Source organism: Polypterus senegalus, chromosome 14 (assembly GCF_016835505.1).
Source record: "Polypterus senegalus isolate Bchr_013 chromosome 14, ASM1683550v1, whole genome shotgun sequence".
Lineage (NCBI taxonomy): Eukaryota > Metazoa > Chordata > Cladistia > Polypteriformes > Polypteridae > Polypterus > Polypterus senegalus.
Genome location: NC_053167.1, coordinates 121871167 through 121943255, shown reverse-complemented (window position 1 = coordinate 121943255; position 72089 = coordinate 121871167).

Here is a 72089-nt window from a genome sequence, read left to right as displayed (position 1 = left end):
TTCATTAGCCGTTGTATATGAATTATGTTTTCATCAACATCATTAATTTTTAATAAGGGTAAACTTAGCTGTATAAAAAGATAAATTTGGTTCTCACATATTCTACGCACTTTTCTAACTTAACAGCCTTCTGACAGTTTTAAAAACAAGTTGAGAAGAACAGACGGAGGAGAGGCAGTAGTTGGTTTTGATGAATCTGTTAATCAACAGTGAAAATAGGCATGCATCAATTAATCAATCAGGAGAACACATTAAAACAAGGTCGCCAGGTTAGCAGTATTTAATGAGCTGTGAAAGCTGCCTCTCTGTAAGAGGGTTTTTTTTTTTTTAAACCAAGCTAAACACATGTAAGAATAAACAAGGCTGCATTACTTTGCATATGTGAGTACCTTGGTAACAGCATTTTGAAAAATGTATGCTTCACATTAAACTAGTTATGAGGCTATGATGCTCAGTTGATTGAGCAGCACATTTATTCTGACAGTTTCCCATTTGTCATCTACTGTTCAGTGTATAATGAATCGGTTAATTTATAAACTTGTAATTAAATTTTATAGAGACTTGCACAGAAGTAGCTATTAATTTACCAGGCTTAGTCAATGGCAGCAGAGTGTCGTTTGGATCTATCCTAGCCCCTACCTTACCAATTGTGGTGCTCTAATTATTAAAAAAAATATATAATTCTGTGCACCTGACCAATGACTGTGCCAGCTTAATGAGTAGATAGCAAAAAAGAGAAAACTACAGCTCTCCACTGCCAGATCCGTGAATAACACGAGTGGCATATTGATTATTAGCAAAGAGTTGTTTCTTACCTATTAATACATGATTTCAATTAAAGCTCAGTTCTTACTAGATGTTTGGCCAAGAGGCTATTAGACTCGACTCTAAACCACAAATCTGCCAAAAGCTGACGAACACACGAGCCGCTATGCACCGAATCCTGCAAATCTTAACTTAAGCAGTGCTATATGCAACAAAACGAAAGTGATGGAGTGATACAATGTGGAAGAGACATTCGAAAGTTCCAGTTCAGAAAGTCGCACATTGCCTCATATATAAAAGAAGTGGTCAGATGTCAAAGTTGCGGTGAAAAGACAAGTTGAAGCCCACCGCCAGAGTGTCATACGGAAGCATATTAGGGCACAGAGAGAGGGAAAAAAAATTAGGTACACCCTGAAGAAAGAAATGGATAGATGGATAGATAGATAGATACTTTATTAATCCCAAGGGGAAATGGTCCAAATGTACATTTTAATCTCAGCACAAAAGCTGACCGGGCGTAATTGGTGATTCTAAGTTGGCCTGTTTGGAGTGTATTACTATCAATACTAATCATTTGGATGATATCTTTATCCAAGTTGACTTACAACATTTGAGGCACATGTAGACTTATTTTGCTCAACTGGAAGAATCTTAACACACCTGTTTTAAGTCAGTGGGTAACTGATGTTATACAGTAATCCCTCGCTATATTGCGCTTCGACTTTCGCGGCTTCACTCTATCGCGGATTTTAAATGTAAGCACATCTAAATATATATCACGGATTTTTCGCTGGTTCATGGATTTCATGGACAATGGGTCTTTAATTTATGCTACACGCTTCCTCAGTTTGTTTGCCCTGTTGATTTCATACAAGGGACGCTATTGGCGGATGGCTTAGAAGCTACCCAATCAGAGCATGTATTACGTATTAAATAAAACTCCTCAATGCTATAAGATATGCGTCCCGCACGGAGCTTGATTGTTTGCTTGTCTCTGCCTCTATCTCACCCTCTCTGACATTCTCTGCGCCTGACGGAGGGGCTGTGAGCAGAGGTGCTGTTTGCACAGAAGCTGTTTACCTAGTGGATACGGAGGCACCTCTAAGAAATGCCGCTTCCAAAAGCACACTTATTGATTTTTTGATGGTTTGCTTTAATCTCTCTCTCTCTCTCTTGGGTGTTCTCTGCGCCTGACGGAGGAGATGTGAGCAGAGGGGCTGTTTGCACAGAGGCTGTTTGCTTAGAAGATACTGACGCTCCTCTAAAAACTGCTGCGGCAAACTTAAAAGCACACGTTTTGATTTTTTGATTGTTTGCTTTTCTTCGCGAGCCTCTCTCTCTCTCTCTCTGAAATTCTTTGCTCCTGAAGAGAAGATATATTTGCATTCTTTTAATTGTGAGAAAGAACTGTCATCTCTGTCTTGTCATGGAGTACAGTTTAAACTTTTGACTAAAGGGTGTTATTTCATGTCTAGAGGGCTCTAATAATGTTAACAGTGTGGGAGAGTTTATAAGGGCTTAAAATATATAAAAATAACCATACAAACATATGGTTTCTACTTCGCGGATTTTCATCTATCGCGGGGGGTTCTGGAACGCAACCCCCGCGATCGAGGAGGGATTACTGTATATTATTTGAAACTGGAAAAAATCTAATTCGCACTTAGAGGATCTGTACAAAACTTTTTAAAAACCTGGCAGGATCTCATCAATAACATTTTAGAATAAGAATTTAAATTGGGGAAAAGGATTTAATTCTATTTATTTATTTACTTATTTTTTCCTACTATTAAAGTTTTACTTTGTTGGCCTAGCTCTCTTTCTCCTGGGTGGGAGTTGATTTGTTTTGAAACTAGTTTTTTGAAGCTTGACTTGCTTTTATGGAATGTTATTTGATTTTAATAAATTCAATAAAAATTAAAAAAAAAGAAATGATTAATTTTTTTTTAGGTTTGCTCATATGCAATGTGAAAAGCACCTACTGCTATTGCCATGTCTTTTTGTCTGTCCACCTGTTTGTTACATGAAACAACTCAGCTCCCAGTAGAAGGAATGTGTTGGAATTTGACATACAGTATTTAATTTTCAAGGAATTTTTTTGGGAATGTTCAATTTTTGAGAAATCTCTAATAAAGCATATAGTTTTGGAATTTCAAAATCTCTCATTGAAAAGCATTGGTGATTCTTCAAACCTGTCTCTTAAAACAGAGAAACATTCTGTGCATCTTCAATTACGGATTTGTTGGTTGTTTGTTGTAAAATATTTGTGTTTTTCATAAAATGTTTGCATATTTTGCATGTTTTCCTCTATTAATCATCCAATAGCCAGTCCCGAAAACAAAACAGACCTCAATACAAGTGAGTCAAATGCCAGGGAAGATACACGAAAACAAGCAATATTTATGGTACAGTATAATCTTGCTCTGTCTTCTAATTTGCCAGGCTAATATGGTGGAGCACTTTAAAAAACTGCTAAAAGCTCATTACTTTAACATGGCTTTTTCATACCTTCATTTTATTATAACCCTGATATTCGGTATATGCATTTAATTATCATTATCATTCATGGCACCTCCACAATCCGTACTAACCCCTACTTTCTCTACTATTCTATTTCTGGTGTCCTGCACCATCACCACCCAGTCAAACCACCGTGCTGTCTCTACATTGATGGATTAAAGGCCAGAGGTCCACATGCTCATCATCAAGTTCTTCAATGAGAACCCTGAATACAATGAGGCTGATCATTTATGTTAGGTAGAATGCTTAGAGGGGGCTGGGTGGTCTTGTGGCCTCAGAACCCCTGCAGATTTTATTTTTTTCTCCAGCCATCTGGAGTTTTTTTTTTGTTTTTTCTGTCTTCCCTGGCCATCGGACCTTACTTTTATTTGATGTTAATTAGTGTTTCCTAATTTTAATTCTTATTTATTTTGTCTTTTTCTCATTCTTCATCATGTAAAGCACATTGAGCTGCATTATTTGTATGAAAATGTGCGATATAAATAAATGTTGTTGTTGTTACAGATGCTATATGGGGTAGCTAAAAGTAAACAAAAGAATGCCAATTATCTAATAATAAATGTAAGATAACAGGAATCGTGTAAGTGTTTTAGTGTCGGTACAGAGTGAACAAATCTGTGCTCGATGTTTGTATTTGTACTCACTAAAAAGAAACTCATGGCTTAATTATCTGCACATTCTAATGGTTCATTGTTTTTCCAACACTATACAAAAGTTCAGACTGGCTCTCCATCATTCTCCGGAGCACCTTATGACTTTAACAGATCTTTCAAAATGCTACATTTAAAAAAATTTGAGCTACACTTAGGCCTTGTTCACACGGGCGTTAAGTTTTTGGATAAACAAACTTGCTCTGAACATCCTAGATGTTTATGTTGCATTTTGTGGTGGCGATCGATTGACTTCTACACCGGCGTTCGTTTGTCTCTGTCTTACTAAATTGTAGTTTGTGTGTTAACCTGTGGAGGCAGTGTCAGGAACTGGATATGAAAGCCCTTGTCGTTTTATTTGAGGTGCCTCCTTTCAATATGGACCATTTTTGCTATGTTAGATATTAATCTTCTTGTTTTAAAAATACTCACAATACGGCGACGTAGGGAGAGAAAAAATCGCCGCTACTGGGTTCATCCTCTGACTGCACAACGTCGGGTTAAAGGAAGTTTTTTTGTGTGTTTTTGTATGAAGAAATGCAAAAATTTCCGCGCAAGTTTTTAAATTACTGTCGGATGTCGGTTTCCACTTTTGATTGTCTGCTGCAGCTGGTGCAATGCCACATTGCACGCCGATCAACCAATATGCGACTTGGTGTTAGCCCCGAAGAGAGACTACTTGTCACTTTGAGGTAAGGAAACAGTAGTCGAGTGTGCGCTTACACCGGTGTTATGCACTGAAATGCCCCATGGATTGACCCCCTACATAATCGTTATCAAATATTATATTAGAACATAAATTAATAGGTTCATGGTTTACAAATTACATGAGACAATAAAATAAAATAAGCAATATGAAAATATATATGTTGTATATGAAAACATAAAAATATCCGGTCCTCCGAAGCATAAAATAAACGCGCAGAAAACGAACTAGAAGAGGTTTCCTTGCGTTCGTTGGGTTTTGAACGCCAAGAAAAAGCTGCATGCAACGTTTTTTTGATGCCGTATAAACGCGCTGCCGGACAAACACGCGTCACCAAAGCCCGTGTGAACACTCTCATTGACTCCTACGTGTAGAAAACACTCGGCGCTTGATCCGCGCTCACCGGACGCTACAAACGCAAAAAAAAACGCCCGATTTTAACGCCCATGTGAACAAGGCCTTAGTCATAGACCCCGTGATCATCAGAGGAGACTGTGTGCAGAGGGTAAAGATATATAAATACCTGGGAGTGCAGCTGGATGACAAATTGGACTGGACTGCCAATACTGATGCTCTGTGTAAGAAAAGTCAGAGCCGACTATACTTTCTTAGAAGGTTGGCGTCCTTCAACATCTGCAATAAGATACTGCAGATGTTCTACCAGACGGTTGTGGCGAGTGCCCTCTTCTATGCGGTGGTGTGCTGAGGTGGCAGCATAAAGAAGAAGGACATCTCACGCCTGGACAAGCTTGTTAGGAAGGCAGGCTCAATTGTAGGAATAAAGTTGGACAGTTTAACATCTGTAACAGAGTGACGGGCGCTAGGCAAACTCCTATCAATCATGAAGAATCCACTGCATCCACTGAACAGTGTCATCTCCAGGCAGAGGAGTAGCTTCAGTGACAGACTGCTGTCACTGTCCTGCTCCACTGACAGACTGAGGAGATCGTTCCTCCCCCACACTATGCGACTCTTCAATTCCACCCGGGGGAGTAAATGCTAACATTATTCAAAGTTATTGTCTGTTTTTACATTCATTTTTATTACTCTTTAATTTAATATTTTTTTTGTATCAGTATACTGCTGCTGGATTATGTGAATTTCTCCTTGGGATTAATACAGTATTTATATCTATAATATCTATCTATCTATCTAGTACATCAATCAATGATCTTTTTATATCACTTGAAATGAAAGCTGCTATCTATGAAAGTTACTGGGCTATCACAAGCCTATTTGGGTTCCATTTTTTTTAACTACATGACATTGTAAAGTGCTGTTAAAAAGCATGTAATTAATGTAGTCTACTAATGTGAGTAGCTGCATTCTAGTATTACTGTTATTTTTGAATATGACCGTTACAAAATTATTTAACAAGCAGAAATGTGATAACTTACAGTGTCCATGAAGGGCAAAGCACACAGTATAAAAAATGCACATGCTCCTGTAAGAGAACCATGTCCTTAAAATTGCCTGCCTGTTTAACTTGGACATCCTGACATACCAGCACATTCAAATTAGAAAAGGAGATCATATAAAACATTTAACTTTATATTGTGTTCCCTGATAACAGTTTATATATAAGAAGTCTTATTTCTTTAAACTAACTGCACACTCCCCCAGCAATGAACTGGCGCCATGTGCAGAGGTATGTTGTGCTTTATGCTAGTGAGATAATCTCTGCGCCCTACAATGACAATGGCCTGGATTAAGCAGGTTAGAAAATGACATAACATGACAAGTATCCACCCACGACTCTTTAACTATTTTGGGACTTTAATTAATATTAATAAAGAGGTGTGTTGCTGAGCTATACCATTTATTTGTATGCTGATTGGCATGTTTGAAATCCTTCAAAGTCATTAAATGTAAATGAACCTAGCTGATTTAAGAAAGCCTTCTACTACAGCATGTGGGACTCCACCAGTTGGTGCAAATAACACTAGAATCCCTGAAGCCTACCAAATAAATTTGTAATCCCAGGCCACCTTAAATCCCTTCTTACCTCTCCATTAAAATACAATACAATACAATTTATTTTTCTATTGCCCAAAATCACACGAGAAGTGCCGCAATGGGCTTTAACAATTCCTGGTTCTTGACAGCCCCCCAGTATGGACTCTCTAAGAAGACAAGGAAAAACTCCCAAAAGAACCCTAGCAGGGAAAAAATGCAAGAAATCTTGGGAAAAGCAGTTCAAAGAGAGATCACTTTCCAGGTAGGTTGGGCGTGCAGTGGGTGTCAAAAAGAAACAATATAATACAATACAATACACAGAACAAAACACATGTAATCCTCAATACATTATAATAATAAAATAAAAATATTACAAGTAGAGAGCAGAATTTAACAGTAGATGGCATCACATAATATGATTTGGATGTTTTTAGAGTCCTGGAAACCTCAGCCATCAAGCTGCCTCCCCCAATTGGCCATCCCACAGCTGAAACAGCACAGGGACATGCCAATCCGATGAAAGGACCCCAACTACCCGACGATTCCTGTGACCCTCCATCAGAGATGACTTTACCTTAGTCAGGCAAAACAACTTGGCAGGTGGACAGTGGCACCAAGTGCCACATTTGAGTACCAAGAAGAGAAACAGAATAGGTGAGGGTTAGTAACAAATTATAACTAGCATCATTAGCATCTTTTGTTTTGTAAATGTGTCGATCAGCAGCAAGTAGCCTACTAACCGAGCCCCATGCATGCTCAAAAAGTCCTCCCAGCTCAAGTCTTGTGAGGTGCTTGGAGTTGTATAGTGTAAATAATATATCATTATTTGGAATACGTGCATTTCATGTGTGTTTCGTGTCTACAACGATCTGGGTGAATGTAAGATGACAGGAAATGTGAGGCAAGAAATGCTGAACACATAAAACAGAAACGTTTTTCATGTTATAATAACGATAACAAAATTTTGACATGAAATATATAATGTGTGAAGTCTGAAGTCCAAATAGCAAATAAGCACTTTCACAAAAGGTACACATATAACAAAACAAGTGTACTTTTATTCAAGAATATAACTGGATTAAAAGAAATCGGGCTAGTGTACAACACTGACATGACCATTTGGGTGGTGCAGAGGTAAGAACTGCTGACTCATAATCAAGAGGTTGCGGGTTCGATTCTGGGCCCTTCAGGCTACCTGAAGCCAAAGGACATCCATGTTGGAGTTTTACTCCATTTTATTTTCTATTTTTTCCCCACAAGAGTTTTCAAATTGGTTAACTAAGTCCCCAAATGAACCTAAATGTTATGCCATGCATAATGTTTTTAACTTTTTTATTTTATCTCATTTCTTTTTAAATATTTTTTTACATATAATATTACTATTTTATATATTTATTGTTCATCTTGTTTGTATTATGTGTTGTAGCATTGCTTGTTTTTTTATAAAAATGTGTCATTTGCTTTTGTACACAGTTGGAGTGGCGCACGTAATTTCATTGTAAATTATTTTATAATGACAATAAAGGCTTTCTATTCTATTGTTTTATTGTTTGCTTACAGATTTTTATTATATTTGTAAAAGAGTACTGGTATAATTTGTCATGATTTAAAAAAAAAAACAAATGTGGAATATTCAGTAAGGTTGTGTAGACATGTATGAGGGATGCTTTAACCTCGAAACTCGAGAGATTTTAGGTAAACAGCCAATACCTCAAAGACTTATCAAGCTCAACAGGAGTGAGGTGTATTCTGGGGAAGCCTAAAGGCAATGCAGGACCTCCGGATGTTTTACATAGCCAATTTGTTTGCAGCTTAGTGCAGCTTTTGATTGGAATCGACCTCGAGCCTGTTTTGTAACTTTTCTGTGTTTTCAGAAAACTATGATGTACTAGCTGCTTTGCTAGCACAAGAAAACCAAGAGGAGAAAGTGACTGCCTTTTATTACAGCTTTTTTTTTTTTAGAAAAAACAGTTTCACTTCAGTTAACAGTTCATTTTTTAGTTTTAGTCCAGTTGGTGTGCTGTTGCAAAAATTGAAGGTTTTTGATTGCTGCCATTCTAACACTTTTAGCTATGGACATTTAAATTGAGCTTGTTATCTGACAATGTCCAAGTAGCTTTGTGAAACCTTTCTTTTTCATTTTTGATTAATGATATATAATCAGTAAGTAAAGAACAGGGCCACCTGGGACCTGTCATCTGGGACTAAATGAAAACTGTGTGGACCAAGCCAAGTTGTATAATTCTTTGTTTTGCTTAAAGTTGCTTCTATTGGTCATAATGCAAAAAACATAATTTTGAACTAAAAGCTTAAATACCATGTCTCTGTCTGATTATTGATTACTAGTGTAGCGGAGTGCTGATTGCCCATTCCTTGTCTAACTGTGGTTTGATGCTTTGTGGAGTCCTCTATCGGTGGTAAGTTGGGTTAAAGTAAAGGAGTGAAAATAAAAGACAAATCCTGCCAATGAGCAGCCTGCCATTAGAGATCCTTAGGGTTAAAATAAGGACATGGAGATAGGTAAGAGATGACAGATAACTGTCACATAGCTAATTTTGATATTTACTCCTGTCCCTCATCAAGAAAAGAACCTAAAAGATTACACTGTGCCTTTTGTGTTATTATTATTGTTATTATTTATTTAGCAGATGCTTTTATCCAAAGAGTCTTACATCAAAGATGATCTGATACCACGATTAAACAAGATCTAACTATTAATATAGCAGAGAGTGTTCATGGCAGGATCAAAGGCTAGACTAAGTATCAAGAAGCTGTTTTGCAAAGATCATTGTTGACCAGAAACCATTCTTACAGGAGGCCTCCCAGCAACACTCACATTATTTTTAATTTGAAGTTGCTCTCTCTTGTCAACACATTGAACATGCATAATGGCAAAGAAATGCAGTTGATAAAACAGCTGTAGCTTAAAATACTGGCTACCACATGGTGCTCCTTTTCATAAAGAATTTCACGCTGTTTTCTTTTGAACAGCATGATTTCATAACCCTTTTTTTTCACTTGGTTCTTTTTCATTGTTTGCTGGGAAACCCAAATAAAAGGATGCAAAAGTTCAGCTATCACACAGTTAATGGCATATTGATTAGACAAAGTGCAGCATGACCAAATAGCTTCTGACGACCGCACCATTTAACATGCAAAAGCTTTGCAACTAAGTGGAAAGAAGCAGAGCAGATGAATAACCTTTCTTATTCTTGAATTGCTGTGCTAAAAATGCTTCTTAGCCTTAATGAGGCAACAAATTATTGCCAAGGTCTCTCAGTGGAGGAAATGGGCCGTTTGTCCCGAATGTTAGTTCTCTTTGAGGGTAAGTTGCCAATGGCATTAAATGAAGGGATAGGTGAGTACAGTGGATTCGCAAAGCATCCAGACCTCTTCAATTTCTGCACACTTTATTATGTTGTAAAGTTAACTATAAATTGATCAATTTGCACTTTTGTCTCATCAATCTACACCTACCAGCCCCAAATAACAAAGTTAAAATATGTTTTCATTGAGCTTCAAATGATATCAACAGTGCCAAGTTCAATGAGAGACTAATCCAACAAAAGTTTAAAAGTTAAAGAACAGCCAGTGAAAACATTATCAAGAACAGAATCTGAGATGTTGCAACAAGCAGAAGGTTAGCTCACACATGCTGTTTCACAGACTGCCACTAACACTTTGAACATGAGGTACATAAAAACATGGGAGTGGAGGAGACCATTTAGTCCATCAAGCGCCTTTGTTTAGCTAGCAGCTAAGCGGTCCCAATAACTCATCAATATTCTTTTTAAAGATTGTCAGGGTTTCTGCTTCAACTCCATGTCTTGGTAATATCTTCCAGAGTCCCACAACTCTTTATATAAAGAAGTGCTTCCTGGTTTCAGTTTTAAATTAATGTCCACTCATGACCTCAAGTATGTGATTCACCCTTAAGCTGAAAGAATGTTTCTTGGATATACTTTGCCTTTGTGGATTTAGGTCCCCATGCAGTCTCCTCTGCTCGAGACTAAACAGGTTTAATTCTCTTAGTCTATCGCAGTAGGACATGTCCTTAAGTTCTAGGATGCACTTTGTTTGCTCTCCTCTGCACAACTTCAAGTGCTTCTATGTCTTTTTTGTACTGAGGTGACCAATACTGCACACAATACTCCAGGCTCTTCATGTATAATGGCGTGCGTAGAATTCACACTAAAACATGGCATATGGACAAAAGTGGAAATGTGTGTATGCACAAAAAAATTCAGATTCACAGAACTGTACGTAAGCCAACTTCCACACACTTCTGCTCCATAAATCCTGGTCAGCATTATAATTAAAGCACGTGCATGTGCCTGTCGCCCAACCCCAACTGCTCCTTTGAAATAAGGAAATCAATATAAATAGGCCATTACGTTCAGCGTTTTGTGAAAACACAATGGCAAAAGCAGTGGAGGCAAAGAAAAATACACTATTTTTTGGCTTAAGCAGCAACAGGAAAGGTGATGGAGTGATACAACGTGGAAGAGATATTAAAAAATTCCAGTTCAGAAAGTCTCACAGTGGTCAGATGTCAAAGTTGAGGTAAAAAGACGAGTTGTAGCCCACCGTCTGAGTGTCATATGGAAGGACATTAGGGCACAGAGAGAGGAAAAAAAATTAGGCACACTCTGAAGAAAAAAATGGTTGAAATGTACATTTTAATCTCGAAATTTGCACTTTAATCTCGTAGTTTATTTTGTCATTAAAGAAGAACGTCGTAAACTTCATCTTGAAATCGATGTTTAATTTACTTGAATATCTCATATCCAATGATATAACAGCTCTCTGAACATTTTAAAATAGTAAGATGTATACTTCATATAATTTTCATGATGTAATGCATTAAAGCATGTATTAAACATATGGAGGCATGGTGGTGCAGCAATTTTTCCTGCCTTCAACAAGATGCTTTTTAGGACATGCACGACGCTGAATGCAATAATTTAATGCAGCAGTGCGGTGTCTGTCAAAGGTACAAACCCCCAATTCTTGTTGTTGCGTTTTATTTCTCCACGTAACCAACCACCACACCATGAGCTCTGTAATAAATGTAAAGCCAGCTGTAAGCTTAGAAGGCCAATTCTTCAAAACTTTTATAGAACATTGAAATATCTTTATTATATATGTTTAATTATTCCATCCATCTATCCATCCAGGATCGCGCCAGCTTCAAATAGACTGCGGCATGGCTGTGTGAAATTCATGTTAATGCTGGTGGCTTTCTTTAGGCAGCATGTGCTATAAATGTCCTCCAGGGATGGTAGCCGTATGCCGAAAATTCTCTGTGCTCTCAACACAACCTGCCACAGAGCTTTCCGATCAGCTGCTGTGCAGCTATGATACCACACACACAAACAATGGGTTGAAATACTCTGAGTGGTGCACTGAGAGTAACAATGCTAAAGCAGTTATGGTATTTGGAATAGTTTGTTCATTCTGCGCAACATTATATTGTTACAGAATGATTACAATCAATTGAATTAAATTTGTAAACGATATGCAGTAAATTTCAATATCTATATATATAATTCACTAAGGCAAGACAACCATGGAAAGCATGAGAAGCGTGAGACACCTATGGCGCACGCAGGAAAGAGCCACGCCCACCAACTCCAAGACCATTGGATACGACGACAACTCACAGAGCCACGCCCACCAACTCGGACGCGACGACATAGAAAAACCGGCGTCATTTATATTCATCTGTCGTAGAGGTCACATGCAGCTCCGACCCACGTTGACTGTTAATAGAGGCATGTTTCTTGCGGAAGTGAATCGCCATATGCGGCGTGTAAAACTGTTTGCGAGGGGTATCCCATGGGATCTTTAAAACGTTCCTTTACAACTGAGGTTAAAACACAATGAAGTGAGCAGTCTTTAAAAAACGAGTTTTCGGTTATGCACTATAGCAAACTGTTTTACACGCTACATACAGCAATTCGCATCCGCGACAAACATGCGTCTTCTTAGATACTCCTGCACTTTGTACACACCCCCCCACCGTGGTCGGGTGTCTTGGTGGATTATATATAGAAAGGCAGCCAAAACCGCACAGAGCAATGAAAAGTCTACGTGAGTCACAGGTGCATCTGGACTGTGCAAAGACGACAACGACTCGAGTGACGAGTTGGAAGTGGGCACATGAGCAGGCATTGTATACTGAACGAGAAATCAGCAGACTAGCATGACGGAGGGAGCGGAGTGGATGTCCTTCTCCTCTCCTCCCGTTCCACCCTGAGCGCCGCACGGACGATTGTGTGTTGGTTCGTTCCGTGCATTGGTTAAAACCCAATGAAGGAAGCAGTCTTTAAAAACCAATAAGTCCTGTGCCTCTGTTTCATTACCGTCTCACCTGCTTCACCAATGCAGGCCCCACAACAGGCAATGACCCGCCGGGCAGCCAACCGGGTAACCAAAGTCTTTGGGTTCAGGGAGGAGTATGGTTACAAAGCTGAAACTTAAAGGAATTGACGGAAGGGCACCACCAGGTGTGGAGCCTTTCGCTTCATTTGACTCAACACAGGAAACCTCATCCGGCCCGGACACGGACTGGATTGACAGATTGACAGCTCTTTCTCGATTCTGTGGGTGGTGGTGCATGGCAGTTCTTAGTTGGTGGAGCGATTTGACTGGTTATTTCTGAAAACGAATGAGACTCCCGCCTGTTAAATAGTTACACGACCCAACAGCGGTCGGCATCCAAATTCTTAGAGGGACAAGTGGCTTTCAGCCATGTGAGATTGAGCATTAACAGGTCTGTGATGCACTTGTATGTCCAGTACTGCACGCGTGCTACACTGAATGGATCAACGTGTGTCTACCCGGCGCGGGGAGGCGTGGGTAAGCCGTTGAACCCCATTCGTGATGGAGACTGTGGCTTCCAATTGTTCCCCACGAACGAGAAATTCCCAGTACGTGTGGGTCATACGCTCGCACTGATTACGTCCCTGCCCTTTGTAAAGCCCCCCATGGTCGGGTGACTTGGTGGATTATATATATATAAAAAAAAGCAGCCAGAACTGCAAAGAACAATGAAAAATCAATGTGGAAACCGACTGAGGCGGTGTTTGGAAAATTAACAGTCAACGTGACTCACAGGTGCGTGTGGACTGTACACAGACGAAAGCGACTCAGGTAGGGAGTTATGGGCGGGCAGTGCGTACTGAACGAGCGCTGTTCAACCCCGTCCTTCGCTTTGGAAGGAGAAAGCGCGGCACTCCCCGGTTTTCAGTCACGGACAATTGTATGTTGGTTCGTAGCGTGCATTGTTGCAATGTTACTTTTCTTGGTGGTTTATTAAATTACGGATTTTTCAAATGTTTATTTTTTCCTCTGTGCTTAAAAATCATTTAAAAAGCGGCCTGATTATGAGGCGTATGCTACGCCGCGGGTTGGCTAGTATTTGATAAAAGCCATGTCACTGATACGAATCTGAAAAAATGGAGACCACACAGAAACAGTAACACTGCTTTGACGCTGGGTGCCACCAGTTTGTGGAATCAAGCAGAAACGTGTGTACCCAATGGGGTAGGTTGCCAAAGTTTAGTTTCTATACATTGCGATGTGAGCATGGAAATGGTTGTATGCAACATTTTTGTGTGTATGCATCGCTTATAAATGAGGCCCCAGGTTTGGTCTTACTGTTGAATTACATAGTTTGAGCATAACATCCTTTGACTTATATTAAACAGTTTTTATGATATAACCTAGCATCTTATTAGACTTTTTATTTGCTCCTGTACATTGCTTAGTCAATGAAAACATTGCGTCAACATATAATCCTAAATCCTTTTCAGACATTGCTTCCTGTAGGTCAATGTCACCCATCTTTTATTTATAGTTGATGTTCCTTTTGCCCATGTGTAGCACTTCATATTTTTCTACATTAAACTGCATTTTCCAATTGTTTACCCAGTTCTGAAGGTTTATTGTGTCAGCTTGAGTTCTTTTTGCTGCCTCCTCAGTGTCTGTCATCCCTCCAGTTTTAGTGCCATCTGCAAATGTTACAAGTTTACTAACTATACCAGAATACTGTCATTAACATAAATCAGGAAAAGTAAAGGCCCAAAGACAGACCGCTGAGACTCCACTGATGACCCTGCTCCATGTAGAGCTAGTTAACTCGTATGTCATTGAGCCTGACAAGGACAAGGTGCGATGTATGATATAACTCGTATGTCAGTATATAGTCACTACAGACGCAGCCAGCTTGCTGCTTAGCTCTGCTGCCGTGTTTCATTTACCTACTATAGTGTTGCCATCAAATGGATATCCATAGAATTTTTTTTAGATGCAGTTGCTTTCAGAATATAGTGTTATTAATAGATAGTCTCTAGATAATTCTACGCAAAAAAGATATAAAGCTGCTGATGTTTTGAAACAACTAAATTTGCTGCAAGATGAATATTTTGAAGGTGATGGCAACGATCAAGATAGTGAGAATTATCTGGATGACTGTACTGTAGGCTCTGGCAATAATGTAGATTGCTGCCCTGAAGGTGTTTCTTCATCACAAGGTATCCGATTTGTCCCGACTGAAAGGACAGCACTACATGGACATTCTGCCACTGAGCTTAAACTGTAACCAACTATCCAATGTGTTGTGTTTAAAGAAACATGTTATATTTGGGGCTCATGTACTCTATGAGTTGCCATGCTTCTAGGATTGGCCCCAAATCACTGGCCTAGTGTAGGTAAACAACCAGGGAGCCCAAGTTTTGTTATAAACCTGAAAAAAGTCCATATCTTACAAGTCTATCCATCCATTTTCTCTACCTGCTTATCCTGGGTAGGGATGTGGTGCACCTGTAGTCTATCCCAGCAAGCAATGGTGCAGGAAGGACCAACCCCTGAACAGGGCATCAGCTCATTCCAGAGTGAACACACTCACTCACACACACAGCATAGAACCAATTTAGCACCACCAGTACACCTAACCTGCATAATTTAGGAGTGTGGGAAAAAGTACCTACAGAATAACAACAACATTTATTTCTATAGCTTATTTTCATACAAATGATGTAGCTCAAAGTGTTTTGCAAGATGAAAAAAGAAAAATATAAAAATACTACATCACCCCATACTGGTCCTTTCCTTGATTTTTTTTTTTAGTCTTTGGTTATTTTTTATATATTCCAAATTTTGAAGATTTTCAAATTATTTTTAAAAAGAAAATGAATAAAAAGCAACATAGTAATTTGTCTTTGAAGTATTCACTTTTTTTTTTTTTTGTGGTGTTACAACCCTTGTCACAAATGCACATCGGAGGATCACCTTCCAGGATTATCTTAGGTAAGCAATAGTACTCCGGGGCAAGAGGGGGCGCTGTTGCTAACATTGTCACCTCTTTTTTCATCCACAGTGGTGAAAAAGCACCCAGTGAGGGCTCCATCCTCACCATCCAGAGTGTTCTATAAAAGAATGGATGGCCCAGAGAGAGGCATGTCAAGAAAGACCTGCTCCACTGAGCCATTAACCTCAGAAAAGAGAGAAAGCCAAACTGACTGCTTTTTGTTCCGTTTTACTGCCTTTTGTGCATTGAGCGCTTCATTTGCACCCTGCTAGCATCCCAACACTTCCTTGACACCCAGAAGATTCCTTCCACCCGTCCGAACCCTGAAAATGAAAACGTTACTAATACTATATATAAAAAATGCAGTTTTTGCTAATATAAAAAGGATACTTTTTGAAGTTCAAATTGTTATATGTACTTCTACAATTAAAATCTAAAACCTACTGAAAATATGAATTCTCAGTGTGACTTATTCTACAACAACATTAAAAAGTGAAGAACAAAGTGGTAGTGATGACATCGGCCAGTGTTACGAAACCATCACTGAGCCAATGAGTGGCTTACTGAACTTCTACAGCCAGCGATTAAACCATTTTGCGCCACTAGGGGAGCTTAGGCCAATGTGATATTTAACTGGGTTTTTCTAAGCCTACGATGCCCATGATGTGTGCCCACAGTTAGGCCACTGTGCGTGTATTTGTTATAGCCCCTTGCAATAGCCCCCATATTGGGCCAGTACAGTATTTAATTGGGTTTACCCAAGCCCACTTACCCCATGGTCTGCCCACAGGGCGCATATTTGATGGGGTTGTTTGCTGTTGTCCAGCATTTGTCACTACCTATCAGAAACTTTATTGCCGCTCTGCCTGAAGACAAGATTAAAAAGTTTTTCTCAGCCATCATTACAAACTACAGGGATTATGTAACATATAGAAAAATATGTAGTTTTTGGGTGGAGTTTCTTTATGGATGTAGAATAAAAGTAAAAAAAAAATTATATGAATTTCCAAGGTCCAAAAATTCTGAGTTCCATTATACAATGCCTCAGCTTCATTGTGAGACTTCTCTATACGTCATATTGAATTGTCTCACCTAGAATGACTGGGCGTCATTATTTCAGAATTAGAAATCAGAATTGAGAAGACAGATTAACAAAAGTTTAACATTGAAACAACTTTGATACAAAGGGAGACTTTTGTTTTACAGGGTAAAAAGAAGAAAACAAATTACCTTGTCATCCAGAAAGATATCATAGCTTTTGGTAACAGGGGATGCTTAAAGGGAAAACAGTAACTAAGAAGAGGATAGTGGGCTTCAGCAATATTGTGTCAAATCCTTTGTGTGCTGAGTTCTGCACAACATACATCCCCTTTGGCCTCAGTGCTCTTAAAAGTTTGAGAAGAAGTTTTCTGTTTTGATTTATTTATTTGACTTTATATTGACAACATGTGTGCCACAGAGAGGGACATTTCATTAATTGGAGTTTTCCTTCTTTATGGCTTAGCTCCAACAAATCCTTAGTGAATAATTAATTAAGAAAGTGAGAGTTAGAAATTTTGAGACGCATCAATGATAACTCATTCCATTTAAGCCATTATGATCCAAACAAAAAAAGAAAACTGTTCATTATTAGGCCCAGCAGATCTAGTTGATCCACCTATCTGTATTACTTCCCTTGAGAAAAATCTGAAAGGTCGCCTTAATGCACAAGGTGTCGCTGCTACTCTCCAGTAACTTTTTAACTTTTTTTTCTTTTTTAACTTTTTTACAATTAACTTACAATCTAATTTACTAAGCAGCTGTTTTCATTTTCATTTCGGGCAGATTTATTCATTGAGTTTTATTTTTCAGTCATTTAAAGCTAGACTGATTTCTAGCTTGACTGCTGATTTGGCTGAGTATGGACTATTTTTCGGCCTATCCCTGCCTTGAGACTTACCTGGCTTTGTTCTCCGGACTTCCGAGTTGTCTGTGTCTTCGCTTAACCTGTGGACCGGTATGATATTTATTTGGTTCGTGTATGTTTGGTCCCTCCTGCTGCTCGCTATCCAACCTGCGATGGGCCTGCTTCAGTATTTAGCTGCCGAGCTACTCCAACTCCGCTTTCACCGCCTATATTTCCACCCAGACATCGTATTCCTCCCCCATGGGAGATACATCCATCGCGGGTCCCGCCGGAGTATTCAAGCTGACAGTTCAAAAATAATAAACTCCATCTGGTCCAGATCTCGTCTTCCTCCACATAATCTAGGCAGAGTCACTGACCACAGTGTGTTAGCCAGCCAAGCCTGGTCAGCTAACCCCGTTGCTAAACGCGATAATGCCGTTGTTAACTTCGGTCTGCTGAACATCCGCTCACTCTTGAGCAAGGGGCCTCTCATCCACAATCTCCTCACTGATCGTAAGTTTGACTTGCTCTGTCTAACTGAGACATGGCAACAACCCCATGACTTTTCCCAACTTAACAAATTCACTCCCCCGGGGTTTTTTACATCTCTCAACCCCGTGGCTCTGGCCGAGGTGGAGGTCTTGCGTTAATGTATCGTGAGAAATGGAAAGTCTTGCCGTTGTCTGTTCCTGCCATCAATTCTTTTGAATCTCTTGTATGTCAATTAAATGGACGTATTCCTACTATTATTGCAACTGTTTACCAACCCCCTAAACCAAACAATGACTTTCTGAATGACTTTGCTGTTTTCCTTACACACTTATCTACTGTTTCATCAAACATAATACTTCTGGGGGATTTCAATATACACATGGATAATGTCAATGTCCCTATTACTAGAGACTTTATATCCTGCCTTGAGAGTTTTGGATTCCAGCAGCATACCGATGTTCCCACTCATTCCAAAGGACATATCTTGGATTTGATTTGCTGGTCTGGAGTTACTCCACTTGATTGTACTGCAGATGAACTCCCCACAACTGATCACTTTCTTATTTCATTTAATGTTAAACTTGCACTTTCCAACACTAAGCCTTCCCTTCTCATGTCTTTCCATAATATTAAGAATATTAACTTAGACTCTCTTTTATTTTTATTGATTCCCTTATGGACATTGATAATTTATCCACTCCTGAAGAACTAGTCTCACACTATAATACTGGACGTAATGGCATTGTTAACTCAGTCGCTCCATTAAAAACTAGATCTGTTTCTTTCTCCTTTTCTGCTCCCTGGTTCACACCTGAACTTTGGCTTTTGTAAGCCAAAGGCCAGCAACTTAAATGGTTATATAAAAAAACTGGACTCTTTGTTCACAAAGAGATGTACAAAAGCCATATACTTTATTACAACGAAGGAAACACCAAGTCACTGTTTCACTACTTAACAATATCACACAACCCCTGGATTCTTAACCTTCTCACCTTTACTCAAATGATTTTTCAATTCCCTTATGTCCTTTTTTAAAGAAAAAATCCAGAAGATTCATCCGTCTCTCTGTACAGATTCCTCCAGTACTTCACTTGAATTTCACCCACCAACTCACTCATTTTCCTCTTTTCAGCTGCCTACTTTCTCAGAAATCGCAGATCTTGTCTGTAAGTCTAAGCCATCCACCTGTCAACTGGACCCCCTCCCTACAGTTCTAGTCAAAGCCTGCCTCCCCTCTGTGGTCCCTGTTATCTCTTCTATAATCCACTCTTCTCTCACTACTAGTACTGTTCCTTTATCTTTTAAAATTGCTGCAATAACCCCAATACTGAAAAAACCTGGTGCCGATCCGACTAATTTCAGTAATTTTCATCCTATTTCTAATCTACCCTTCATTTCCAAAATTTTTGAAAAAATAGTGGCTATTCAACTTCATTCTCATTTATTTCAAAATAATTTGTATGAACAGTTACAGTTTGGTTTTTGTCCCCTCCACAGTACAGAAACTGCATTTCTAAAAATTACTAATGACCTCCTTTTGGCACCTGATTCTGGTTCAATTACTATTCTCATCCTCCTTGATCTGAGTGCAGCCTTTGACACTATTTGTCACACCACTCTTCTCAATAGATTATCTTCGATTGGCATTACCCACACTCCACTAGATTGGGTCAGATCCTACCTCTCAGGCCACACTCAGTTTGTTCATCTTAAAACTTTCACATCCCGACCCACCGCTGTTACTTCAGGTGCACCCCAGGGCTCTGTCCTGTCATCTAAGCCAACTATACAGTGAATTTCCAGGAAAGTATTCTGCAAACAAGGTCACCGGTGAACACAGCATATTGTCTGCAAATAATGCTTTGGTGAAGTTTGTTGATCAACATTATTAAGGAGTCACAGGAAGTGTTTTTGGCACTGATGTACTGAGAAATGATCAAAAATGGTGAAGAATTCTTTTCGTGAAATAAACAAATGCCTAGAATGCTAGAAAGGGGTGGTAAAAATGTGCTTTGCCTCAGGCACCATAATTTAAGAAGCAGGCCCTGGTTATGTAATATATAGTACAACTGTTTTAAGCTAACTATTTTGCCAGAAAATAGCCAGTAAAGGAATAACTTATCAATTTGTATAACGAGATAATGAAATAAGATGAATCCTTTTTGTAGGGTAACAATCTAATAGAACATAAAATGTGGCCACCACACTGATGACATTTTGAAACTTTGAAATTTAAATTGTAAAAGGACTCAGTTGCTATATTTGAAATATATATCCAAAATTGTGTTTTGGTGGTGGGTAGAGTGTATTGCTAAGTTTTCAAGTGAGCAATCAAGGCAATAATAGACCAAAATTGAAGAACGTCAACCACCTGCAACATATCGGCTACTAATGTAGTCGCTATTTTTTCAGATGCAAGTTCCTGGGTTGTCATGGCAACTAAAGGGCACTTAGTATTGTGAATGAGAGTGAGGTCAACAGTCAGCAGCTTCATGTCTGCTACATTGACCCCTTGAGGAAACTTCACAAAATGGGACTGGAGATATAATTCAAGTTTGCCAACAGCAAAAAAAGCAAAGTTTGGAATCAAAAATAGGGCATCAGCCAAATCAGCATGACCATATGTTCTCTGTTGTGGACATCTTCAGAAGAGTCAGGAGTAAAAAAAAAAAATGGCTAAAGTATGTGTTTTTAAAACTAATCTATAGAAAGACCTTTTAGAATGTAAAGAAAAGTTAATACTGTGTATTCTTTTTTTTTCTCTCAGTCTGCTTTTCTATTAAGTTCTCACCAGGAAAGGAGCCTGTCCATCTGATAACAAGCACAAAGCAGATGGGAAGCACAAAAAGACACACATACTATGCCTGTGCTGGAAAATTTCAGTGTTGACATAAAAATCACAAGTGAAAAAAGATCAGGAGGTTAAAAATTGAGACAAAGGAAAAGCCAGAAATTTGGCGAAGTTGTTAACGTTAATTTGAAAGGCTTATAGTGACCAAATCAAAAATGAAAGATAAAAAGTAAAAGGAAAGGTTACAAAGCAAAGACATCCAGACAGTCAAAACAGTACAAGCAAGCGATTCTTGTAAATTTATCTCCAAGACAGGATGCTGCTCAGTCTGCACCTCAGTGATTTTTAGGGACTTTCAAAACTTGACTTGATTTTCTTTTAGCAGAATTAAGTGGATAGGACTGGCAAAGTTTTTTTGGGCTGAATGACTTGTTCTCTTCTAGATTGTTCTAATGGTCTGATGGACGACGCTGTACTTATTTGTTTAAGTGGTTTTTTTAGTTATCTCTCTATTATAATAAAAAAATCTTGGGAAGAGAGATGAGATGTGACTTTTTCAGAGAGACACTTTCACGTCCAACAAGATGAGACTTTGTGCCAAGAGATTTAACCACGCCCGGGGCCAGAAATAAAAGACAAAGAGCAGATGACAAGGTAGAAGGTTGTAAAGAATTCAAAAATGTTGGTGCAATACACATGCAGAGCAGATTAAAGATAATGGAAGTAAGAAAAAGTAAGATCTCATTAGCGCAAACAAATGGAAATTATTACTCGGTGAAATAACGGAACAGCGAACAGAGATCAAATATATTGTTCTGATTTAAACTTTAAGTCAGAGACTTGTAGATCATCTAATTCGTGTTGCCATCAGGGAAAAGTAGTGTTTCTTCCCAATGAAGAGGCATATCCGCGAGAATAAAATGATTTGTTGTTTGGTGAAAGTGAAATCCTGTGAGAGAAATTTTCAAGCCCCGCTAGACAAGACTTTATGCAAAGAGATTTAGAAAAGTCCTGCCCACATCTAAAACATTTACAACCACACACACGGTTCAATCATTTCTCATTTGTGTGAATACTCTTGTCAGACACAGTTCATGTAGAGAGAAAGAAACGATATTCACTCACGCGGCAGTTATACATTGCGTTGTCACGATGTAATTCCAAACACAGAATCAAAATTCAATGTGATATGGACAAAAAGGTAAAAGTGAAAAGAGATCAAATATAAGGACATACAGTAGGTGATATGACAGAAGTATGTAGTTATTGTTTGGCTTTAAACTTTAAGTCAGAGACATGTAGATTGTCTAATTCGTGTTGCCATCAGGGAAGAGTAGTGGTTCTTCCCAATGAAGAGGCCTATCCGCGAGAATTAAAAGTTTTTTTGTTTGGTGAAAGTGAAATCCACATATGCAAGCAGCAGAGATGTGAAGTTGCTGGCACGTAGCGCGAGTGAAGCGAGCTGGGGGCAAAGCCCCCTAGTCTTTTATATTTTAATTCCCATATACAGTTTCTTGTATTAGGAATTTGTGATTTTTTGCGACTTACTCTTCTGAGATTGTGGTATAGCGGGTCCACAGCTCACTGAGCAAAGGCCATTTTTAAATAATCACCGCACCCGAGGCGGCTTCGTGAGGGGGGGCGATGTTGTAGCGAGCCGCGGGGCAGTCGTCGATGTGGGCGTTTCTCACCGTGTGCACAGGCTAGGAACTGCCCACATTCGTGATTGCTCCCGTGGCTAATGCTACAGCTGTGATGGCCCCTCACGATATAAAAAAGAAGCGCAAGTCGGTTGAAGGAGTGAAAGGAAACGATCGTAGAGAAAAAGGAAAGGAAAGAGGACGGAGGTTACAGGGAGCGAGGAAGCAGGCGGTGCGTGCGTGTGTTGAGCGCACGATCGAGGGCAGCTGTAAGGAAGCTGGGTGTTAGGCCAACACCCAGACGTTTGAGTTGATGTTGCTCCCGCTGAGTGACCAGGTAGCGGGAGTACCCAGAAGAAAGCGATGAGCCGCAGAAGGCCGCGGAAAGGCAGCGGAAGTCGGGAGGCTTGGTAGTGGAGTCCCCAATGTGTGCGTCCTGGCTATTGGGGTAATCAAGTCTCGGGGACTGGGATGAGCGCCAAACCGAAGCCAGGGATCGGGAGGTCTCCAGTCTCGCGAAAGTGTAGAGGAGGGCAGCTGCAGAGAGCGTCTTGCCTGCTGCTTGGCCCAAACGGGATAAGCAGGTGAGACGCTAATAAACGATGCACCGGATTTGTTGTTGTTTTTAAGACTGCTTCCATGAGAAGAATTTAACCTCTAGTTTTAAAGGATTGTTTTTTCTTATTGTTTTAACCTCCACGTTCTTTTTATGGATTATTTATTTAATGAACTTTGAAACTGCACTATTTATGGAACACTGTTTTTGTTGACTGTTTTTAATAAAAGCACTGTTTTCACTTTTAACCATCCCCTTGTTCAGATGCTCAATTATTTGCCTTCACTGACTAGCTCTCTCGGTTTCATTATCGACGGTGTTGGGTTCAAGGGTTCCCAAACATCAAAGGGAGTGTGGAGCCAGAACCCTCATCGTCACAGAGATGCACACTGAAATTTTTAGGGTTAGAGCGCAGAGTCAGCTATTTTGTACAGGACCCCTTTAGCAATTGTAGGTTAAGGGCCTTGCTCAAGGGCCTAACGGAGGAGAATTCCTTCTGTCACTGCCAGGATGGCAATGGCCAAGAAGAAAGGAAGGTTATTCCCTGCTTTTACCAGGGAGACAGGAGGTGACAGCCTTGGAGTAAATATGCTGAAAACCCGGCAAGAATAAATCAAAGTTCCTTGCCTGGCCGGGTGGCACATGTAATAGGGGAACAATGGGGAGACAATGTATTCAGATCAGTGGCTCCCCCAGTATGCATGGACACCTGCATGGCATACAGGGAGCTATAGTCCCTTGGGACAGCCCTATTGGGTTCCGTTTTGTCTAGCAGGAGAAACTGCTGTGATTAGTAATCCCTACTATGTGTGGCTTCCATTTGACATGGAAGTGCTTGCTACGGGCTATGTCCTGACACTGGAAGTACTCCCAGGTTTAAGATAAAAGGAGCCACTCAACCTCATCCAGGTGAGTTGGAGTCTTAGTGGGGGAGAAGCAAGAAAGGAAAAGGGAGAAAAAATTGGGATTTGTGTCGGTGTCTATTAAAATGAGCCTTGTTGTAAGTAGATGTATAATAATAAACCTTACGTTTGCATCTAGGACTTGTGCCAATGTAGTTCTAATGCAACGCACCCTACTGGTCACATACTGAATATCCAATTAAATCAATCATAACTGGAAAAGAGTCTGGCACAGCTGGAAATCTGCATGGAATGGAAAGAAAGTGATCATGCAAGAAGACTAATGAAGAAGGCCACCAAGAGACTAATGATGATTAACAACAACTGTTACCTGGGCACTTTACCAGTCACAGCTTTTGGGAGAGTGACAAAGAGAAAGCCACTGTTACAAACAAAGTGACATCTCAGCTAGAGTTTGCCAGAAGGCACATGGGAGACCCGGAAGTCAGATGGAAGAATGTCCTGTGGTCTGAGGAGATCACAATTGAGGTGTCTGGCCATCAGAATAACTGCCATGTTTGGCGGAGAGCACAACAATGCACATTATCAAAAAACACACCATCCCTACTGTGTGAAGCAAGTGGTGGCAGCATCATGCGATGGGGATGCTCCTCTACAGCAGACTCTGAAAGGCATGTGAGGGTAAAATGAATGCAGCAAAAATGTGGGGAGATCCTGGAAGCAAACCTGAAGCATGCACTTTTGGGGAAGAAAAGCAAGTCAATGCTCCAAACATAATGCCAAAGCAGCACAGGAATGGCTTCACAACAAACAAAGTTAATGTCCTGGAGTGGCAGAGTCAGAGTCTAATCTAATTCAGTGTTTGTGTCAGGATTTGAAAAAGGATCCTCACCAGGGTTATTATAGTTAACGAAAACTAAAATCAAAACTGAAACTATTATTAAAAAACATTTTCGTAAACTGAAATAAAATAATTTACAAAACTAAAATGAAAAACTAAAACTAAACGAAACTATTAAAGTAGCTGAAAAGACTAACTGAAATAAAATAATAATTTGCTAAAAATATTTTTAGTTTTCGTTTCTTAATGAATATTCTTTCCATTAGTCTTTAACTCTTGTAACTTTTAACACTAAAACAGTAAATCATTGACCACGAGCCTCCCGCATATATTCATTCAGTGAATGGCAGCTGGTGATGGAGGGCGGGTGTTCTCACAGCATTGTGGCAAGCTGATTACGGGCACGTGAAGCGTGTGAAATAGAAAGCATTTTACTGTGCTGCCTTTCTTTGCGCTTCTAGTATATCCATCCATCCATTATCCAACCCGCTATATCCTAACTATAGGGTCACAGGGGTCTGCTGGAGCCAGTCCCAGCTAACACAGGGCTCAAGGCAGAAAACAAACCCCGGGCAGGGCGCTAGCCCGCCGCAGGGCACACACATACCCACACACCCACACTAGGGACAATTTAGAATCACCAATGCACCTAATTTAGATAGATAGATAGATAGATAGATAGATAGAAAAAAACTTTATTAATCCCAAGGGGAAATTCACATAATCCAGCAGCAGTATACTGATACAAAAAAAAAAAATTAAATTAAATAGTAATAAAAATGAAAAATGAAAAAAAAATAAAAATAAAAAAGCAGACAATAACTTTGAGTAATGTTAGTATTTACTCTCCCGGGTGGAATTGAAGAGTCGCATAGTGTGGGGGAGGAACGATCTCCTCAGTCTGTCAGTGGAGCAGGATGGTGACAAAAGTCTGTCACTGAAGCTACTCCTCTGCCTGGAGATGACACTGTTCATTTGCATGTCTTTGGACTGTGGGACCCATGCAGACACGGGGAGAACATGCAAACTCCATGCAGGGATGACCTGGGAAGTGAACCTGGGTCTCGTAACTGCGAGGCAGCAGTACTACCCACTGCGCCACCGTACCGCCCCGCTTCTAGTATATCAAGATGTAATTCAAACGTCTAAAATCGGAATGTACTGGCCAACAAAACCTTTACTGTATGGACAGAAAAATCATGAGTGAGTAACGTTTCAGTTTATTTCTCAGGTGTCTGCGTTTTGTTGACAATAATTCACCTGCCACTTCACAAAGGAGAAAAGAAATCCTTTCTGAAAATAAAATGGCACTGATCGAGAGACATACAAAATCAGCATGTTGTTGCTGACCAATCACTTTGCCTTTTAAAAAGTCATTTAACAACAATAATACCTGATTTAAAATACATGATACTGTGAAAATAATCCAGTAGCAGAATTATGTTTTAAAATATTTGTCTCCCTTTTTCACTTTTTCTCTCTCTCAAAATAGATAGTTGAAATCATCATATTCTTTTTGTTGTTAACATCAACCATGTCATACGTATTGTAGACCAGAGATTCTTCCTGTCTTGCACCCAAACCTGCTGAGGTAGGCTCCAGGTTTCCTGTGATCCTGTTCTGGATGAACAGGTTTAGATAATGTAGATATTGCAGTGCTGGGCGGTATGTCCAAAATTCAATATCACGGTATTTTTTTAAATTGTACGGATTTCACAGTTTTTTTTCCCATGCATGAGTGGATATTAACCACATATTCCACTGCAATTAGTACAGAAGACTGGCTAAGAATAACCACTGTCATGAGTATCGTACAAAAAAACATTTTAATGTGCACACAAGTATTAATACAGGTTTGCATGGCCCCATAAAGTGATAGTTTTCAAGAGGGTGGCACTAATGAAGAGAAGGAATCACATTGCATGACAGTTGCAGTGAAAATATATAACCTTTTTATTGAACAAATTTTGCATACAACTTAAGTTAAAATTTTGACAACAAATTTTCAACCATCCAAAGACGCATTTACATTTAGTAAAATATCCAGAGGTGCTTGTCAAAAGTTGTATTGCACTGAACATGTCTTATAAAAGGAATAGTGAATATTTTTTGTAAACCAACTACACTTTCTGTTTAATGTTAACAATCTCTGTCCACTGACACGTTAAAGTGACTTTTTAAACAACTTTACCATCATTAAATTGCATAATATTTAAACTAATATATAAAAAAAATAAAATAAATAATAGTGCAACTTCCAGTAATAATACTATTACTTCAAGACTTCAAGCCTAGGTGCATTACGCAGTATTCACTAAATAAAAATAAAATAAAACTTGGTGAGATATCTTTACCAACTGAGCCATCATTAAGGCAAATTGCATTAATATGGACCTTGCTTCACGCTAAGCTATACAGTAATCCCTCCTCGATCGCGGGTTTGCGTTCCAGAACCCTCCGCGATAGATGAAAATAGAAGTAGAAACCATATGTTTGTATGCTTATTTTTAAATATTTTAAGCCCTTATAAACTCTCCCACACTTTTAACATTATTAGAGCCCTCTAGACATGAAATAACACCCTTTAGTCAAAAGTTTAAACTGTGCTCCATGACAAGACAGAGATGACAGTTCTTTCTCACGATTAAAAGAATGCAAATATATCTTCTCTTCAAAAGGAGTGCGCGTGTCAGGAGCAGAGAATTTCAGAGAGAGAGAGAGAGAGCGCTCGCTAAGAAAAGCAAACAATCAAAAATCAATACGTGCTTTTGTGCTTTTAAGTATGCCGAAGCACCGCGATAAAGCGTCATTTTTTAGAGGAGCGTCCGTATCCTCTAGGCAAACAGCCTCTGTGCAAACAGCTCCTCTGCTCACACCCCCTCCGTCAGGCAGAAAGAGTGAGAGAGACAGAGAAAAGCAAACAATCAAGCACCGCGCGGGAAGCATATCATATATCATTGAGGAGTTTTAGTTAATACGTAATACATGCTCTGATTGGGTAGCTTCTAAGCCATCCGCCAATAGTGTCCCTTGTATGAAATGAACTGAGCAAACAAACTGAGGAAGCATGTACCATAAATTAAAAGACCCATTGTCGGCAGAAATCCACGAACCAGCGAAAAATCCGTGATATATATTTAGATATGCTTACATTTAAAATCCGCGATGGAGTGAAGCCGCAAAAGTCGAAGCGCGATATAGAGAGGGACCACTGTATACATAAATAATAAAACTGCAACTTGAATTTATAATGCTGTTTGTGGTATAGCCCTACGGAATAATATTAGGGCCACAGTGAAGAAAAAAAAACTTATATGTCATCATGTTGACTTTATTCTTGACATTTCCACTTTAATCTTGATGCTTATGTTGAGATTATATTCGACATTTCCACTTTATTCTCATAGTTTATTTTGTCATTAAAGTAGAATGTCGTAAACTAAACTTCATCCTAAAATCACTGTTTCATTTACTAGATTTTCTCAAATCCTGTCATAAGTTAATGTAGCACATTGAATGCTTTGTGTTAAGTGTTCCCTGACCCAGTTCTTAATCTCTACGCGCTTCTTAAACTGACTTCCTCTGCACTAAGAGGGGGCACCAGCAGCGATCACCACACAGAATCTATTCACTTCATGAAAATTTAGAATGCTAAGATAAATACTTGATATCATTTTCATGACGAAATGCATTAAAGCAGGTATTAAACATGAATGGTAGTGAGGCGGTATTGCTGCTCCCTCGCAGTAAGGGGTCCCCAGGTGTAGGTTCACTGTAGAGAACTTTATGGCAGGTGTGACAAGGCTTCAAAAAACTGGATGTATGAATGGGTATCACACAGGTTTAACTTAAATATTGTGTAAATGTTGGGTTCGTGATCTGGTGGTCAGAGACATGAACACAGAAATCAATGGATGTTCTTCTGAGTGGGCTTTCTTTATTGCATGCATGCTATCTCTATCTGATGTACCAAACCCTAACCCTTCCTTTTTCTTTCTCCACATAACCAATCACCACACGATAAACATCTTTGTGAAATTAAAACTAGTTATAAACTTAGACCAGAGTGTTCAGAACTTTAAAAAAAATCTTCGTTTTTAATGTTTAAATATGCCATCCATTCAGGACTGCACCCGTCCCAGCAAGCATTGTGTGCAAGTCAGGAGAAAATCCTGAACGAGGCACCAGCACATCGCAGGGTGAATACGAGCAATACATACAATAATAGGGTTAATATAGCATAACAAAACCCCACATTCTACATGACTTTGAAAGGAAACTGAAGCACGCCGAGTAAACCCACCAGAAAAACATGCAAATTCAAGGCAGGGAACACCCGGGACCCCCTTGCTGCGAGGCAGCAGTGCAGCCTCCATGCCACCGTGCCCCCACATGATTAATACATGCTTTAATGCATTTCATCAAGAAAATTATATCAAGTATTTATCTTAGCATTCTAAATGTCCAGGGAGCAGGAATATCATGAAATTAATGTATTCTGTGTGGTGATTGCTGCCTGCGCCTCCTCAGTGCAAGAGGACAACAGTTTAAGAAGCACGTAGTAATTAACATGGCTCGGGGAACACTTAACACAAAGCATTTAATGTGCTACATAACTTATGACAGGGTTTGAGAAAATTTAGTAAATTAAATATTCATTTTAAGATGAAGTTTAGTTTACGATATTCTACTTTAATGAAAAATTACAAGAATAAAGTCACCATGTTGACTTTATTCTCATCATAAGCGTCGAGACTAAAGTGGAAATGTTGAGAATAAAGTCAACATGTCATCACACTATTACACAGTACCCAGGTACATTACACAGTTTTGAAAAAAAATAAAACAAGTACAACTTGGCTTGCAGTATTATCCAGTAGTATAGAAACAGTATTCACACATTTGAACATAATGGTGCACATCCGATCTTTTAAAACCAAAGTATCTCCAGACAACAGACACAGCTCCTGTTTTCAGCAAACGTTCTTCTGTGTCATCATGTTCAACTTTATCGTCTGCTACAGCTTCAGTTTCGGAATGTTCCCTGTCCATTTTCACCTCTCAATACCTCCACTAATGCGTGTTTAAGGTCCCCCCTTAAACAGTTTCCCGCTGCACCACATTCCAAACGTTGTTTAGGCTATTTAAACCAGTGTTGCAGTATAAGAAAAATCCATATCATAGCAAAAATAAAAAACGGTTTTTGGTATGAACCGGTATACCACCCAGCACTAAGATATTGTTCCTGATCTCAGATGCTGTTTCTATCATCTTGTGCCCGTGCACACTCCTATGACCCGTTCTTACTCTGTTCATTATGGGTTTACAGTTCTTATGCATGGGCTATTCAAGTCTCACTACTCCTAACCTTCACACTACATGCTTGTTTTTTTTTTGTTTCCCTCAATACAGCTGGGTGGGGTCTGCACTCTGATTGAAGCCCAAGATCCCTGTTCTTTCTAAGCCCCTGTGATTTTCATGACACAGCAGAATCTGTTTTCTGATTTTTGATATTTTTTCAGGCCTGCAGGTGGTAAAATTCAGTCTATAAATTGTATATGACTGAGATGGACTCAGAGATCAATATGGCTGGTAGAAAATAAAAAGCCTAGTATGGGAGATTTTTAAATGCAATATTGAAGACATTCATTATAAGCACATTGTCTTGGAGCAAGATATGTTCTGTGCTGTAGACATTTAAAGTAAAAACCCTCAAACCTTAAAATTCTCCTAAATTTCATTATAGATTGGCCCATTCTGGGAAAGAAAAGGAAAAGACGAAAACTGTCAACAGTTAGTGCACAAATTACATAGAAAATATTTTTAAAATTATAAAATTGTATAAAAGTGTTCATATCTGATTTTGATTATGCTTGTTTTAATCAGACAAAAACAAAACCAGATAGTGATCCATGTAGTGTAATCAGCTTCCACGAACATTAAACTCATATTATGTCCAAACCCGCTAAGTATACAGTTCTGTCTGATTGTGACAGAGAACTAAACTCCATAGTAGCTCTTTAGCTATACCAGAATTACTCAAACTAAAACTGAAACTAATAGATATAAAAATAAAATAGAAATGGCCTTCTGAAACTAAAACTAAATTAAAGCTAAACACACACAATGAAGGAGAACTAAAACTAAACTGAATTTCCAAGTAAGGTCAGAAAAAATATAAAAATAAAATCTAATATAAAAAGGCAAAACTGTAATAACCTTGGTCCTCACTCACCATCAGCATGAGACCTCACACAGCTTGGCAAAGAAGAATGAGGAGAAATGGCAGTGTCCAGATGAATATTAACGCCATCAATAACTTTGTGTTTTATATTTGCAATTAATTTAGTCCACTTTCACTTTGACAATAAAGAAATTTTTTCCTGCTGACCGGTGTCAAAAAAGGCAAATTAAATCCACTATGATTCAATGTTGTATAACAAGAAAATGTGAAAACCCCTCCAGGGCGTGAATACTTCGTATAAGCGCTGTACATGAAACCTTTTAATATAAATTCATTAATTCCACTTAAAGCTTTTTTTCCCTTGCTCTTTAACATTTCCCACATTACTACCTTTTGTAATTAAAATAAGGGTTGAAAATCTCCTTTTAAACTTTGAGGAAGGCTTCATTTTTTTCTGTCATTTTGATAAATACAGTTGGCTGTAATCATCTTTCAGTTGGCTCTGAAATCCTTTTGACTGTATTGTTCTCCCGGAAAAGTACATAAAAAAGGTTGATAATGAATATATAGCATCATATGAGTACATACTCCAAACAGGAGCCCGTGATTTCTGTTGTTGATGAATGGCTAACCTTTTAGGTATGTTGGTTTCACTTTCCATTTACCTAATATAATCCTTGTCTATTTCAATCTGGCATTTTTAACGGTGAGATACAGAGGTGGTCAGAAAGTTAATTGGATTCCAATGGCAGTAACACTGCTTGAAAAACATTGCTGACAATTTTCAAATGACTACACGGGCAGTGGAGCGTAACGGTTTCACCCCGTGGTCTTTAATAGGATTGTTTAATTATATATATAGCACATTTTCACTGGTCTGTTCTGACTTGATTTATCATAATCGTATTGCTTTAATACTGCTTTATTAGCAGCTTTTATATACTGCATTGGCTTTATGCAATCTGTTTTCTTTTAATTTCTTTACTGTTTAGGCTATAATAAGATTGAGATATGCGGCTATTACTGTGCCCCTTACCAATTAGAAGACAAGCAGCTCTTGCACACAATGGAGTTTGAAGCCTACATAATAACAGATGGAAGTCAATATTTTACATAAAGCACAGCTTTTTTTCTTTAATGCAGTGTAACAATTGCAAAAATATGCCTCCGGGAGGTGAAGGGTGAATGTGCTCTCTTGAACTGAAATATTTTATTTTATTTGTTTTAGTTTCTGATCTCTTGGGTAAGAAAAATGTTTGTTCTTTACAACCTATTTTTAAGGGAATAACGTATTGTGGTGGACCGTTTGGGACTTTACCCAGTCGAGACGGCTTAATAGTGGATAGCTTATTCAGGACATTATCTTCTCCCCCGGAATATTACAAGACAGCCCCCCGGCTTGCAGGGGGGCCACAGGTTTGGAGCATAGAAGCTCAACTCTACTGGGGCACGTGGCCACTGCCAGGGGGTGCCTGGACATTTGCCGAGCCTTGTTTAGCAACACGGACTGCTTCCAGGTGTCCTATAAAAGGAGCCAGCCACCACTACTCGGAGAGCCAGAGTCGTGAGGAGGTGGACAAAGCTTGCCAGAAGAGGAGTGGAGGCGGAGTAAGAGAGAAGAAAAGGACTGTGTGTTGGCGCTTTGCTTATTTGTATTGTGCTGCTGTGGGGAGCGAGGAAAAACGCTACCCCACGGAAATAAAGTGTGTTGTGTGCTGAACTTGTTGGGGGGTTGGGGTGGCTGGAGCGCCACTGCTTTCTACAGTATCCATATTTGAATATTAATGAGTGTTGATGGAAATGTTAAGGGAAAGTTTTCTAGCCAGCCTATCTAATTTAGCATCATGGGAGGCCCAGTAGAATCAGGTGCAAGGTGGGAACCAAACCTGATATAAGAGAGGACAAAACAAAGATAATGATTTGGGGTGACATCAAAATCTCCGTATTGTAAAGGCAATAGTCAATTCAGCTTTTAAGCGAAAGGATGTGAGTCTCAGTGCAGACCATGCAAGATGCCGACACCTCCAGGTAAATGCAAGTCAGGCAGGAAGAGGTGAGTCTGGGTGGACAGACATTAGAAGTGATATCACAAGTCAATCATCCAATCTGTAGATGGAGGAAAAGAAGAAGTATTTGAATACAGTGCCACCCTGTGAATTGGTGAGAAAATACCACCACCAGAGCCATTAAGCTGTCCCCATTGTCCACGTCTGTGACACAAGATGCTGGTCCACTGCGGGGCTCATCACACACTCCACACTCACTTACACAGGGCCAGTTTAGAGCTCCAGATATACTGCACCAAGTTAAGGCAGAGTATTGTTAAAATAAATGAGCTGTCAGAGAAAGATTAGGTTAGTTTCATATCCGCTTATAGGTGGAGTGGTGGTTCTGTGGGCTAAGGATCTGCTCTGGTGTCCTGAAGTTTGTCACACCAAATCGCGTTATTGCCAGGAGAGATCTTACTCCGTTGGGTCCTTGAAAAAGGTCCTTAACTTGAAAATTGCTCCAGGGGTTCTGTACAATGGCTGAACCTTGCACTCTTACCCCAAACAGTCATGCAAAAAGACAATTTGCTCTTGGGGATTAACAAAGTATATCAAATAAAATCAAAAAAATGAATCTAGACGAGGAATGTGTGTGGAGCCTGTCCAGGCCAGAGTAGTGCCCCGAACAGGGCGTCAGTCCATTGTATGATAAATACACACCTAACACATACTAAGCCCAATTTAGCATCACTGATCCCGCTAATCTCGCTGTCTTTGGACATCAGGAGAACACACAGACATGGGGAGAACGTGCAAACACAATGCAGGAATACATTGGGACATGAATTCTGGTCTCCTTACTCTTTACTTTCACTGCACCACCAGAGAAATGTGTTACCTTTAAAAGATTTAACAGCATAATATTTACATTTTATATATTGCTAGCTGTCCTCCATTTCTCCACCAGCATAGTAGTGAAACAGGACACACTTTAAAAATCATTAAAAAAAGAAAATAAAAATGTAATTCTGGCCAAGCAGAAAGTAGGTACACTCCAACGCCAAATGTTGGCACTGTATCTGATCATGTTCAGCTCTGATGGGAGGCTGTCCCCCGTGTGTGGAGAAAAACACGTGGCCGTGATATCTCTGCCAATCACCAGCTACGCTCTAAAACACACGTAGCTCTGATTTCTCTCTCAACAGCGTCAAACGTTACTCCTTAACAATCTGTAGATGATAATGTCTGCTGAACCAAAAGGTATCAATAGCTAACTTAGTCAAGGTACACTCCAACACAGTGAGGAGTTACCCCTCACCCCTCCCCTCGGTCCACAGCCGCCGTCTCTCAGATTCACGCAAATAAATCGGTACCATAAGCGAACTATGATATGAAAGAAGTCATCTCTCATGAAAAAGGACAGACAGACAGACAGAAAGATGTTGGACTTTATATGCCGTATATACTCACGTATAAGTCAGGTCTTAAAACCCGAAAAACTGATCATAAAATCAGACCCTGACTTATGTGCCCGTTCAAAAATGCAACACTTACTTTTTTTTTTTTACATCTTCTTGCCTCTTCCAATCTCGCATCAGTTTCTCAGATGCATCAAAGTTTGTTGCAGCGGCGCAGTTACCAATTTCTTTCGCTACTTCAACAATGTTTAATTTAAAACCGGCTTCATATTTTCTTCTGATTGAACGCTCCATTGTAGATAAGGGATGCTCTTACAATAAAGGTGTATGAGGGTGTGAGATACAAAAAACGCAGAACAGTGCAAACATCTCTTCGGAATAGTTCTGCTATTACCGTGTGGTCACGTAGGCAACAAATACATAGAAAAAAAATGCCATGTGCTCCGTGGTTACTTTCTCAGGTGGGCGTTAGCATATCATAATCTCTTGGACCAATAGCCTGAGTTTTCCGCATTTGACTTATACGACCAACATTATAAAATACCAATAATTACACTGTAAAATCAACTCCCAACTTATCTGCAGTAGAACTTATCTGCGAGTATATATGCTTTATATATATATATATATATATATATATACATATTTATATATATATATACAGTAATCCCTCCTCGATCACGTTCCAGACCCCCCGCGATTGGTGAAAATCCGCGAAGTAGAAACCATATGTTTGTGTGGTTATTTTTATATATTTTAAGCCCTTATAAACTCTCCCACCCTGTTAATATTATTAGAGCCCTCTAGACATGAAATAACACCCTTTAGTCAAACGTTTAAACTGTGCTCCATGACAAGACAGAGATGACAGTTCTTTCTCACAATTAAAAGAAAGCAAACATATCTTATCTTCAAAGGGCGCCGTCATAAAGGAGCGTCTGGAGCAGAGAATGTCAGAGAGCGTTGCAAAGAAAAGCAAACAATCAAAAAATCAATACATGCTTTTAAGTATACAGAAGCACCGCGATAAAGCGGCATTTTGTAGAGGAGCGTCCGTGTCCTCTGTGCAAACAGCCCCTCTGCTCACACCACCTCTGACAGGCAGAGAGAGCGAGAAAGATAGAGAGAAGCAAACAAGCACAGCGCGGGAAGCATATCTTATAGCATTGAGGAGTTTTAGTTAATATGCAATACATGCTCTGATTGGGTAGCTTCTAAGCCATCCGCCAATAGCGTCCCTTGTATGAAATCAACTGGGCAATCAAACTGAGGAAGCATGTAACCTAAATTAAAAGACCCATTGTCCGCAGAAAGAGGCGAACCAGCGAAAAATCTGTGATATATATTTATATGTGCTTACATTTAAAATCCGCGATAGAGTGAAACCGCGAAAGTCAAAGCGCGATATAGCGAGGGATTACTGTATACATATTTATATATATATATATACTGTATATATATATATATATATATATATATATATATATATATATATATTCATATTTCCAAGGCACAGATCTCTTGTAGACAGCATTAGGCTTCTTCCAGGATTTCCCTGTATTTTGCTGCCTTGATTTTACCTTCACAAGCCTTCCAGGTCCTGCTTCACAGAAGCACCTGCACTGACTGATGCTGCCACCACCATGCTGCACATGTACCTATTGTCTTGTTTTGTGTTTTTTGTTCAATTTTGTGTCTTTGAGGTATGCTAACATAACATTTGCTTATTGTGTACTTCGTGTTTTTATGCATCTGCTGCTATGTTCTATTTGTTTTTCTGGTTGGTTCCCCAAGAGGCAGGGCCACCTGCCAATCACTACCAGGAAACATTCTCTGCCCTGTAAATATGGAGGATTTCATGGTAGTTTATTTTGAAAGCTCTAGGGAGTAATCAGTTGCTGTGGTCTTCTATGTTTATTGTGATTTTCGAATTTTGACTTCATACTGGCACATTTGTTGAATTGGATTGCCTTAATGTTTTGGGCAAATCCTATTGCTTTTGTGCCCCATGGAGCTTCATTGTTATTAAAGAGCATTTTTGGTAAGAATAAATCTTTTATTTTATAAGAATTGTATATGGCCCTTTTGTATATCTAGCAGGGGTTTATGACAGGATTTCCCCCTCTAGTGGTCATTTGTGGAGGTGTGCTTTGGGACTCTCTGTTGATAGTGCAGTGTTCAAACATAGTGTTTAATCTGATGGTCAGAAAGCTCAATTTTGGTCTCATCAAACCACAGGATGCTCTTCCAACTAACTTCTGGACTTCTTTTTGCCACTTCACCTGCATTTGTTTCATCCTGGGTATGACATTAATCTCCATCCAGCCCTGTAAGCAGGTCCTTCAACTTTCAGGGGAAACGTGGGGGTTGGTGGTAGGACTGGCACTCCAGCCACCATAAAAGAACCTCACATTATTCCAGTGTGGGGCTGAGGTGTCACTCTACCATAAAACTGTGTACTGATGAAGCAACAGTTGTTGTATGCTGAGATTCTCCAGTCTCATCTGCTTTAGATTGTAACTCCTGCAGAGTTCTCAGAGGTTTTTTGGTGGCTTCCCTTGTTTTGGATGGATTGCTCGAGCAGATTTACAGCTGTGTCATGTTCATTCCATTCCTTCATTATTGATTTAACTTGATATTCAGTGACTTGGATATTTTCTTGTCCTTATCCCTTGACTAATACTCTTCACACATTTGCTTGGAGTGGTCTTTTGTCTTTGTCATGTATATTAGCCCACCATACTCATTCGCCATAAGTTGGCCATTCTACATTCAGGTACATTAATGCTACAATCAACTGGAACCCTAGACAGGTGGGGAGGTTAGGGTAGTAGAGACTTGCATTATTTACTGGCACACTGATCCAACATATTTATCAAATTTATTAATCTTTAAACCATCCATTTGAATCTATCATATATATATATATATATATATATATATATATATATATATATATATATATATATATATATACAGTGTATATATATTATGGGGTGCCAAACAGGCAAATACATTGATTTTCTGAATATATAAAGTCGGCGTCAGAATATATAAAGTCAAAACTTGAATATATAAAGTCACCGTCGGTATATATAAAGTCAAAACTTTTTTCTGAATATATAAAGTCAGCGCTTGAATATATAAAGTCATTCCTGAATGCATAAAGTCAAAACCTTAGTATATAAAGTCAGCGTTGAAATATTTAAAGTCAAAACTTGAATTTATAAAGTCATTCCTGATTATATAAAGTCAACATCGGAGTATATAAACTCATTCCTGAATATAAAAAGTCAAAGTCAAAATATATTGATTGAAACGACTCAGGCACATTTTTAGTAAGCTAAAAAAACTGAAATAAGTTAACAAAAAAGTCATTTTGGAATGACTTTATATATTCTGACGTTGACTTTATATATTCAAGTTTTGACTTTAAATATTCCAGCGCTGTCTTTATATACTCAGGTTTTGACTTTATATATTTGAGAATGACTTTATATATTCAAGTTTTGACTTTATATATTCAGAAACAAGTTTTGACTTTATTTATACCGACGCTGACTTTATATAATCAAGTTTTGACTAATAATTGGACATTTAAAAGTTGGTACGACACTTGGAAAATTGCAAAGTAATTTGTTTTTAAAATTCTTAGTAAACAGAGTTTAAAAAAAGTGTGGAAACTTTTTGAACATCAATCGTAGAAATGTCTTCTCAAAAAAAAAAAAGCAACCCCATATAAAAATGGGAAGAAGGAAAAACAAAAAATCTGGTTCCACTGTTTTTTACTTTGACATGTAAGGGTCTTTTTCTGCAGATCAGTGTGAAAAGAACCACATTTAATCTACTGTGATTCAATGCCATGTAACAATAAAATGTTAAAAGGCCCAACTAAATTTAAAGGCACTCAGAAGACAATCTACACAGACACAAAGTGAATATGGAAACTCAACACGAACAACGACCTGGTGAGGAAGTCAGACCCTGGATGCTGAATCAATAAGGCAGCCGTGCTAACCGCTATGGCACCTTTGTTCCTAATTAGTGGCGATAACTAACTACAAAGTCACTTAAGAATTAAAGAAACTGATTGCATTTAAACCTGCAGATGCTTTAGCCCTCCAGGACCTGAGTCTGGCAACCCTAGTTTACAGCATGAACCTTTACTCTACATAGCACTATTACAGGATACTTTATGAAATAAAATAAAAGAATTATAAAAAAGATAATATGGTACTGTAAATTAGATGAGCTAATGTAAATTGACCATTATTTTGAGTTTTTTTTTACTCTATATAAAGCTTACAGGCCATTGTGTCAGAATAAAAAGCAATTAACTTAATGTATGTAGGAGTTGATTCGCACTACAATGTGATTGACAGCATAGCAGAATCAGCATCACTATAGTGGATAAAAAGAGTCAATTATGAAAGATATAAAGGCAGAAATAGCAGATTTACAAGACAAGAGGCAAAAAGTGGATTTTCAGGTGTGATCTTGATGGTTATGATCGATGAAGCCTAATGGACCTATCCAGAGAGTGGCAGCAAGTTCTTTTGAATATTCTTTAAAGAGGGCTATTATAGCACTCACCTCTGCCAGTGCCAATACTCACATTATGTTTTTATCTGATAGTATACAGGCATGCGCCACTTAACGTCCAAGCGTTTTGTTAAATAGGATGTCCCACTGTCCTTCCTTCTCTCCTCACAGCACTGAGTAGACGCCTAATGAGGCCAACTGACTTTGCCCTTTCCGGTTGGCAGGCTATATATATACAGTACATACTAAGGGGCTTACCCCCTGCTCGCTTCATTCGCCAATGCCCCTTTTCTGCGCTATGCACTAGCCGCTTTGTGTCTCTACCGCTCACGTTATGAAGAGGGGAGCTGAATGCACTCCAAGGAGATGTGGTCACTCCACTGAAAACCCCTCTTAAACGGTGATACAATGGGAAACAAATACAGTTTTTTTTAACCTCCTCTTTGCTCGATCAGCTGCTAACTTGCTGCTGTTGCTGTTCTGCATGATCTGCATCTTGCGTGCTGCTTTGAACATTTAAAAGCCTGTACAGCAGCTGTCCTACTCTTTGCCTTTTATTTCCGGCCCTGGGTATGGTTAAATCTCTTGACACAAAGTCTGGTCTCACGGGACTTGAGTTCTTGATATTTTTTGCTTTATAATTTAAAAACAGAATAAGAATCTGAAAATCTAACAACATCACATTAAAGGTCGATAAATCCTGAAAAGAATGACACCAAACATATATATGTAGGTTTTAAAAAAAAGGTCCCTCATGGACCCCATGTTCATCAGAGGTGACTTTGTGCAGAGGGTGCAGACCTATAAATACCTGGGAGTGCAGCTGGATGATAAATTGGACTGGACTGCCAATACTGATGCTCTGTGCAAGAAAGGACAGAGCCGACTATACTTCCTTAGAAGGCTGGCGTCTTTCAATGTCTGCATATACCAAACATATATATGTAGGTTTTAAAATAAGCCAGTTTTAAAGCATGACAAAAATGTGATATAAAAATGTCACATAAAATCTTTGCAGTTTTAGGCTTAGGATTTGATATATATATGGAGTATATATATATATATATATATATATATATATATATATATATATATATATATATATATATATATATATATATATATATATATATATATATATATATATATATATATATATTATGTTGGGGCTGGCATTCTGCCCGGGGTTTGTTTCCTGCCTTGCACCCTGTGTTGGCTGGGATTGGCTGCAGCTGACCCCCCTGACCCTGTAGTTAGCAAATATCGGTTGGATAATGGATAGATATATATATATATATGTGTGTATATATATATATATATATATATATATATATATATATATATATATATATATATATATATATATATATATATATATCCTCTTCCATTTATCCAAGGTCGGGTCGCAGGGGTAGCAGCTTAAGTAGAGAAGCCCAGACTTCCCTCTCCCCGGCCACTTCTTCCAGCTCTTCCGGGAGAATGCCAAGGCGTTCCCAGGCCAGCCGGGAGACATAGTCCCTCCAGCGTGTCCTGGGTCTTCCCCAGGGCCTCCTCCCGGTTGGACGTGCCGGAACACCTCACCAGGGAGGCGTCCAGGAGGTATCCTGATCAGATGCCCGAGCCACCTCATCTGACTCCTCTCGATGCGGAGGAGCAGCGGCTCTACTCTGAGCCTCTCCCGGATGACTGAGCTCCTCATCCTATCCTTAAGGGAAAGCCCAGACACCCTGCGGAGGAAACTCATTTCAGCCACTTGTATTCGCGATCTCGTTCTTTCGGTCACTACCCATAGCTCATGACCACAGGTGAGGATAGGAACATAGATCGACTGGTAAATTGAGAGCTTTGCCTTACGGCTCAGCTCTTTTTTCACCACGACAGACCGATGCAGAGCCCGCATCACTGGGGATGCCGCACCGATCCGCCTGTCGATCTCACGCTCCATTCTTCCCTCACTCGTGAACAAGACCCCGAGATACTTAAACTCCTCCACTTGGGGCAGGATCTCCCCCCCAACCCTGAGAGGGCACTGCACCCTTTTCCGGCTGAGGACCATGGTCTCGGATTTGGAGGTGCTGATTCTCATCCCAGCCGCTTCACACTCAGCTGCGAACCGCTCCAGAGAGCTGAAGATCACGGCCTGATGAAGCAAACAGGACAACATCATCTGCAAAAAGCATTGACCCAATCCTGAGTCCACCAAACCGGACCCTCTCAACGCTCTGGCTGCGCCTAGAAATTCTGTCCATAAAAGTTATGAACAGAATCGTGACAAAGGGCAGCTCTGGCAGAGTCCAAGTCTCACTGGAAACAGGTTCGACTTACTGCCGGCAATGCAGACCAAGCACTGACACCGGTTGTACAGGGACCAAAAAGCCCTTATCAGGGGGTCCGGTACCCCATACTCCCAGAGCACCCCCGACAGGATTCCCCAAGGGACATGGTCGAATGCCTTTTCCAAGTCCACAAAACACATGTAGACTGGTTGGGCAAACTCCCATGCACCTTCCAGGACCCTGCTAAAGGTGTAGAGCTGGTCCACTGTTCCTCAACCAGGACGAAAACCACACTGTTCCTCCTGAATCTGAGGTTCGACTATCTGACAGACCCTCATCTCTAGGAACCCCGAGTAGACTTTTCCAGGGAGGCTGAGGAGTTTGATTCCTTTGTAGTTGGAACACACCCTCCGGTCCCCATCTTAAAGAGGGGGACCACCACCCCGGTCTGTCAATCTAGAGGCACTGTCCCCGATGTCCATGCGATGTTGCAGAGACGTGTCAACCAGGACAGTCCTACAACATCCAGAGCCTTGAGAAACTCCGGGCATATCTCATCCACCCCTGGGGCCCTGCCGCCAAGGAGGTTTTAGACCAGCCCCAGGCTCTGTTTCCTTATTGGAAGGCATGTTAGTGGGATTGAGGAGGTCTTCAAAGTACTCCCCTACTGACCCATAACGTCCTGAGTCAAGGTCAGCAACGCACCATCCCCACCATATACAGTGTTGACACTGCACTGCTTCCCCCTCCTGAGACGCCGGATGGTGGACCAGAATCTCCTCAAAGCCATCTGAAAGTCGTTCTCCATGGCTTCCCCAAACTCCTCCCACGCCCAAGTTTTTGCCTCAGCAACCACCGAAGCTGCATTCCGCTTGGCTTGCCAGTACCTGTCAGCTGCCTCCAGAGTCCCACAGGACAAAAGGGTCCTGTAGGACCCCTTCTTCAGGTTGACGGCATCCCTCACTTCTGGTGTCCACCAACGGGTTCGGGGATTGCCACCATGACAGGCACTGACCACCTTACGGCCGCAGCTCAGCCGCCTCAACAATAGAGGCATGGAATATGGCCCATTCGGACTAAATGTCCCCCACCTCCCTCGGGACACGGTTGAAGTTCTGCCAGAGGTGGGAGTTGGAGCTGCTTCTGACATGGGACTCGGCCAGACATTTCCAGCAGACCCTCACAACACGTTTGGGCCTACCCGGCCTTACCGGCATCCTCCCCCACCATCGAAGCCTACTCACCACCAGGTGGTGATCAGTTGACAGCTCCGCCCCTCTCTTCACCCGAGTGTCCAAGACATGTGGCCTCAGGTCTGACGACACAACCACAAAGTCGATCATCTAATTGAGGCCTAGGGTGTCCTGGTGCCAAGTGAACTTAGGAACAATCCCTATGCTTGAACATGGTGTTCGTTATGGACAATCCGTGATGAGCACAGAAGTCCAATAACAAAACACCGCTCGGGTTCAGGTCGGGGGGCCATTCCTCCCAATCACACCCTTCCAGGTCTCACTGTAAATTACCCACGTGAGCATTGAAGTCTCCCAGCAGTACAAGGGAGTCCCCAGAAGGTATGCCTTCTAGCACCCTCTCCAGGGACACCAAAAAGGGTGGGTACTCCAAACTACTGTGTGGTGCATACGCACAAACAACAGTTAGGACCCCTCCCCCCACCCGTAGGCGGAGGGAAGATACCCTCTCGTCCACCGGGGTAAACTCCAATGAACAGGCTCCAAGTCGGGGGGCAATAAGTATGCCCACACCTGCTCGGCGCCTCTCACTGGGGGCAACTCCAGAGTGGTAGAGAGTTCAGCCCCTCTTAAGGAGAATGGTTCCAGAGTCCAAGATGTGTGTCAAGGTATCTAGCAGGAACCTCTCGACCTCGCGCACCAGCCCAGGCTCCTTCCCTTTCAGAGAGGTGACGTTCCACATCCCAAGAGTCAGCTTCTTTAGCCGAGGATTGGATCGCCAAGGTCCCCACCTTCAGCCACCACCCAACTCACACTGTACCCGACCTCCATGGCCCCTCCCATAGGTGGTGAGCTCATGGGAAGGGGGACCCATGTTGACTCCGGGCTGTGCCTGGCCTAGCCCAAAGGGTGCAGGCCCAGCCACCAGGAGCTCGCCATCGAGCCCCACCTCCAGGCCTGGCTCCAGAGGGGGACCCTGGTGACCCGCGTCCGTAAGAGGTAAAACGGTGTCCAAATTTTTTGTTCTTCATAGGAGGTTAGGTTGAACCGCTCTTTGCCTCATCCCTCACCTAGGACCAGTTTGCCTTGGGTGGCCCTACCACGAGCATAAAGCCCCGGACAACATAACTCCTAGGATCATTGGGACACGCAAACCCCTCCACCACGATAAGGTGGCAGTACAAGGAGGGGATATATACATAATTAGACATACATATATGTCTTTCCTCATACATCTGGATTTGACACTATAGTAGAATAATGCCAGAACACACACACAGCTTCTGTGGACACAAATGCACTAAGGAATGCTGGTGCACAGGCGCGGCCATGGACTACAATTCCCCTCTAATCTTAAATATAAAAACACCTTTACTGTGTGGTCACCTAACTTCCACAGGCCAACATCTTTGTCAGGAATAACATCGAACAAGTGCATTTTTAATGGCTCATTGGCTCTCTGTGTCAGAGGTGTCAAGCAGTGATGGCTGAAAGTGATGATCCCAAAAGACACTGAAAGACCTCCACACAAGTTGTGTTAATGCTCACAGCTGGTATTCATTTCGTTATTTTGACGATGTGCTTCTTTTTCTATTATTCCTATTATTCTCATCTGTTTATTGTTACTTTAGCTGTAAAGGCTGAAGTTTCAGTCCAAGTTCTTTCTTTCTTTCTTTCTTTCTTTCTTTCTTTCTTTCACTAGATGTCAGTGTTTCCCAGGGTTAAACCCAATTAAAACACCCGCAGAGTGACATGGAAGTTTGAGTCCACAAACACAGCTCTGTCAGGATCGGGGGAGGAGATGGCCTGGGCATGAGACTGGTAGCAGTTTGTCGATTCACTTAATCAAGTCAGAGTCAGGAGGCAGTGGGGATCACTCTCTTGGAGGCGGAAGGGGAATTTGTATTGGTACATTTTGTCTGGTGTTGCTGTAAGAACAACTTTTATTTGAACGTTGCTTGGGCTCTACTGTGTCTGTGGTTTGGGGTTCAGTGGCGCCCCCTTGTGGTTACAGTATGTATTTTGAATGCATTCCTATGTATCAGAACTGAAAGGTCAATCAGTGTGGCTAGTGTGGTAGCACCAGGGCCTTGGATTCAGTTCCCTACCTGACCACTGTGTATAAGATTTTCTCTGTACACTTCTTTGTCCTCTTCCATCCTAAAGACAAGCCATTAGATTAATTGGCAGATTTTAAATGAAGCGAGTGTGAGTGTGCCCTGTGATAAGGTTTTTTTTTTTTAAGTTTTGTCTATTTGCGTTTTTTTTTTTTTGGAAAACACAGCCTATTGAATAGGGCATTTTGTGATGGACAAGTTGACAGCTACTTGGTCTGTAACTGAATTACCTGTCATGCTGAAGAGAAAGTAATGCTGCTGTAAAAGAAAGGTTAGTCCAGAGGGCCCGCTTGTATAACACAACTTGAATTTTTTTGTGAAGTTTATGTGGATGGTAAAAGAATGACGTAATAAGAGGGAAAGCCCATGCATAGTGAGTAAAGAATGGGCAGATGTACAAATTGTAAAGGTAATATCAACTCCAATTTTGCAGTATAAATACAATCTTATCTTACTGTTATGTGTTACGCCACTGACAAGTTTATACTCAAGCCTCCAGAAGGTATGGCCAAGTGTCAAATTAAAAGGGAGCAGGCATATAGAGGTAAGAAATGGACGATTGCTTGCAGAGGGATGCCTATAGCCAACAGGGTGGCATCACGTGAGATGACTCAGCAGAAGCAGGGCAGAGGATCTGCTGTGGATCACTGAGGCTGCCGATGCGAGTGACTACTTGCCTGTGGCTCTGTGGAGATGCGCAAATGAAGCAGGAATTTGTTGCCTTTGATGGATGCGTTTTGATCCAATATTTTGAAAATGAACACAAATAAGAATGGTTTACTGTAGTAGTAATCTTCCAGATTCAAGAATGATACAGTGAGGACCAAAATATACTCAAATTTATTATGCCAGTTAGTAAGAGGGATGAACACAGGGAGAACACAAAGTGCTGAGTATGCTGTAGCCCCCAGAAGTGCTTGTAGACCTGCTAAGGCTTACACCAAGAGAGTCAAAGTTGGATTTCTTTACTTGTTTACTAAATTTCAACTGTTATGATTGTTACCTGCTACAAAGAACTTAAATTGTAAATACTCTCTCTCAAAAACAATTAAATAAATAAATAATGCAAACAAGTTGCCAGACTGCCCAGTCGCAATAGGAATTTGAGCTATTGGACTTAAGTAGTGTAACCAGGCCCACATCTCCACCATTAAGAAAAATAGCTAATTAAATGAAATTAAATGAACACAGATACACATATATTGAAAAAATTAGCATTCACATAAACAAACCATAAGGGGCCATAAGCAATGCACAAAACAAACTCTATTTCCCACCAAACCCCCCACCCCTTACTCCATACACATATCAGATGAATAAAACACAAAGTCCACAAGTGATGCATAACAAAGACCTTGTATGTCCATCCATCCATTTTTCTATACCAGCTTATCCAGGGGAGGGTTGATGGGCATCTGGGGCCTATCCCAGCAAGCAATGGGCACCAGCAGGAAAATCCAAGTCATATTATGTAATATCATCCATCCATCCATCCATTTTCTAACCCGCTGAATCCGAATAGGGTCACGGGGGTCTGCTGGAGCCAATCCCAGCCAACATAGGGTGCAAGGCAGGAAACAAACCCTGGGCAGGGTGCCAGCCCACCGTAGGGTACACACACAAACACATCCACACACCAAGCACACACTAGGGACAATTTAGGATCACCAATGCACCTAACCTGCATGTCTTTGGACTGTGGAAGGAAACCGGAGTACCTGGAGGAAACCCACACAGACACGGGGAGAACATGCAAACTCCACGCAGGGAGGACCCGGGAAGTAAACCCACAGGTCTCCTTACTGAGAGGCAGCAGCGCTACCCACTGCGCCACCGTGCTGCCCTATGTAATATCATCTACTGTTAAATTCTCCTCTATATTTGTAATATTTTTATTTTACTGTTATATTGTGTTAAGTATTACTTGTGTTCTGTTTTGTGTATTGTACCTACCTGGAAAGGGGTCTCTCTTTGAATTGCCTTTCCCAAGGTTTCTTCCATTTTTTCCCTACAAGGGTTATTTTTTGGGAGTTTTTTCTTGTCTTCTCAGAGAGTCAAGGCTGGGGGGCTTTTAAAAGTCAGGGCCTGTTAAAGCCCATTGCTGCACTTCTTGTGTGACTTTGGGCTATACAAAAATAAGCTGTATTGTATTGTATCCTATGGACAGGGCACCAGCCCATCACAGAGTGCAAATGCTCACAACACAGCATATGGTCAATTAAGCATTACCAGTCCACCTAATCAGCATGATATTGGACTGTGGGAGGAGACCAGAGGTCCCAGAGGAAACTAACATGGACACGGAGAAAACATGCAAACTCCACACAGGGAGCTTGAACCCTGGTCTTCTTAATGTAAGGCAGAAGTGCTACCACTGCTCGCCCTGCACCAGAAGCACATAGCGTGGCAAGCCAGCATGCCTGCAGCTGATCCCGCAAAGAAGAGTGTGTTTATTTCCCATTGAAAAACTAAGAGGAGGTTTCTGAAGGGCAGCACAATATATATATATATATATATATATATATATATATATATAAATATATAGTACATCCAGAAAGTATTCACTTTTTGGTATCACTTTTTCCACAATTTGTTATGTTACAGCCTTATTCCAAAATGGATTAAATTCATTTTTTTCCTCAGAATTCTACACACAACACCCCATAATGACAATGTGAAAAAAGGTTACTTGAGGTTTTTGCAAATTTAGTAAAAATAAAAAAACTGAGAAATCACATGTACATAAGTATTCACAGCCTTTGCTCAATACTTTGTCGATGCACCTTGGCAGCAATTACAGCCTCAAGTTTTTTTGAATATGATGCCACAAGCTTGGCACACCTATCCTTGGCCAGTTTGCCCATTCCTCTTTGCAGCACCTCTCAAGCTCCATCAGGTTGGATGGGAAGCGTCGGTGCACAGCCATTTTAAGATCTCTCCAGAGATGTTCAATCGGATTCAAGTCTGGGCTCTGGCTGGGCCACTCAAGGACATTCACAGAGTTGTCCTGAAGCCACTACTTTGATATCTTGGCTGTGTGCTTAGGGTTGTTGTCCTGTTGAAAGATGAACCGTCGCCCCAGTCTGAGGTCAAGAGCGCTCTGGAGCAGGTTTTTATCCAGGATGTCTCTGTACATTGCTGCAGTCATCTTTCCCTTTATCCTGACTAGTCTCCCAGTTCCTGCCGCTGAAAAACATCCCCCACAGCATGATGCTGCCACCACCATGCTTTACTGTAGGGATGGTATTGGCCTGGTGATGGCGGTGCCTGGTTTCCTCCAAGCGTGACCCTGGCATTCACACCAAAGAGTTCAATCTTTGTCTCATCAGACCAGAGAATTTTGTTTCTCATGGTCTGAGAGTCCTTCAGGTGCCTTTTGGCAAACTTCAGGCGGGCTGCCATGTGCCTTTTACTAAGGAGTGGCTTCCGTCTGGCCACTCTACCATACAGGCCTGATTGGTGGATTGCTGCAGAGATGGTTGTCCTTCTGGAAGGTTCTCCTCTCTCCACAGAGGACCTCTGGAGCTTGACAGAGTGACCATCGGGTTCTTGGTCACCTCCCTGACTAAGACCCTTCTCCCCCGATCTCTCAGTTTAGATGGCGGCCAGCTCTAGGAGAGTCCTGGTGGTTTCGAACTTCTTCCACTTACGGATGATGGAGGCCACTGTGCTTATTGGGACCTTCAAAGCAGCAGAAATTTTTCTGTAACCTTCCCCAGATTTGTGCCTCGAGACAATCCTGTCTCGGAGGTCTACAGACAATTCCTTTGACTTCATGCTTGGTTTGTGCTCTGACATGAACTGCCAACTGTGGGACCTTCTATAGACAGGTGTGTGCCTTTCCAAATCATGTCCAATCAACTGAATTTACCACAGGTGGACTCCAATGAAGCTGCAGAAACTTCTCAAGGATGATCAGGGGAAACAGGATGCACCTGAGCTCAATTTCGAGCTTCATGGCAAAGGCTGTGAATACTTACTGTATTTACATGTGATTTCTCAGTTTTTTTATTTTTAATAAATTTGCAAAAACCTCAGGTACACTTTTTTCACGTTGTCATTATGGGCTGTTGTGTGTAGAATTCTGAGGAAAAAAATTAATTTAATCCGTTTTGGAATAGGGATGTAAAATAACAAAATGTGGAAAAAAGTGATGCGCTGTGAATACTTTCCAGATGCACTGTATATATATATATATATATATATATATATATATATATATATATATATATATATATATATATATATATATATATATATACATATATAAACACATACACTGGCTTGCCTTTGTTGACTACAACCTGTGTTGCTCACTTTGTTCCATTCATCTAATTTTAATATTTTTCTTGTAACTGATCTGCGTTTATGCTCCACTTTTCTTTTCTATTCCTTGGCCCAGAAGATTTTTTTTTTTAAACACATTGACCACTCAATTTGTTGTCAGTATTGTTATATGTCAGCCTAGATTTATGTGCATTTTATGCTTTAATGTCGCTGGAGGCTCTTTTCATCCAAATGTGTTCAACCCATTTTATGCCCACTTTGAGTGCAACAACAAAAAGCCTCCAGAGAAAATTCCTACACGGCAGCACAACTGTACTATCACTGTCACTACAAAGTACCTGAGAAAGACCTTCAGTAAAATCAACATTAGAAATCAGCAGGACCTGAACTATGAGGGGCCTCATACCCCGATCAGATTAGCAGAGAAGCTTTAAAAACAAGCAGTGATCAGTTACATACTGCTTTTCAGAACATATTTAACCTTTCCCAGCATGAAGAAATAGTTCCAACATGCACTAAACATGCAACTATCATTCCAGTGCCCAAGAAGAACGTGGAATGACTTAATGACTGTCATTTCGTAGTGTGACCCCAATTTTTATGAAGTGTTTTGAGAGACAGGTGGTGGGACACATTAAGAGGGTTATTCCAGATAGCAAATAGAAACAACAGGTCTATAGAGGATGCAGTAGCCATGGCACTGTACAGCACCTTGGGACATCTGGATGAAAGGAGCTCTTATGTCCGAGTTCTATTTGTAGATTACAGCTCTGCCTTCAACACTGTAATTCTGTCCAGATTGATCACCAAGCACATCGGATCACATTAAAATAATAATAATGACATACTGTATGTACAATGTGCTTTTTTTGAGTATTGGCATAATAACACTCTGAGGCACACAGCAGACATGCTTGATCTCCTGTCCTAACATCTCCATTCTGCCATCTCTGTCTGTCTGGAGGCTCTCTGTGGTGTCTAACTCTGTCCTGTGCCAATGCAGTGAGGCTCTTGCCTCTGTCTACATTTTGTTGAGCTGGTTAATCACTTGATTGATATAATTGCCGTGGTTTGCTCTACAGTGTTGCTAACATCTGCCTCTTGGAACTGGAATTAGTTTAGGTCTACAAGATAGGTGTTAACTAATTGGTTGGTTTCTTGCTTTTCACACGAAATGTTTCTCATTAAATCTTTAGTCTGTGTGCTAAACTAAAGAAATGCTATGTGTGTTGCCATGGCATACCCATGCAAAAAACAACATAAAATGCTGATATGAGTAAGAATAAAATATTATAAAATTAATATGTCTCTGTTATATGTCATTAAGTATGAGATTTGTAAATGCAGTCCATCTACTGGAATGATAAATACAAAGCATGTTACTGTGGTGGGCTGGCACCCTGCCTTGCACCCTGTGTTGGCTAGGATTGGCTCCAGCAGACCCCCGTGACCCTGTAGTTAAGATAAAGCAGGCTGGATATTGAATGGATGGATGCATGTTATTACTACAAATTTTTGAGATGTGCCTGTAGGAACAACAAATGCAATAATGCAATGCATATGCCTGTTGTATATGCAATTTGGTATGGGATTCATAAGACCAATATTAATATTTGTGATGCACCATCTGCTGGAATGACAAATGCAATGCATTTTCTTACGATAAATTTTTGTGATGAACCTGCTCGAATGACAAATCCAATGCATATGTCTCTTCAATATACTATTTGGTATGGGATTCATAAAAGTAGTGTTAATATTTGTGAGGCACCATCTGCTGGAATGACAAATGCAATGCATTTTCTTACAACAAATTTTTGAGATGTGCCTGTAGGAATGACAAATGCAATGCAATGCGGATGCACAGAGCAGCGGTGTCTCCCACAGGCATGTAGCCCTTCACAAACACCCGAGTAAGTTCAACTGAAGCAAAGCCGACAGCTGACCAGGAGACATAACCAGCAGTGAGAAATCAAAGTTGATCGCTCAGCGGGTGGTGGAAACTTAAAGCTGCCAGTCTCTTAGTGATTCAACTGAACGCGGAAAGCGCTGAAGCACCGAAGTTACTACAAAAACGGAGAAGATGATGTCAGCTCTAAACGTAAGTTCTATCTGTTCTCTGCCCATTGAGAGCATGCTTATATTTCATGTGTCCTGCAGCATGTAAAATTCTGGTTTTCCGGCAGACAGTGTAGACAGCTTTACCTGCCAAAAGTGTTTAGTTAATTTAGAGTTGGTCGGGAAAATACGCAAATTGGAGGACCACATTACGAACCTGATAGCAATTCGGCAAACTGAAACTTGGATCGACTTGGTTTGTTTAGTCAATTCAGCTACTTCTGATTCGGCTTCAGTCTCTCCAGGTCCCACTGTAGAAGTCAGCAGCACCAATTCAGCCACAGGGCGAGTGGGTAACAGTAAGACGGGGGTCTAAGAAGCCAAAATTTAGTCCCTCAGCACCTAGGTCACCCAGAACAGATTCTCAGCTCTCCGCAGCGCGCCTGTGGAAACTGAGAATAAGTAAGTGCTCATAATTGGTGATTCCATAGTGCGGAATGTTAGAATTCCAAACTATGTTAAACCAGCAGTTAATGTTAAATGCCTTGCAGGGGTCAAGATTTCTGACATAGAGGTTGCATTGGACTGTGTCGCCGACGATGAAGCAACTACCTTATTGCTGCATGTCTATTCTGTTTCTCTTCTCAGTACTCAAATGTGGCCAAGTTGTTTTGCCTGGCTAAGGTAAAGTAATTCCTGATGGAGGATTGCAGGAATTGCTGGGTAGAGGGGTCCTTTCATTGGATTGACGGGCCCAGCACTGTCTTAGTTGTGGAATGATCAATAGGGGGAGGCAGCTTGATGGCGGAGGTCTCCAGGACTCTAAACAAATCCAAATCATATTATGGGATATCATCTACTGTTAAATTCTGCTCCATACTTGTAAAATGTTTATTTTTATATTGTATTGAGGATTTGTTCTGTTCTGTGTATTGTATTGTATTGACCCCCTTCTTTTTGACACCCACTGCACGCCCAACCTACCTGGAAAGGGGTCTCTCTTTGAACTGACTTTCCCAAGGTTTCTTACATTTTTTCCCTACAAGGGTTTTTTTGGGAGTTTTTTCTTGTCTTCTTAGAAAGTCAAGGCTGGGGGGCTGTCAAAAGACAGGGCCTGTTAAAGCCCATTGCTGCACTTCTTGTGTGTTTTTGGGCTATACAAAAATTGCATTTTAATTGCATATTGTATTGCAGTGTTAATATATGTGATGCGCCATCTGATGAAATGACAAATACAATGCATTTTCTTATGACAAATTCTTGAGATGTGCCTGTAGAAATGAAAAATGCAATGCATATGTCTCTTCTATATGCTATTTGGTATGGGATTCATAAAAGCAGTGTTAATATTTCTGAGGCACCATCTGCTGGAAAGACAAATGCAATGCATTTTCTTACTACAAATGTTTGTGATACACCATCTGTTGGAATGGATGATGTGGTGGACAGCTGGTGCCCTTACCTGGCTGGGATGCCTTTGCAATGGAAGAAAGCTTGCTCAGTGCATTATCTCCCCCAGATTGCTAGGTGGCAGCCCTCCTCCCCCAGTTTGCTACAGCTGTGGAAGAATAATTTAGGGTAGCTTAGCATTTATCTTAAAGAAACAGCATAAAGGGTTAATACATGTTAAAAACCTATTCAGGCACACCAGGAAACCAGATAAAGGTCAAGTGAACGACAGAGACAAAAATGTAATATACAAAATGTACTGGAAGATGACTAAGAGATCGGATTACCTGCATTCAACAAGATTGAACAGTTGTTGCACAGAAATTTCAAGGGTGGTGGCTCAACCCAAATGGTAAAAGAATAATAAGAAAAATAAATAAATAGGCTATTATTTTATATAGATCATTTGGGTGTAAACCAATGAACCAGAGTAAATGTATGAATTGTTTGACAGTGTTTACAAATTCAATAGTTCATAACCGGTATCCTTGGTTTCTCTGATCATTCTCATCATGCTGTAACAGACACTGTGAGAGATGCTGGAGGTGAAAATTAATGACGCAGATGGACAAGATTTTCTCCTGCCAGATTATTGACTAAAGGTTATCAGATTTGTCTTATTAGAGGATTACATTTTTTCTTTAATTAATATGTTAAATTTCAACCACACAGCACCCTGGATTCCCACAGGGCACCCTGAGACTTGGAGTTTGGTGCCTCGGCCCTGTTGAGTTGTGAGGCTCTCACCTTACCTTACTGAAAGTACTCTCAGTTATTGCATAAAAAGTGCCAACTGCCACTGCTCCAGGAGTCAGGAGGACATAGACAACACTTGCTGGGGAAGGAATGGAGGAAGAGAAAGACAGAGATGAGGAAGATGACAAAGTGCTGTCAGCTGCTTTGTACTTGTAGTACTGTACATTTGTACTATGCATTGCTGTGTGGGAAACGATTGGGAAGAGTTTCTCACAATGAAAGAAAAGTCTGTGTGTTGCTGGAATTGTGACTGTATCTGATTGTGTCAGGTTTGGGGAGCTGGAGTGACCCTGTGGGCCACAATGGACACACAGACACTGATTGTTTTATTAAGGTGGGTTTGGGCAAAAGTTTTATTTATATAAGCTTTACCAAATCAAATGCTTTGAAAATGACATTGGTACAGGGATAGACTATAAACTTTTTATGCTTCAAACAGGCCTTGGGCTTACAGTTCATCAATCTATATTTCTATATCACTACAATATATAGCTCACTCAGGAGGAGTTAGAAAGAGTTAGAAAAAGAGTTAGAAAGGGTTTTAATTTTTAAAAATGTTTAAATGTTACTGCCTGTTATTTCATTGCACCAACAACTTTCTCTTTAGTTAACCACACACATAAACACCAGAAGATGTACTGATTGATGTACTTTGTCTATGCTGTACAATGGACCATGTATATTGTACAATGAATGTCTTCTCAAAGAAGCACTGCCAACAGGGGAAAAAAAGAAGAGAAACAGGCTGAAGGATTTATCAAATGGGCTGCTCTTTTGGCTGTAAATCTAGTGATAATGCATACAGCTTAGTTTATGGGTGAAATATAGATTTTCAATCCTGCTGATGAGAACAGATTTACTATTGCAGAAGGGCAGAAGTAGAAAGGGCAGAAAATGAATTGCAAAGTTGTCCTCTGTCTATTGTGACTTACAGTATATTTTCTATTGAAAAGGACAATAAATTACATTTTTGTAAAACTGCCAAAGAAATAAGCCTTCTCGGGATGTTATTCTAGACAGATTTCTCTTCCAGGTGAATCCTCCCCTGTATGTGTCGTCCCTAGGGGTAGCCTTTGGCTCTCCATCACTCTGAATAAGGCACAATGACTATAAAAATGAATGGATGATTCACGCTTACATTAGAAACAATAAACAACTTCAAGCGCCACCTGTGTAAAGATGTAGTAGCCGCTTCAGGACTAAACCGCACCTCAGCTAACTGCATCTCCCCATGATCTTTCACTTCGCTGACCGCCACAGAAAAGTCCAACTCAGTGGTTCTCAACCTGTGGGGCGGGCGCCCCTAGGCGGTGCTTAACAAAAAAAAAGCGAAGATGTGAAAAAAAGAAAACAAGAATCAAAAATATGAAAAAAACATCTGATGAAACCAAAACAAAATTAAACTACATTCTGATACTAGAACAATAAATACAGAGTTAGATAAATGTCGATAAAAGTTAAGTAGGTATAATAAAATATGCATCTACATTTCAAAAAAATGTTAGGGGGGCGGCGATTAAAACTTTTATGAAAATTCGGGTACTTAAAGGTTGAGAAACGCTGGTCCAACTGCTTGGTGTGCAGGCCTCACATCTGAGCTCATGCATAGCAGGTACCGTGACTATAAAAATTGTCCACTCCCTTAAAGTTTTCACATTTTACTTTTATACAGCATTGAAACACATTGCATTTAATTTGGCTTTTTTGACACTGATCAACACAAAAAGACCCTTTAATGTCAAAGTGAAAGCAGATCATAAATTAAATACTCATGTAAACACAAAATACTTGATCATGGAAGTTTTTACCCCCTTCACGTCAGTAGTAGTAGATGACAGCCTTGAGTTTGTGCACGCAGGTCTCTAGCAGCTTTGCACATCTGGACTTTGCCATTTGTCTCCTTTCCTCTTTGAACAATTGCTCAAGCTCTATCAGGTTGTGATGACTGAAGAGCCTTTGTCAAGTCCAGCCACAAATTCTTAAATGTATTGAGAGTGTTTCCTGACTTGGTCACTTCAGGGCAGTTTGATTTCACTCTTTACTAGCTGTCCCCCGTGGCTCTGCCCGCGTAGTAATGAAACAGGACAAACTTTAAAAATCAATAAACAAACAAGTATTACTAACTAAGTGGAGGAGGACGGTCTCTCCCAGTCTCCCTCAGCCTCTCTCTTGGATTCATGCACATAAATCGGTACCGCAAGCAAACTATGATATGACAGAAGTCACAAAATTAACCTGGAATGTTCAAGCAAATTATAGAAAAAAAACCCATCTAAATCCATTAAGTAGTTCTCTCATTCACTAGCTAAGTGGAGACAAGGTATGCTCCGAGGCTGGCATGTGAGTGAGGAGGGCCCCGAATGGCTCCCCACTCTAGATGTCTGGCTTCACCCTTCCCTCAGCCCGCAGCCTCCGTCTTGGATTAGTGCGAATAAATCGCTCCTGCAAGTGAACAATAATTCTTAGCACAATGAGAGAAGTCGCAAAATCAACCTGGAATGTTCAAGTAAATTATAGGAAAAAGCCACTGTAAATCCCTTAAGTAGTTCTCTTGTGAAAAGTGGACAAACCTGCAGACAGACAGACTGACCGACGTTGGATTTTTTTATACATAGAGATGTAGCTTTAGCATTTTGTATGCTTGGGTTCATTACCTTGGTGGAAAACAAATCTTCTCCCAAGGTACAGGTGTTTTGCAGACACCTTCAGGTTTTCTTCCAGGATTTCACTTTATTCACATGCCTTCTAGGGTCTGCTGCAGACAAACATATAAACAGCATGATACTGCCACAACCATGCTTCACAATGAGGATGGTATGTTTTTGATAATGTGGACTGTTTGGCTTGTAATTCATTTAGAGTTCTCATAAGTCTATTGGTGGCCTTCCACACTAGTCTTCTTCTTGCACAGTCATTCATTTTTTTGGGGATGGGCTTCTTTAGGCAAATTCACAGTTGTGCCATACTCTCCATTTCTTCATGATTGATTTAACTCCAGACGATGTTCAGTGACTTGAATATTTTCTTCTTTCCATCTCCTATCACCTTTTCACAGAGTTTCTTGGAGTGTTCTTGTGTCTTCATTGTGTAAGTTAGGACGCAATACCAACTCACCACAAACTGGAGCACATCACACCTATTCTCTCCCAACTTCACTGGCTCCCTGTTTACTACCAAATAAAATACAAAATACTGCTTTTAAAATTTAAAGCTCTCTACAACATTGCTCCTCACTGTCTTACTGATCTCCTACAGACTTACACTCCCACTCGATCACTCAGACCCTCATCTGCAGCTCTACTTTCTGTACCACACATCAAACTCTGTTCTGTGGAAGCTTGAGCATTCACTCATGGTGTCCCTCAACTCTGGAATTCTCTTCCCTCTCATATCCATCAACGAGACTCAATAACACATTTTAAAACTGCCCACAATATAATGGGAAACAAATTCAGTTTTTTTTACCTCCTCTTTGATCGATCAGCTGCTGGATTGCTGCTGTTGCTGTGCCATGCCATGCCGTGCCGTGCCGTGCCGTGTGATCTGCATCTCGCGCAGCACTTCAACCATTTAAAAGCCTGTACATCAGCTGTCCTACTCTTTGTCTTTTATTTCCGGCCTGAGGTGTGGTTAAATCTCTTGGCACAAAGTCTCATCTTGTGGGAGTGAGTTCTTGATATTTTTTTAGTTTCTAATTTAAAAACGGAATAAGAATCTAAAAATCTAACAACATCGAATTAAAGTTCGACAAATCCTGAAAAGAATGATACCAAACATATATATGTAGGTTTTTAAAAAAAAAGGCCCTTCATGGACCCCATGATCATCAGAGGAGACTGTGTGCAGAGGGTGCAGATCTATAAATATCTGGGAGTGCAGCTGGATGATAAACTGGACTGGACTGCCAATACTGATGCTCTGTGCAAGAGAGGACAGAGCCGACTATACTTCCTTAGAAGGCTGGCGTCCTTCAACATCTGCAATAAGATGCTGCAGATGTTCTATCAGACGGTTGTGGCCAGCGCCCTCTTCTACGCGGTGGTGTGCTGGGGAGGCAGCATAAAGAAGTGGGACACCTCACGCCTGGACAAACTGGTGAGGAAGACAGGCTCTATTGTAGGCATGGAGCTGGACAGTTTGACATCCGAGGCAGTGCGACGGGCGCTGAGCAGGCTCCTGTCAATCATGGAGAATCCACTGCATCCACTGAACAGGACCATCTCCAGACAGAGGAGCAGCTTCAGTGACAGACTGCTGTCACCATCCTGCTCCACTGACAGACTGAGGAGATTGTTCCTTCCCCACACTATGCGACTCCTCAGTTCCACCCAGGTGGGTAAACATTAATATTATACAATGATATTGTCTGTTATATCTGCATTTTTATCACTCTTTAATTTAATATTGTTTTTTATCAGTATGCTGCTGCTGGAGTATGTGAATTTCCCCTTGGGATGAATAAAGTATCTATCTATCTATCTATCTATCTATCTATCTATCTATCTATCTATCTATCTATCTATCTATCTATCTATCTATCTATCTATCTATCTATCTACAGTATCTATCTATCTAAAATAAGCCTGATTTAAAGCATGACAAAAAAGTGACATAAAATGTCACATAAAATATTTGCACTTTTAGGATTAGGATTTTATATATATATTTATATACCTTGAGTGTTAAGAAAGGTGGCTATTAAAAAAAATGTATTCTTCTTGTTATTATTATTACAAGACTTCATGATGCACAGGGTGTATGATTTAGTCCCAAAAAATATAAGTAGAACCATGTTAAGCTTTAAGAGAATGAATCTAACAGGGCAACAGTCATAAACCCCCAAGGTCATGAAGTGATAGCAGACAGTGACTGACTGGATGGATTTACACATTTTTTTCTCTTTTTAAACGAAATAGCCTAAAAGACTTATCTCTTTTGGGGCAACAAAAAGCTCAGGGTCACCAGGGAACGTTATATGAAGTTCTGGGCCGGTGTCCCTGCTGCAGATGCATGGCTGCTCCTAAGCCCGGGAGATATTTTTTAGGGCTAGTTGGAAGTGACTTTAAGGGGGGTTTTAAGGCCAGCCTGTCCTCAGTAATTTGTTCTGGAAATGAGAAAATAATAGGTTTTTCATCAGTTTATATTGCCTACGCGTTGTCATTTCTCAGGGAACTGCCCGACAGGTCAGAAATATCTCAGTCAAGCTTCACTCCAAAATGCCTGCTGTGCTAGAAGCCGTTAACTGTCTGACGAGGCACTACATTCAGTTTTCATATGGTGTGGGCATACATGCATAAAACATAACAGGTTTTTGCCAACATAAAATGACAAGTTTTAGCAGTGCCTAGTTCTCCTACCATAACAGGAGCAATATGCTGCACTTTTATCACCATAATGAGATCTGGTGAGAATGAAGCTGCTTTTGTTAACCCGTAAGCAATTACATTCCATTATTGCACAAGCCATCCAAGATGTGACTGAAAAGCATTATGTGTCTGTGGACTGGTCAGTCCATGACTCATTTATTTTGAGGCAGAGTAGCTTAGACAGATTTGATGGTGGCTGGCTTGTTGATAAGGTAACTGGTTGAATCCTCAGTGTTTCATTGTGACAGCAATCAGGTCATTACATGTGTCAGGGAATAGTGGCTATCTGCTCAGATGCTGCTGCCGTATACCTTTCCCTGACCCCCAGAATGCAGAGGAGAGATGCCATGCATGCTCTTGCATGTTCAGTTGCTCAGTGCACCAGAGGACTCCTCAAATGCAGGTGGTGGTGTCTTAGTGTATCAGGTGGGCGGCTGCTCTCCTAGTCAATGTAGTTCTGCAGCATCGTGATTGCATATGGATGAGTTTGATCAGTACAGTCCATGTATGGTTGTTTAAGGATGGCAACCACTCAGGGTTTCGAAGCTCATTCATTTACACACTTTTACAAGATGAGTGTGATTTATAAAGGGTAAGCTGCATAGAAATATATGCATTTCATGTTTTCGTAATTTTGACTTACTCACATTTGCATTCTCAAATCCAGATAAAGTCTTATAAATGAGACCCCAGAACACATAGTAGAATCTGCTCAAGAGGTAGGACTCAAAGCACCTAAGGGCAGTCGAAATGATGCCAAAGTCAGAGAGGGTAGTATAGATGACCTGGTGGCTGACCATGTCAAAGGCATACAAGAGATCTAGCAGAATGAGGACAGATGACAGCAGTAATGTGTCTACAATGGTAAATAGGGCTGCTTTGCATAAATGGATACTCTTGAAACCTGACTGATTAGGATCAATTAGCATTATCGGCAGCAGTGATTTTAAAATACGAGACCTGAAGATGAAGCAGACAAGATATTTAATTAGACAGTCTAAAGTGGTGGCTGTGTGGCTAAGGATCTGCACTGGTATCTGAAAGGTTGCCAGTTCAAATCCTGGTACTGCCAGAAGGGATTCTACTCTGCTGGGGGTTTGAACATGATCTTTAACCGGAAAATTGCTCCAGGAGTGCTGTAAAAGACAATAGCTGACCCTATGCTCTGACCTCCAAAGGTCATGTGAAAAGACAATTTCCCCTCGGGGATTAACAAAACAGAAATAAAGTATCAAGGCCAAAATATAACCCAAATTCATAATCAAGTATATTCTAAATATAGGATTAAAGCCAGGAAGTCAGCCAGAAAAGAGAACATGACTGAAACTTTCAGGATATCTTATCTTGGAGTGCCAGGAAGTGCACAATCGTAACCTTTATATCTTTGACCCAGTGATATCACATACTGCACACCTCTGGTTGACTCTACCTAGCAACACCATAGTTGCCATGACCTTGAAAGTCCCAAGGCACGCAAGTCCTAAACAATCCAAAAAATGCCTAATATGGGGGCAATCCAATTGAAAACCCAGGCTAGTATCACAGAAGGCAATGTAGAATGATTATAAATAAGACTTATTTTCAAAAAAGCTGTGTTAAACAGTAAAGCACATAAAAGCAAAAAGGAGTTGCCAGCCAATGCAAACCAAGGTGAACTAAGAAGTCCCAATGAAAAATCCAAAGACTACTTGAAGTACAGAGCACAGAGGTCATGTGCCATCCATCTACTTAAGATTGAAAAATGAGTTAAACGGCATTTTAAATTTAATTAAAACTTAAAGGAAAACTTTTAAAGAAATTACTTTTTGAAAGCACAGGTATTCAACCTGGTGAGACTCAATCGGAGCCAGGACTGGAGTCACCTTAAAGTGCCCAGACCCTGAGTATTGCAACCAGTTTCCTTTACAGGTAAGGCTGACAGCAGGTGGATCCAGAGGGCAAGATCCAACCAAACATCGTTATGAAGTTAATTCCAACAGCACGTAGATTTAATCTTGGAAGTGAAAGCAAAAAGACATTTTGATATAAAGTACTGAATGTAACCATCAGTGCAAGAACAGACCAGAGTAACCAGTACTGCCTGATAAAATAGGCCCTCACCTTCATCCAAACTGGGGAGCAGATGCCAATATCTGCAAAGACAAATGCAGAAATATTGTCCTCCAACAACTTAAATTCCCCAAGCACATTACAGGCACTACAATAAAGCCAGATGTCCTCTTTTTGTCTGAGTCCACCAAGCAAGTCTTTATGTTGGAGCTAACAGTCCCTTGGGAAGATGGAGCCTATGAAAGGACTTGGGACTTGATAGAAACTGCAGACAAGGAGGCTGGAAGACAAAGTGCTTCCAAGTTAAGGTTTGTCACACAGTCTCTAGTTAGAGCCTTCAGCACATTAGACTTTGAAGGGCTGAGGAAGAGAAGAGCCTTCCAGGACAGAAAAAGTCACTCTATGGCTATTGCTCAAGAGAAGAGAAGTGAAGCATGGAGGATAAAACCCCTAACTGGCCAGCAGCACACAAGCTGAGGTCTGATCTGCCCAACTTGGGACCCTTGGAGGAGAGTAAATGATGTTGAAGGATCCAAACATCTGATGATTTTAGGAGCAGCACTGAATATGTGTCCAGATGTGCATCAGCAGATGTGTTGCAAACCATAAGAAGTTATTTCAGGTTTTGACTGGGCACTGACTCTCCACTTTCGTCTTTCATGTTTTGTTTTGCTGAAATTACAAGTGTTAAGGGCAAAATGTGAGAGGAGTGCATTATTGTGAAGAATTTGGGCAGGAGACAAAAAAGGGAATTTAAAGGACCTGACAAAACCATAGCCTTAGGCAGGCAACATGTCAAAAATAGAGAAGGCAAAAGGAAAAAAAAATCAATCATCAAAACTGCAAAGTCAAAACAAAACTCAAAGTCAAAATGAAAGCTGAAATCCCTCCCCCCAAAAAATACCCTCACTAGATAAGAATTTTTCCACTAATTAACTACAGAGAAGTTTTCCTGATGTTTTTTTCTTTTCAACCAAGGATCCTGAAGGAGTTGTTACACCATCTCGTTATAGCAAAATACTGGCTGACAGGTGATTGTCAAGATTTGGAGTCAGAAACATAATGAGAAAGGGGTGTGAGGCCTCCAAAAGGGTTTCTTGGTCTGGTCAGACTTGGAAACAGATACACCCTAATAGACTTAATCCCAGATCTACTGGGTCACCTCAGCCTAGCAGGCCCTAAAGGGTTCAAACATAATCTTAAAAGTCTCCAAATATGAAAAGTGCCCATCCAAATGAAGAAAATCATAAAATCCTTTGGTTGAAGAGACCAACTGAACAAGAAATCTTTATCAATGAAGAAATATACTGCATTTGAAATACAAACAAATGCTGCAAAGGCTCAAAAACAAGAAAAAGGAACCATTCAAAATGGCAGCAGAAACAAACATGTCTCAGTATACTATCCATAAGAATAATCCAATAACAGAGTGTGATAAGCCATGCCAGTGGCCATTGGTCTGTTATATTTTTGGAGCAGCTTGTAAGTTTGTAACCAAGATAAATCAGCAGCAAGTGAAGAGAAAGTGTGTTGCTATTGATGGCCATGTCATCCACGAGTGTCTGTGACACCTTCTATTTAATGTTTTGAGGTATATAATCATGTTTTCAGTATCTAGTAGACAACTCCAAGTGCTTCTCTGAAGTGCAAAAAGTGCAGTGCAAATAAATAAGTAAAACCTTTGCAATATCTCTATATATAAAAGTCAATGTGTGTATGTATGTATGTTCCAGCATCACGTCCGAATGGCTGGAGTGAGTTTAATGAAACTTAGTACACATGTTTCTTAATGGTCGACTAAAATACTGTAGGGTGAAATCAGCCCTAACCCCCCACTTCTGGGTAGGGTGGAGGGTGATCTTACGGTCTTGTATGCACATTATCATTCAGTTGACACTCGGAACGACCACCAGAGGGCGAACTGGAGGTGACTGCCAGCATTCTTTATGTTTGAGCACCACCGCACCCCTGTTGCTTTTGAAATTAAATAGAGTTCTACGCCTGCAAGTGTGAGTTTCTGTCCGGCCCGGAAGTGAGACGTAGAGTCGGGGTGAGTGCTCCAGCTCCCAAGATATGCAAGTGAGGCCAACACACCGGCAAAATTAAACCTCCTAAGAAAGATAGTCGCTTAGCTGCTAATGCACAAACAATGCAATCACGTCGGCAACACAAATCCTCAGAGCAGAGAGATGCCCAGAGTAGTTCTGACGATTTCAATACTTTCTAGGATCAGTAGGTATATAGCAGGCGACTGCCAGCATTCTTTATGTTGAAGCAGCACCGTGCCCCTGTTGTTTTGCAAATTAAATAGATTTGGCCGGTTCCGAGCGTTAACTGGATGATAACATACATACAAGACCACAAGACAAGGACATTAGTGAGTCTTTATTGTTTGTTAATTTATTTATTTTTAAACTTGTGTTTTTTTTAATTATGTTTTTTCTCAAACAATAAAAAAAAAAACACTTTATTTCCTCCCGGGCAACACTGGGTATTTCAGCTAGTTGCCAATAAATGAAGCTTGGCTCTAGTAAGTTAAAATCACACTAACGGTCAGTCTAATGGAAGAGCATTCGTATCACACATGTCTCCAATCGTGGAGAAACGTAGTTTGCTGTTTGCTATCATTGTATGTCCCACACTGAACATCAACAACAACAACAACATTTATTTATATAGCATATATTCATACAAAAAGTAGCTCAAAGTGCTTTACATACTGAAGAAAAGAAAAATAAAACACAAAATAAGAAATTAAAATAAGACAACATTAGTTAACATAGAAAAGGAGTAAGGTCTGATGGCCAGGGTGGACAGAAAAAACATGGACCAGAGAAAGCAAAGGAGGGAGTTGTCTGAGCAGATCAGAACGAAAATTATAGACAAGCATGTTAAAGGCAAAGGCTAGAAGGCCATCACCATGCAGCTTGACGTTCCTGTGATAACAGCTGCAAATATTATTATTAAGAAGTGTAAGGTCCCAGGGACTGTTGTCAACCTCCCTGGATGCAGCCACAAGGTGAAAATTGATCCCAGAATGGGCAGAAAGACAGTGAGAATGGTGGACAATACAAGCAGAAACAGTAAGAAGTGTAGGGGCACCCATAGGCACACCTCATATACCATATATTCTCACGTATAAGTCGGGTCCTGAAACCTGAAAAATTGATCATAAAATCAGACTCTGAATTATACATCCATTCAAAAATCCATCCATCCATTATCCAACCCGCTATATTTTAACTACAGGGTAATGGGAGTCTGCTGGAGCCAATCCCAGCCAACACAGGGCGCAAGGCAGGAAACAAACCCAGGGCAGGGCGCCAGCTCACCGTACCATTGAAAAATGCAACACTTAATTTTTTCTATTTTTTACATCTTTTTGCCTCCTCCAATCTCACACCAGTTTTTCAGACGCATCGAATTTTGTTGCAGCAGCGCAGTTACCAATTTCTTTCACTACTTAACGTTTAATTTAAAACCAGCTTTATATTTTCTTCTCACTGAATGCTCCATCGTAGATATGTGAAATACATAAAACACAAATCAGTGCAAACGTCGCCTCAGAATAGTTCTGGTATTACCGTGTGGTCATGTAGGCACAATAGAGAGAGAGGGGTTAGGAGCACACGCTGATACAGCGCTTTGCCGCACCCACATATAAATAAAAGGCAGTGTGCTCCGTGGTTACACTCTCAGGTGGGCTTTAGCATATCATAATCCCTTGTACCAATTGCGTGAGTTTTCCACATTTGACTTATACGACCTGACATTATATACTGTAAAATCAAGTTCCGACTTATCTGCAGAAGAACTTATCTGAGAATATATACGGTAATTAGAATCTCAAAAAAGTGAAAAAAAGTGCGTAAGACTGTTATGAGACGTCATTTTAGACGTGTCTAATTTTGACTGCCAAAGATGGCGCTTCTTCCGGCTATGAGATTTTCTTGTAGGAAGGAGTGAGTCCAGGTAGACAGTGTGGGTTTCATTTGGTGAAGCTCAACAACAACAAAATTTATTTATATAGCACATTTTCATACACATGATGTAGCTCAAAGTGCTTTACAAGATGAAGAAATAAAAAAGAAATAAAATAAGATTAGGTAATGCTAAGTAACCAAGAATAAAGTGAGGTGTGATGGCCAGGAGGACAGAAAAAACAAAATCTATCAGTGGTGGAAAAACCGTCAGTATTCAAGTTTGCAGAGGGAGAAAAAGAAAAGGTGTTATCACAGAGTGGCAGACAATAGCCATCAGTCCTTAAACTGTCTCCTCTATGCACATGCATGACAGCTGCTATTTATGAATATGTCTTATTGTTACAAAAAACAAAAATGAACAAACGTTTAATAAGTCACTCTTGGATGAAGCAACCAAAAACATGTGAAATGTTCCAATTTTCAAATGAAATAACTTAATTGCCAAATGTAACTAAATGTTATGTCATGCATACATTGCCTAACTTGTTAAATTTGATAGAGAACATATAGTCTAATATGTACAAAATGTTTCAATAGAATTTCAACAAATCAAACTTAAATTAAATGAACTCCAAATGAACAGTGTGACCCATAGCTGTCAATTTCTGGAGATTATTTTCTGCTATATGACCCTGAAACCCATCAAATCTGATGCACTGGCACATTATTATGACCTTATAGATTTCTTTTTCTGAGGCTTTTATAGAGCATTTAGCTAATATTATTTTAAATTCCAATAATATCAAATTGCTCTTAAAAGGTCAAGAGTAGTTTTACAGGGCAGTTGTCTTTGCGTTGTGTCAAACGTCTATCACCACAAGCCATGAACTAAGCACATGTTTTTCAGTTCGTCTCATCAAGACGGTATATTAACATTTCTCTGCACCAACTCTATTACATTATTTAAATTTTTAGTTACTATTTGATCCAAGACTAATTTTTAATATTTAAAGATTTAAATATTTAATTCTAGTTTAACTAATAATTTACAGCTCAAATTTAAAAGCATTGTTTTTAAAAAAATTCCAAAATTTAAAACCTAGAAGTACACTAAATCATATAGCCTAAAGTGATGGCAAGTTTTATTGAAAAGTGACTTTTGGAAGCAGCTTCAATTCCAAAAAGAGTTGGGACCCATAATTTTTGGAAAAACAATTTGTTATATTCTCCAGGCCAAAGAGGAAAAGGATCACTCAAGATGTTATCAACGTCAGGTCTAAACGCCAGCATCTGCCGTGGTATGGGGATGTGTCAGTGCCCCATGCCATGGATAACTTGTGTGTCTATAAGATTACCATTAATGCAGAAATATACATACAAATTTTGAAGCAAAATATGCTGTCCTTTCCACGGACGTCACTGTATTTTTCAGCAGGACAACACCAAAATACAATCTGAATGATTTTCAAGTGCATTGCTATGTATGTAGAGGGAGTGGGTACAACAATGGTCTCTCTGCAGTCCTGACCTTTGTCTGTTTGAAAATTTGTGATGCATTACGAAGCACAAAATATGGCAACAAAGGTCCCATACCATTGTGTGGCCGAAGACCTGCATGATGGATGAATGGAAGAAAATTCCTTAACTTACCCAACTTGAATCTTCAGCGCACAAACACTTAATAAGTGTTGCTAAAAGAAATGGTGATGTTACACAGAGAGAAACACTCGAATGTCCAAACGTTTTTGTAGTGTGCTGCAGTCATTAACAGATTTGAGGTAAAACTTTAAATAAAGTGCTGTTATATACTACAGGAGGAGGAGGTTGGGAGAATGTGCAGATTAAAGCTCGTTGCTGAACCCACCACACAACGAATGACTCGGATTGGTACCCAAGTGCAGCCATGCAACAGGTGACAACTCAGTACCACACTGGAACAGTGTGAGGTTTTTTACAGTGGCTGGAGTGCCAGTTCTGCCACCACCCCCTACAGGGTGAACATTATTTACTGATTACTTCTTTTTTTTATTATTAATATTTTCCATATTTTCCCAGCTTTTGGAAATTGGAATTGTACATTGCTACTCAATGGTTCTGAGTTTCATCTTCTATAAGCTAAGGAAAGTTCACTCAAAGAATTATGAGATTAAAATATGCTGACCATGCTATACAAAAGCACTGTGACATCTTCTATTTAATATGCTTAGAGATATCTTTTGATGCATGTGTGTTTACAGTACCTAGCTGACAACTCCATCTGCTTTGTCATTCTCAGCAAATGCATGGAAGTCAACCTTGTTGTCACCAAAACTAACATGGATGCCCCCTGAACAAAATGCTAGCACATCAGCCCTGAGTGGTCATCCACACCAGTGAAGCGATAGAAACATTATCACCTGAGCTATGCTTGGAGTAACCCTTAATAAATTATCCTTACCTGGCTTTCACAACTCTCAAAACTTTCAGCTTACCTGTTGACAGTGATGTTACAGAAGGACAAGCAGAAATTAAATCTATGCCAGAGTCGCATACTGAGAAATTTAAGCTTCAACAACACCTCTCTGTTAGGATTCAGGACCTCCTCTTACACACAGACGCTAGCAGTGTTAGAGAAGGCCAGTAATGACAAGAATGAGTCAAAGAACTGGCTTAGTTGTTCCCTTCTTCTGCCTGTTTTTACAGCCTCCTTCTGTGACACTCGGGGGCATGATCACATTTTTGGGATCATTTTTGGTCTTGCTTTTATTCTTTTACTGGTTCAGTTCTTCTGGGTTGTGTTAAGTTAAATTAAGAGAATAAATCATTCATGTGATAACCAGTAGAGGGAGCAGTGAGATACAGTTAGTGCTGTTCCGGCCACACTGCTGCGCTGATGCTTCATTCAACTGAGCGCGGCAACACAGAAGGACAGCACAGTTTCACTAACTTTATTGTACTGGTTAAAAGTGGGTGATACAGTGTTTTACCTCACTAGTCATCGCCAGATTACATTTTAGATTAAATGTATGAATGGTTATAGTGCAAGGATGCCCATTTTGTATTATTAATAAGTTATAAGTTAACTCTTTAATTTTTTTGAAAGAATGCCGACTCTCCTTGTGTAAACAGCATACTCCATATTCTTTGTGATGTCGTATTCTTCTGTACACCCAAATCTCAACAGATTAATCATTTAGTTGTTTTGACCTTATTGTGTTCTGTATTTTACTTTTCTGTATCACATTTATGTTAACGAGTGTAAAAGTTCATATTAAATGGCTAAAGATGAAATGTTTAGCTAAATTGTTAAACAGCTTGTATAGATAAACTATATATTACTGTTATAAGTGCTGACAATATAATATAGAATGACAGGTTACAATCTTATTTTTATGTTAATTGATATGTATAGGGTGTGATGGGTGGCCAGGACCTGGCTGAAATGCCGGCTGGGTGGAAGGACCGAGGGAGAGAACACATTGGAGTCACTATGTCCCCCAAGACACTAGAGGGTAGCCTCCCTGGGTTGCTACAGCACTACCACCATTGGAATGTCAGGACTTGTAATTTGGAACAGCCCTGTTGGGCTCTGTGGGTACAGTCAAGGGGTACCGCAGATGCAGCTGGGTCCTTGGAGAACCACTTCCGCCACACCTGGAAGTGCGGTTGAGAAACACCTGGAGCACTTCTGGGTGCACTATAAAAGGAGCCACCTCACCACCAAACAACGAGCCAGAGTCAGGTGGAGGTGAACAAAGCTTCTGGGAGGAGGAGTGGAGAATTAGGAGAGAAAGGAAGAGACAGGTACCGTGATATATTTGGTGCTTTGTCTGCTGTAAAGTGGGGAGCAACAGAAAATGCTTTCATTTTCAAATCAAAAAGATTCAAATGAGTGTGGTTTGGTGCCCAGGAGGACGAGAGGAGGGCTTGTGCCTCCTCCAGACCGCGAGGGGGCGTCCGTCCTGGTTATGTTGGGGGCCTTAGGTAAAGGGCTTGGAAGCCCAGCCCTGTAGGGACCCGTGGCCACCGCCAGGCGGCACCCCAGTGCCTGATTATCCCGAGAGCCCGGCACTTCCGCCACACCAGGAAGTGCCGGGGGGAAGACTTTGGAGGACACCCGAAGAGCTGCCAGGAGGACAGCCGGCACTTCGGCCACGCTGGGGCATGGCCAAGGGAAGAACGCCAGGAACACCTGGTGCTCATCCAGGAATCATATATAAGGGGCCGCCTCCCATCAGTGAGCAGTGGATGTCGGGTGGAAGTGGACAGAGCTGGAGAGAGGACTGGAGGCGGCCAGGAAAGAAAGGCACAGAAACTGTGAGTCCTGGACTTTGGGGAATCGGTGCAAGAGGCACTGGGGTTTTGGGTTGCACGTAATTTGTAAATAGTGTAAATAAATAGTGTGTGGTGGAACTATCTTGTCCATCGGTGTGTGTCCGGGTCAAAGTTCACAGTGGGTACGTAGTGTGGTTTCATTATCTTTATTTTCCTGGTTGCAGCTTCCATTTCTCTTTTCTCCTAACACTGCCCCGCAGTCTGGGAGTTGTAACACTTGTAGCCAGTGATAGCTGTCATCCTGTTCCATACTACTTTCATGTTATTTTGTTGTAACTTGTGCTCAAGCTTGTCTCTGTAGCAGACTTACCCTTCACGGAGCTTCATCTTCAGTTCTGATTGCACCTGCTTAATTTCATCCTTATCTCCATACTAGAAGGCTCTCTTCTTCATATTCAGTAGGACCTTCAAGTGTTTTGTAATCTGTTTTATCTTGGTAGAGTAATATACTGTATATTGCTCTACTTTCCCCTATTGTATTATTAATATGTAGCCTTAGAATGCCAAATCTCACAGACTTACCACTGTTTATAAGGTATTATTGTATATAACTTATCCTCACCTTCCCTTCTATATCTATAACCTCAGGAAATTAGATGTAGTAAAAAGACAATCAGGAGTTAAGTTACACATAAAATAATGTATTATTGATAATATTCATAAATAATAACAAAATGCAAAGTACATTTGAATATTGGCAACCATACAACCTGATAAAATGGTGATGTGTAACTCAGGTGGCACACAGACTTGTAATGTCTCTAGTTAAGGCATCGTTGGTGCTCAGCTTTCTTCAGAACAGGCCTCAAGCCTGTCTCAATATGGCTGAAGCTCAGAGGTGTGAACAGAACATCATGTGTGGGTGAGCGTTTGGCTTGTCTTAATATCCATCCATCCATCCCCATTTTTGTCGGGGGGGGGGTCAAATAATAATAACAACATAGTTTTATATAACATATAAAAGCAAAAATTGTGGCATAAATCATAACCTATTGTTCAATAAAATTAACAGAGGCAATGGAACTTGTATTATTATTCTTTGTGAACAAATATAGAACTACATCTACAAGGTAAATATCAATAAAGTCAAATGTATACAACATATGACAGCAAGAACAGAAACGTGGCCCATTGTAGTCATTAGGGAGGCTATAGGATATCAGTTTCCAGTGTTTAACCTGGATATTGTCTACAGGACCAGTCTGCGATTACTCTTGGCAAATTCTGAAATAAATTCATTCATGTCTAGATTTTCTGTGATGGTTTTTTTCATGTGCCAGAATGACTAAATTTCTCTTCCTTGAATGCAGCATTGTTTGGCGGAGTGGAGTGAGAATGCAGTTCAAAGTAGAGAAAGAGCTTTCGCATGCAGTTGAAGACACAGCAATGATGAGTGCTGTGACATATAGGCAATGCAACATAGGGAAGGCCTCTCTATACTGCTGAATGCATTTGCATGCTTCAGAGAGATTAGCATCGGCTGGCAGCTTATTGATCAACATTACTTTTGCCACAGCAGTTTCATTTTGCAAGCTCATGCTGTTTTGCTCTGTGCCTACAAGTGCCTGAAGTGGTTTCAGGAGAGAATGATCAAGAAATAATTCTGATTTTGGCAGGAGAAGCAATGTGGTCCTCAATAATTCAACATTTCTCTGAGAGAATCTTGTCTCCATTTCCACAATAGCTCTATCAAGAATGCTGAACATAGCCCTTTTAAAAGTCTGATTAGGAGCAATTTGTTCATCTGAGTCACCATGCCCAAGTGTAGACACGACAATACTATCATCAAGCTGTGAATTAACTTTCTGTTTCCTTTTGAGCGAATTGGTAGGCCTACTTTCACAGAGAAATACTCAATTGCATTGACTGGTTTCAGCACACCAAGCAGATGAAGGAGGAATTTTCCTGTATTGAAGAAATTCTGCTTTTTTAAATGGGTCAAAAGACCACATGCCTCTATGCAAATGTCAAAATGGGCAGTGTCAGCCTCTGCTACCTATGAGAGAAGCTCCCTTATAGCTTCCTCATTGTTGACAATGGACTTTGTGACATCATAATGACTGGTCCATCATATTTCTAGAAATCTTTTCAGTGTGGGTGTATTGTATGTGTGTGAAACATAATGTCTGTGACAAAATGTGTTCAATGAATTTGAACGGTCAAAGAACTTCTTAGCCAGAGGTTCTGATTCCATTGCATGTATCACTGCTAAATGGAGCTGGTGGTTGTAGCAGTGCACATATGGAATATACTTACCAACTTTGTTTTGTAACAAAGCCTGGACACCACCCCTTGCCCCAGACATGACATAAGCACCATCAAAACTCTGACACACTAAATTGTCTGGGCTGTAACCTAGCTCAGAGAGATGTGACAGAATTTGGTTACCAATATATTCAGCATCAAGCTGATTCAGTTCAATTAAGCCAATCAGGTGTTCTCCAGGGATGGAGTTCTGGACAAATCTAATCACTACAGACAAATTCTAAATGTCACAGCGATCCCTGGTACCATCACTTTTAATACAAAGTCCAGGAGAGTCAGCTTTTTAATATTTGGTCCTGATATCTTTTACCACCATTTTGGCAAGAGTCTCAATTATTTAATTTTGAATTACATTGGATGTGTATTTTACATTGTCTGGGATGTATTTTACAATTTCTGCAAGTTTGGCATCTTTTGTGATTGTGTAATCAAAGAACTTAAGGAAAAGTCCCTCCTCCCCACCTTCGTGATTGTGACCACGCAGAGCCAGTTCATTGACTGCAAGGAACTGAACGGCCTCCCCAACACTTTTCACATAATATCCATTCTTTTCTATCTGGGCTGAACCCAGTAGTTGAACTATGCTTTCACCCATCTCTGCCCGGCGCCGATACTCTTGCTATGCAGACATGGCTCTGACGTGCGGGATACTAGACACGTGTTTGTGGAAGCCGCCAGCATTTTTTTCTAGAGCTTTTTTCCAATTATTGTAGCCGTGTGTGGTGAATATGTCCTCGGGGTCCGAATTGGAAACACTAAATTTGCAGCAGGCAAAGCAAAAGCTGGCATCACGGACAACAGGATATTAAAGCCATGGTTGGGACTGATACCAGCTTGCACTAAAACATCTGAGTGTCTTTCCGAATGCGTGCTTGGGATAATTAATTAAAATGGGCTGGGATGGGCTATCCATATTTAAGTCA